We start from the raw sequence: 72,089 nt of genomic DNA, 5'->3' as shown, positions 1-72,089 counted from the left end.
ATTTTCTGAGATAAAGATAAAAATGGAGTGTGCTCTTAAATTATTCACCCTGCCTGTGACCTATTCCATAAAAATGGAGAAGGAAGTGACAGCACTGTAGCTCTTGGTGGGTTGAGATGTTGCCAGGGGCCAGTGAACCCTCAAGGTGAGATGATGCAACCTGGCTCATCACAAGTAAAGCGTGAACGATTCTACACCATCCTGACTTCTCCAATCACAGGGACCAGGAGGAGGACAGAGAGGCAGCTAATCATCTGGCAAACAGATAATCAGCTAAACAGGAACTTTTATCTGATTTTTTAGAAAAAAAATAGACAAAAATATTAGAAAAATACATAGGAGAAAAGCTTCAAGATTGAGGACTGGGCAAAAACTTAATTTTCAATGTCAAAAGCTGAACATTACTTGGGTCTTATTCTTTTTGTTCCTTCTGTAGCAAACCCTAATTGCCCTTCTGACCGATGGATGCCTCAGGCAGAGTAGAATTATAACTGTGTGTTTGGAAAAGCAAAAGAAAAATGTAAGTTCATTTTTTTTAATATTACCTTGTTTATTCATTTTAATATGAAATTGACCAAATCTTCAGATGTTACACTAAATGGTCAACAAAAATACCAATGAATCTGCCTCCTGTGCAGTAATTTTTTCTAAAACATAAAATTTTTATATTTTCCAAGGTTAGTCTGTTCTAAACTCCATGACACTGTATCTTACTAGATTTCTCATAGATGAGAAAGTATATCAATGTAGGCAGAATCTCATCTCTCTGATTTTCCTGTATTCATGGCCACATTGAAATTTGGTGGGCACAGAGGTAGCTTACCAATAATTCACCATGTGTAATCAAATATATGTTTAATCAAGGAAGTCATTACATTTTGCTGCGTTAACAAGACAAAACAAACTTAAAACAGTGTGACTTAGAGTGAGAATGAAATGTAACTTTGTAGATTGATTAATCACCACAATATTTTCATAATGACCAGATTGGCACTTTATATAGAAGCACATATTTTAGTTAAAACATGTCATTCCTTTTCAATTGGAATCAACGTGTATGGCACTTAAATCCTATTTTGATAAGTAATTAAATGCCACACACCAACTAAATGCTTCCTGAACTTCATCCAAAGACTGACCTTTCTTAAAATGTAAATATTTCAGGAAAATTAGGCTTTAAACTAATTAATAAATATTTTAAGGCAGGCAAGGATGAGAGAATGAAACACTAAATGAAAATGGTAAATGTTGCTGAAGGTTGGAAGTGTCTCCAAATAAGGACAACATAAATGGAAGGAGGATGGAAATAGCATACTTGGTTTACCTCACATCTTTGCAACAATATGACAATGAATGACCGGCAAAGGCCACACTGCTGTGTAGTCAGAGGTCGCTGATCCCTTTTAACACCAATATATAGTGGAAACAGGTCTCCAAACCATATTGGCTACAGCTTCAAGTGATGGATTATTGTTTCTGTGGGAACCAAGCCCCAAATCAGTGAAGCATATTCAACTGAAGCACAGCCTAGAAGCAGTTTGAGCTACTTATATCATAGGGCAATAAACAAATGTTCCAAAAGTGACTTCTCACAGTCCATATTAACTGCGACTCTAAGGTTAAGTGGCTACTTTTCTGTTGACTTCCTTTAAGGGAAAAAAAAAAAAAAAGGCTGAGTGGCTAACTTTATAAAGTTATATATTTAAAGAATAAATTAAGATTATTTGATCTTAACTTCATAATATTTTCCTCTAGCTCTCATTTCTCACCGTCTAGTTCTTTAAAGATATGGATATAACAATATTCTCACTAAATGTTCACATTTTGCCTTTTTATTCAGGGTTTAAAAAAACAATATATTCTTACCTTGCATTTTTATGGCATTCTAAGGACAAATACTCTATTATGAATATATCACCTGCTTTATATTGAGAGTCAAGAGGAAAACAGTATTCAGTATACTGTACACATTTCTATTTTACATACCTTTATGTCATGGTTGAAGGAATAGTTTTTAAAATCATTTAACTAACTCAGGCATATCTACTGGATGCTGACTACTGAAATACAGCTTCCATTGTTGTTTCTCTAATTCCCCAAAGAGAAAGAAACCTCTATGTGCAAATTCTTTCATCAAGTAGACTTTAAAATGTTCATTTCATCTCCCCAGTCACCACCTGTGAAATAAACACCAAAGAAATTTAAATTGAATGTCAGATTTTCCCAAGCAGACTTAAACTGATTTCTGAAGAGACAAAGTCTCATGCCCAATAGTTTTTCTTAATTTAATCATCTCCAAAAAGAATTGTTTCTTCCTCAGGCTAAATCTATTATCTGGAGGATATAACCTATGATCATATTCAAGGAAATGACAGATTAAACTGTGAAATGAAACACTCTTTATGAGTCTGTTGAAATAAATTTTTTTTTACTATCAAAGCATGCTATAATTTGTACTATGAAATATTACTTGATAATCAACATGTAACAATTGAGGCATATTCTTCAAGAGGCTAAACTAGTCCAGTTGCTTAAAATTAAGGTTTGAGTTCAAATATAGTATACTCTTTTCCTAAAAGAGTAAATGCAACTTCTCAACACATGCAGTTAGAAAGTTATATATAGCCTTTGTTTTTGAAAGTTCATTCGTAAGTCACTTTTATGATATGCTGGGCAGAAAACACAATTCAAAAAACTCACCTATGAATGACACGACAATTCCTAGGTTAGCCCATGAGGGCCTATTTAATCAATAAGTTTTTTACATGTTGCATATGTAAAGTTAGCATGCAAAAAAATTGAAAATAACCATTATGTATAGCTATTGTCCTCATTTAAAAATGATAATTATGTCACTAAATTTTTAAAAAGTGTTCACAGTAGTTTCCTGATATGTTGAAATATTATCTAACAAAAACAAATAAAAGAAACAAATATAATTCTTTTTTTAAAAATTATCTTAAATGATCATGCTTGAGAAAAATGTTAGAGGCAGATGTGAAAGTAGATAAGGCTTTCCTAAGGTTATTATTGGGAGGAATTTGGTGATTTCTAGGAGTATAAAGGGTGATGGTGTTAATTCGTTATACATATTTATACAAGAAAAAGTTTAGTTTTTATTAGTAGAGGAACATCACTAATACTAGTCTTATGTGAGCTCAGGGTGAATTTGGAACTCATAAATGGAAAAATAAATGCATACTTTTTTTCTTTGAAGGTAATAAAATTTCCTTAATCACAAAACCAAAAGACCTTTAATTTTTTTTTTCCCAGGATTACTTCTCTATTTATATTGTAGGCTTTCTTTGTCTCTCAGTAGTTCTTTTCAATGTTCTAAAAATCTCCCCGCCCCCCAATGTCATAAACTTTCACTATTTCTGATCCGAAAGTACTCAGGTGATGACAGTACAGTGGCATTCAAGTCCTGTCCTCTCACTAAGATCATAGCTCCTCTAACTGCCAGAGACCTGTGACTGCTGGACCTGAACTTCTGGGACCTATGTGGTAGATTAATGGAAAACAATTATGTCTGCTACCTGATCCCTGAATATACATCCCCTGGGGGAAGAGCAATGGAGAAAGGAGGAAGAAAGAATCCAAGAGAGGCAGAGATTGAAAGATTTTGCACAGCAGAGAGGTAAAATAACTAAACAACACTCAGCCTTAGGTATAAGCCCATGTCTCCATCCTTACAAATCTCAGAAGAATCAGAACACTACCTATCTTGTCAAGGAAGATGAGAAGCAAGATGGTATTTTCCCTGGGAATATATTGAGAGTTGCAAGACACTTTAAACCATCCAGCATTAGACCTATAACCTATGAACAACCAGTAATTCAGAAGGAAACTTTAAAAAGGTGAGAGTAAATTGTAATTTAAGTGTTATATACTGGTAGGCATTTCATATAACGTCAAATAAAGCCTACTTCCCAGAACACTTACCTAGTTGTAATTATTCATCTCGTGAGGCAAAGTCTGAAACTGTCCTTAGGAATCATGGTGTTTGAACATTCCTACTGAGCATATGAAATTAATCCTCAAACTTATAATGAATTGGAAAGAGGAATATTCTATATTCTAAGAAACTCATCATTATCTAGTCTTAAATGAAGTGTCCCAAACACAGTGAGGCCACTTCAAGAGACTTTGGAGGAAGTTCTATAAGGTCATATTTTCACTGATACATAATTTTAAATACCCTTTCTATACATAAAGAAGATTGGGCTCAGAAAAAAATATCCATTCCTTTTATTTGAGTTTGCAAAAGGAATTCAACTTTCCAGTCTATTTTCTACCTTTTTGCCCTTATTCTCATCATTTTTTTGAGTTGTTTTGTGTAAGCATGTTTTTTTCTCTACTTTGCATCACCCCCAACTTGTAAATATGAATGGGTTAATTAACATTCCTTTTAGCAAAATAATATCATATATGGGAAGGAACTTAAAACCCTCTGGTTCCAACTCCCCCAATTAACAGTAGAGGATACTAGGGCCTATAGTCACACAGTAGAAGATACTAATTCTAGGATTCAGATCTCAAACCTCTAGTGTTGTGTTCTCTGAACTGAATCACATTTTCTAGTTCATCTGGTTTCTTGGGTTTTAGCATCTTGTATTTAATATTAAATATATATATATATATATTGCCAATATAAAAGGCCTGAAATGAAAGTACGAGGGTGAGTCAAAAATCATCCACACTCTGGCTGCAGAATTTACAAAGTTTTAATATAACCCGAGTGCGGATAATTTTTGACTCACCCTTGTAATACAAAAAAAGTATAGAAAAATGAATAGAATAATTCATTAAGAATGCAAGTCTGATCACATTTCTCCTCAGTTCAGAACTCATCAATGCCATCTCATCTTATTCAGGATATTAGCTGAAGTCCTCACAATGGCTTATGAGGGTTTTTATGATCTTGTTCCCTGCTGTTTCTCTGACCTCTTCCATTATAGTTCTGACTTGCATTGACTCTGATCCAGCTACACTGGCCTCCACTATTCTTTAAATGCACCAAACCGTTTCTCCTTTAAGGTTTCTCCACCTGCTACTCCCTCTCCCTAGAATATTCTTCTTTCAGATATCTACATGGCTCACTCCCTCACTTTATTCAGATCTCTGATAGCTTGCCTGACCATAATATTTAAAATAGGGATAGTCCTCCTTCAGTGAGCACTCTGTTTTTCTTCTCTTTTTGTTTAATGGTATTTCTTACCATGTAACATAATCCACTAAATACACTTCATAAGGGCAAGGGCTTTGTTACTGTTGTTGTTTGCAAGAAAAATTCTTAACAAACCAGTCTCGCAGACTGTCAGTAGATACATGAGCCCAATCAAGATCATGTATATGTGATGATGTACAGCATCAAACTAAGTTTGTCAGCCATTTCTCTTTGGAATTGGGAATTTGAGCTGATTTATTAGCAGTCATCCTCATTTGTGGAACAACTTCTACAAAGAGATGGTAAACCCAAGGTTGTTCTTTGGACAAAATAATTTATACAGGGACAAACATGGGTATTCTCTTCCTCTATGGTTTCCCCTCTGTAAATCTTCTCTTGCCACATAAACACAGAGCTCAAATCCAAAATAAGAGATAGTCAAAAAGAGAGAGAGATAGTCCACGACTGATTCCAGTCAAGATAGGTACTTACAAAGTGGAAACATTTCTAGGTGTTAACAATGAGCAAGGAGGATGCGACTCGTTTCTCTGTGTTGGCAGCATTAAACACTCCATCTATCAAAATAAGTTTGTTTCCTCAAACTCTCTTAGAATTCCTACAGGATCATAAACTAACATAAGAATGTTCTTCTCTGCCTCATTGGAAAAAAAAGAGAGAAATGGAGATTCAGTTTTTCACTTATCATGATACTAAACAGATTAAAAAAAGTGTAAAAAGGGATCCATAAGCTTTGAGTCAGATTGTAAATAAATACAATCTGGGAACCTATATGTTCATATGTATCAAAATCACTTAAAGTTGTATATCTCTAGGTCTGATGATTTATAAGAATTTATCATAAAAAATGAATGACTCTAGTACAGATTTATTTACCAGGATACTCATATTGCATTATTTATAATAGTGAAAATATTAGGAAGAAATACTTAAATGTCCAACAATGCAATATTGATGTCTCACATTTTCCACAATGATCATTCACTATTTATGTACTTATTCATAAGCCATCCAATTCCTTCATGCATATGCATTAGAGTTATAGCATAAAAGGTATGGCATGAAGAATGGAATAAGTAGTATTAAAGTTAATCATTCACTGTAAATTTTACAAATAATTTTTTTTCGTATTTTTAAATTGACAACAGCTATGAGACCAAATGTCTCCCAACACATAAGTGACTTCACTTTTTAGAGAACAAAAAATGTTAATAAATACATTATAGAAGTAATACACATGGAATAATGCTTAAAATTTGATAACATACACTTTTACAAAGATTTCATATTTACAACAATAATAAAAATTTGCATTTATATAGTGATTTAGAGCTAATAAAGAATATTCATTCTCATTGTGTCAGTTAAATGTTCTGCAATATGATGAACTTCAAACTCATTTGTCCTCATTGGAGTCAGCATGGCCTGATGTGCACATGAATTTTCAGAGGACACTGCCTTTTTGATCAGCTTTTCTTGATTTTCAGCCAGTAGTTCTTTCCAAAGACTTGATTTGGTGAGTATTCCTGAGATTTATATTGGATTGACCTCTCAAGTTTTCAATAATTTGGGATCCCTGACTTCAGACTATTTCCCTATCCAGTGAGTTAATGGGTCTCAGACAACATTTTTACAAACTCCTTCATCTTTTTAAGTTTTTGCTCAAATGTCACCTTCTCAGCAAGGTCTACACTATCTACCCTAATAAAAACTGCAATCAACCACTTCTCACCTAATCTCACTTTTTAAAATCTTCTTTATACAATTCTCTATATTATCCATAGTACTTATCACTTGCTAACACTCTGTATGATTTAGTAATTTGTTATTTTTCTAACTCATTATCTATCTTGTACTTATAGAATTTAAGTTCCATGAGGGCAGAGCTTTTTAATTCTTTTCTTGGTCACTGGCATGTACTTATTGAGTGCTTACTATATGCCAAGCCCTTCTCTAGGCATATAGTAAGCACTCAAATACTAGCTGAAAGATAAATCTCCCTCCTGCTCAAGGACTTTCAGTAACTCCTTTCTACCTAATAGGCTAAAGTCTTCTCCATTTTCCAAATTCTTTAAAACCTGTTGACACACTACTTACATATTGCCTTTCCTCCTTAACTTGCATCCTTTGATGTAATCATGCCAACCCCCTAAGAGTCCTAAACTGTCAACCATTACAAAATAAAGACCAGATTTGTGAACATTGTATAGTAATCCTCCATAATCTATCCTCATCATGTCTTTTCAGTGTCAGCCTCTGGCTTTCATCTTTCCTTGCATCCTGTGAGACATGAAAGACACATAACCACCATTCCTTCTTCCAGGACTCACTTAAATTTCATTTCATCATTGAAGCTGTCTCAATATTCCTACCTCCAGCCTTATTCCTTTCCATGCTGAATTGAGCTCTACACATACTTCATTGTGGATATATTGGTTTACCAGCTAGGCCATTATCCCTTAACATTTTGGGAAATTTCTTATGTATTTTTGTATTATTGAATCTAGCACAGTGCATGACATATTAAATATTAAAAAATATTTGCTGAAAGAATGACTGCCATGCCAAATTTTCCCTTAGAATGTTCACCCGTGTCATTCTTCTCCTTGCATGATCATTATCTTGCCTCTCTATTTGACTCCGAACAATTTGTTATGGCTTTGACAATTCTTCCTTCATCTGCCCAAATCACTTCTGTCTTCTTTACTTCTCAGAAATAACACTTACTGTACAGCTTTATGTTAGACTATGTATAGTCATTCATTGTTACCTGTTTCCTAAGTGACCAACATTTCTAAGGCTAAGTGTCATGTCACAATGTTGGCCACCACCCTCCACCAAAGTTTGAACACATAGCAGCTAGTCAATACACAAATCAACTGATAATGATTCTGGGGCCTCAGATTTCTTTTTGTGTAGGAGTTCAGGACTGTCTTGACCTTTTAGTTCACACAGAATCTCTAACAGATAATGTCCTCACTTTTAGATATCCATAGGAACTAAGATTATCTTCTAGTTATAGCAGAACTCTAATTATGTCCCCAGATGTCTTTTCCTCAATTCCTTTATCTTAAATGCATATTTTTTTAGTATGAGGCAATTTCATGGTTCCTTAGCTTCTTAGCTAGGAAGCAAGAAAACATGTTTCTTTACTAAAAGTGATTTTCAAAGAGGTAATCTTTTGGTAAAGAAGTTTTTGAGTCAATAGGTTTGGGAAATACTACATTACCTAGCCCTTCTCTTGAAGAGTCACAACAAGTATTAGCAGATTAAAAGTCTGAGAAGTTTTGTAGATATGCTTATTTATTTACAAGTTATTTAGATTTAATATTCAGAATATCCTGTAAGGAAGGTAGTCATTCATTCTAATTTTATAATAGAGAACACTAAGGCACAAAGAAATTAATTAATTTGCTTAAGATCACACAGCTAGTAAGTGGTGAGCCCATGATAAGCATAGTGAACCACATGAATTGAAGATTTGTGTTCTTAAGAACCGCACCTAGTTTGTCAATACAATAGTCCATAGAAACAGCTTTTGTTTCAAGAGCATGCATCTTTTACTGAAATACAGTTGATTTACAATATTATATTAGTTTCAGGGGTACAGCATAGTGATTCAGTATTTTATAGATTATACTTCATTAAAAGTTATTACAAGATAATGGCTATAATTCTCTGTGCTGTACAATATATCCTTGTTGCTTATCTATTTTATATGCAATAGTTTGTATCTCTTAATCCCATACCCCTATCTTGTCCCTCCACTTTCCCTCTCCTCTCTGGTAACCACTAGTTTGTTTTCTACACCTGTCAGTCTGTTTCTGTTTTGCAATATATATTTTTTGGTCTTATTTTTCATACCTCACATATAAGTGATATCATAAAATATTTGTCTTTCTCTCTCTGACTTATTTCACTAAGCATAATACCCACCAGGTCCATTCGTGTCATTGCAAATGGCAAAAACTCATTCTTTTTTATGGCTGAGTAGTATTCTATTGTGTGTGTGTGTGTGTGTGTGTGTGTATAGAGAGAGATGTATATATACATCTCAAATCTTCTTGAGTCAAATCATCTGTTGATGAACTTGAGTTGCTTCCATGTCTTGGCTATTGCAAATAGTGCTGCTATGAACATTTAGGTATATGTATCTTTTCGAATTTATGGTTTTGTTTTCTCCAGATACATATCCAGGAGCAAAATTGCTGGATCATATGGTAGTTCTAGTTTTAGTTTTTTGAGGAACCTCCATTCTGTTTTCCATAGTGGCTGCACAAATTTACATTGGTGGGAATGCACAAGTGCACAAGGGTTCCCTTTTCTTCACATCCTCTCCAACATTTGTTAACTGTAGACTTTTTGATGGTATCTACTCTGAAAAGTTTGAAGTCATATCTCATTGTCATATCGATTTGTATTTCTCTACCAATTAGCAATTTTAAGCATCTTTTCATGTGCCTGTTAACCATCTTCATGTCTTTGGGAAAATGTCAATTTAGGTCTTCTGCCAGTTATTTGATTGGAGTGTCTGTCTCTTTGATACTGAGTTGTATGAGCTGTTTGTATTTTTGACTCTTAACTCCTTGTCAATCACATCATTTGCAAATATTTTCTCCATTATGTTGTATTTTCATTTGTTGATGGTTTTCTTTGCTGTGCAAAAGTTTTTAAGTTTAATTAGGTCCCATTTTTTTAATTTTTGCTTTTATTTATTTTGTCTTAGAAGACAGATCAAAAAAAAATTCCTATGACTTATGTCAAAGAGTTTTCTGTCTATGTTCTCTTCCAGGAGTTTTATGGTTTCCATTTTTACATTTAGTTCTTTAATTAATTTTGAATTTACTTTTTATATGGTGCGAGGGTGTGTTCTAATGTCATTCTTTGACATGTAACTGTCCAGCCCCAGCACCAGTTATTGAAGTGACTGTCTTTTCTCCATTATATAGTCTTGCTTCCTTTGTCATAGATTAATTGACCATAGGTGCAAGAGTTTAATACTGGGCTCTCTATTCTGCTTCATTGACCTATGTGTCTATTTTTGTACCAGTACCACACTGCTTTGATTACTCTAGCTTTGTATTATAGTCTGAAGCCAAGGAACATTACAACTTCAGCTTTTTTTTTTTTTTTCCTTTTTTTTTTCCCTCAAGATTGTTTTGGCAATTGAGTACTTTTGTGCTTCCATATGAATTTTAGGATTATTTGTTCTAGTCCTGTGGAAAAAAAGTTATGGGTATTTTGATAAAGATTGCATTAAAACTGTAGATTGTTTTGGGTAGTATGGTCATTTTAACAATATTAATTATTCCAGTTCAAGAGCAAAGGATATCTTTCCATTTCTTTTAAGACATGGAAGGAAACTAAGTGTCCACCAACAGATAATTGGATTAAGAAGATGTGGCATATGTACACAATGGAATATTGTTTAGCCATAAATACAGTGAAATATTTTCATTTGTAGCAACATGGATGGACCTAGAGAATATTAAGCTTAGTGAAATAAGTCACAGAGAGAAAGACAAATACTGTATGAGATAAAACCAAAAAAATGTATACTGCAAGACAGAAACTGGCTCACAGATATGGAAAACTAGTTTGTGGTTACCAAAGGGGAAAGGGAAGTGTGGGAGGCACAAATTAGGGCTATGGAATTAAGAGATACAAACTATTGATACTATGTATAAAATAGATGAGCCACAAGGATATACTGCATAGCACAGGGAGTCATAGCCATTATCTTGTAATAACCTATAACGGGGTATAATCTGCAAAAATACCCTTCTCTCTTTTCTCCTTCTGGGACTCCTAAAATGTAAATGTTGATATGCTTAATGTTATTTCAGAGATCTCTTAAATTGTTTTCTTTTTTTAATTTGTTTTCCTTTTTGCTATTTTTTAAGCTCTTTATTGGGGTATAATCACTTTACACTGTTGTGCCAGTTTCTGCTGTACAACAAAGTGAACCAGCTGTATTTATACATATATCCCCATCTCCCCTCCGTCCCAAGCCTCCCTCCCATGCTCCCTATCCCACCCCTCTAAATCATCACCAATCATCGGAGTTGATCTCCCTGTGTTATGCAACAGCCTCCCACTAGCTATCTAATTTACATTTGGTAGCCATCCCAGTACTGGGCATATACCCTGAGAAAACCATAATCCAAAATATACATGTACCACAACGTTGATTGCAGCACTTTCTGCTGTTTTGATTGGGCTGTTGCCATTATTCTATCTTACTCATCACTTATGTGTTCTTCTGCATCATTTAGTCTGCTATTCATTCCTTCTAGTGTGTTTTTCTTTTTTATTTCAGTTATTGAAGTCTTTATTTCTGATTGACTCTTTTTTATATATTTTCTAGTTCCTTGTTAAAATTCTGTGTTCATCTATTCTTTTTCCTAATTCAGTTAACATTTTTATTACCAATGCTTTGAATTCTTTATCTGGTAAATTGTTTACTTTTGTTTCATTATTTTTTCAGAGGTTCTTTCTTGCTCTTTCAATTGAGACCAGTTACTCTACTTTTTCATTTTGCTTAACTTTCTCTATCTTTATGAAATTCGGTGAAAGAGTTACCTATTGTGGTCTTGAAGGGGTGTTCTTATGTGTATGTCCCTATACAGAGTATGCATGCTCAATATCTTTAATGGTAGAGCTGGATTTGATGTGGATACAAATCACCTCTTTTGTAGGGGGGAGGGGCTGGAGATGGTGGGTCTAGAGCTGGAGTTGGGTGTGAGGCAGGAGTTCCCCTCTGCTCAGTGGCTGTCACCACCCTATTGGGGGTAGGGTCTGATCCCAAGTTGCTGGAGCAGAAACCCTCATAGTTGGGCCTGAGCTGGCCTTATTTCCTTTAAGTGTACACTTTCAGTCCCCCAGCATCTTGACCTTTGCCCCAGAGGGGAGAGACATCAAAGCAAGGGGGAGCCTGTGCAGCAAAGATCTAAACTGTCTTAGATGCACTGCCCATGCAGGTGCCAGCAACGGTTTTCCTAGCTCTGCAAGGGGGTCCAAGTCACCCTTGTCCATCACAGCCAATTAGTACCCACAGCTTCTGCCACACTGCAGGGCAGGCAGTGCCTGCATGGACTCTTGGCATATATCATTGTGTGAGTGGTGGTGGTATCTAGGCTGCTTCTTATGCACTGAGTAACAGCCAACAATAGCTGCTGCTGCCCTACCCAGACTCTTCCCCAGGACCAGGTTGCCCTTGAATCCCTCAGTCCAATTTTCTCCCCCATTTGTGGCAACCCTAGATCCATTGCTGTGTTGTGACATGGAGTAAGCAAGGCTAGAGCCTTCATTAGGTTCAGGCTGGGGTCCACCCTGAGGCAGTTGTGGGAAATGACTCAGCCAGCCCCAATGTTTTAATTTGCCTTTTCTGCCCTGCCTCTGAGTCTCTTCCCAGGGGTGCAGATTCCAACCCAATAACTTTTCTTCCCTTCCTATCAGATTATGCATGTATCTTTCTTACAACCATTGTTGTACAGGAGTCTTTCTGCCAGTTTCCAATTAGGTTTAAGTGAGAATTGTTCCATATGTAAATGTATTTTTGATATGTTCATGGGGGAATGTGGGTTCCATATCTTCCTACTCCGCCATCTTGATCAATCTCCTGTATAATGGCATGTATTAATAATGATAATAAAAATTTCATTAGTGTGTTCTATGTGCCATTCTGTCAGCATGCTGAAAATGTTTATATGTATCATGACACTTAATTCTCAAAATAACACTATGAGATTGATGGGGGATATAATAATAGACCTGGAAAAATAGAGACTTAAGTTTAAGCAACTTGCCCAAGCATTCACAGCTGTTAATTGGTAGAGCTGAGAGTCAAAGTTTGGAAGGGAAATACACTTAAGATTAAGGTATTTCTTAACAGTAATTTATCTGCATTTAAAAAGGCAGTGTCACCCAAATGAAATCATTGCTTATCTCTGAATGGAAGTGCCCACATGATTCCTCCAAAGCAATTTAGAATCAAAACACTCTTTTGTGTCCTAAAAGAAATAAATAAAACATACTTCTGGAAGTTAAATAAATGTTAAAATGGATTGTGATTATCATTAAACAAATAAGTAAATATTACTCTTTCAAAAGTTTATTTGCTTAACTGTTTCTACACTTTGGATGATTTTGTATTTAAAGACATTCTAAGGCTGATTGATGGGGTGAGGTGTTCATAAATACTTTTACAAACTTTTTTTTTAAAAAAAAGGTTACATGTTTTGAAGTAAAAGTAAATACATCTATAAAGGAAAGAAATCAAAGGTAGAAAAGCTCTACATAATGAAAATTATAGCTTTAAATATATATTTAATATATATTTTATATATATATACATACAAGGCATTTCATTTTAGACATATGAGGGATTGCATATAACAAACACATGGAGAGTATTATGCATATAGATATCTGATTTTTAGTTTTACATATCTACCTCTGTGCTGAATGTCTCTCCAATGGAGTTTTTTAAGTTGCCTACCCTAAGATGAAGGTAAGTTGATGCTTGTGATATAGTGGAAAGAAGACTGGTTTTGTAGTCAGAAAATTTAAGTCTGCATTTCATATAGTAGAATATGTAGTGTAGTATTTGACATACAGCAGATGGCTCTTATTTAAAATGCAGTGAATGAAAAAATGAATACCACTTACTGGCTCTGTGACGTTAAGAAACTTGATATCTTCTATTCCTTAGTTTCTTCATCTGAAAGAGTAGAAAACAGCTACTATTTATCCCCCAGATTAGGTGTGAGAAATACATATGGTGATGTGTAGGAAAATCTTTTAAAGTTCCTTTGCAGAATGACTTCTGGACTGGTAAAAATAACTTGCAGACAGCCTCATTCAGTTCTCCTTAACCCATCTGCATGCTGTAAGTGATGAAGTAACATATACACCAGACACATTAAAAAAAAGTCTATTGGGGGGAGGGGATGTAGATAATAAAGGAAGTGGTACCAGTTACTGTTCACACACTACAGTTAAAAATCACCCAGCCTAAAGAGAGGAGAGAGAAAACATAAAAGCAACATCTTAGATAGTGGTGTGTCAGAGAAAAGGAGTCCTATTCCCTGCCTCTGCCCCAGTATGAGTCACAGTGAGGTGAGAATAAATCATAGAATCCACAGATAGTTTTGAGGGGGGCAGGTATGAGAATATAGATATAGTATGTATTTCTTCCAGATTGAAGCAGCAATAAGTCTCACAGAGTTCCACATCCAGGAGGGCTCTGGAGTAACAGAGATGGCCGCTTGTGTCCCTACAGTTGGGCCTGAATGAGCCTTGCAGAGTGCATGCTATGGAGAGTAGCTTAATGTTTTCTAATGAGATGGAGAGCATCATGGTATGGAACAGAGAAGTAACTGATGTCAGATACTTTGTAGTTGAGATGAGGAAGATGATGTTAGCACCTATATAGAGGCCAATTAGGGAGAAGATGGGAGGAAAAATGTTGATTTGGGCCAAATTTGCCTCTTCTGTTGGATCTTTTTTGGCACTATTGTGCCTCCTAAACTTAAAAGAAAGCAAAGAGAATAGGAGAAGAAATAACATCTTTGATTGACTGAGAAAATCTTGGATTAAGATTATACTTATCTGCTTTAAGAAGGTTTTGACACCTGGTAGGATTGGTATCCAAAATGAAAATTCAGTTGATACTGGAAATAGAATAAAATTCAAGGTCCTTCCAAGATTATGAACTGAGACTCACGTTGCTACAAGTAGAAATCAACCTTGTAATGAAACTAAGATTCATGTGTAATTTTAAAGCAAAACATGCTTGCTTTTGTACCCTAAATGTAGTATGAATTTGAGAAATTTTCCAACAATAATACCCTGAATAAAACTTCTCGGTGAACAGGCTGACTGTTGCTTTACCTTAATATTTTCTCTTCCTCCAAGTTTAGATAATCACAAGTAAAACTTTAAGGTATTTCATACATACATACTTTAAATATATTTTTCTGAATAGAATACAACAAGCTATTTTATTTTTTACTTGGGAGAGGAGAGAGGCTCTTATTTTCAATTTTGTATTTTTCTGAACAGTTTGATTTTTTCAACTATGTATACATATAAGCATGCATTTAACCTTTTTTTATCAAAATTCATCTTTTGGACAATGAAATTATGAGTATTTTTTCTTTACATTTCTCTTTATTAACAATTAATGAAAGTTATATTTAAATACCCATTACACTTATAAAGAAATATAAAAATGTGAATCACTGTCTTGGTTGTTGATAGGGAAGGCAAACTATCTGAGCTACAATGCTGATTTTAAACAGTCAGATCCCTGACAGAATAAGTGAAGAGTGCTAGACTCTGGAAAATATCCTAATATTTTCTCAAATACTCCAAAATAGTACAGATTCATTGGCATTAAGAATCTCTGAAAGTACAAGTGTCTTCTTTAAAAATTAAATCAGATTTAGACTAGGGGCCATGACTCAAAGAGTACAGATTCTGACAAAGGTTGAGAAGAGAGAAGGGAAATTTACATAGTACAGACTTAGCCAGGTTGAGAGATTTTAGAATACAAGGGTGGGTCAAAAATTATCCACACTCTGGCTGTAGAATTTATTTTAATTAACTTTTAGAAAAGACAAATACATCATTTTTTGACATAATCTCCTTGCTTTTCAATACACTTTGTCCATCCATCAACAAGCTTTTGTATTCCCTCATTAAAGAATGTTTTAGGCTGAGCTGCAAGCCACAAATGCACTGCTGTCTTCACTTCTTCATCAGAAGTGAATCTTCATCCTCTTAGGTCTGCTGTCAGGAGACCAAACAGGTGAAAGTCCGATGGAACAAGATCAGGACTATAGGGAGGATGCTTTAACACCTCTAAACCAAGTAATCCGTGACAGACTTAGGTTTTGAAAAGTTTGTGCAAGATGGGTACTGAAACAACTCACAGAAGAGTATAAACAGAAGTGTTTAGATATCTGCAAACAAAATTTGGACCGATTCTCTAAGGAAGGTGAAAGTTTCTTAAAGAGAATCACTATTGGTGATAAGACATGGATTCCTCACTACAAGCCTGAGAGTAAATGGCAGAGTATGGAATGGAAACACCCTCAATCAACGACCAAGAAAAAGTGCAAAAGACAACCATCAGCTGGAAAATTGCTGCTTACAGTTTTCTGGGATTCTCAAGGGCCAGTATTGGAACATTATCAGGAAAATGGTTCAACAGTCAACAGTGCTCATTACAGTGAGATGCTTATTGAAGGGCTGAAGCCTAAACTTCGGATTAAATGCAGAGGACTGCTATCCAAGGGCATTGTGATCTTGCATGACAATGCAAGTCTGCACACTTCTGCCCACACTTGTTGACACTCTGCAAAAACTTTGCTTTGAGGTGTTAAAACATCCTCCCTATAGTCCTGATCTTGCTTTATCAGACTTTCACCTGTTTGGTCCCCTGAAAGCAGGCCTATGAGGATGAAAATTTACTTCTAATGAAGAAGTGAAGACAGTGGTGCATTTGTGGCTTGCAGCTCAGCCTAAAACATTTTTTAATGAGGGAATACAAAAGCTTGTTGACAGATGGACAAAGTGTACTGAAAAGCAAGGAGATTGTGTCAAAAAATGATGTATTTGTTTTCTCTAAAACTTAATTAAAATAAATTCTACAGCCAGGGTGCAGATAGTTTTTAACTCACCTTTGTATTTAAGAGGGATACTGTGACTCCTGGGCATCAAAGAGCAAGCAAACAAAAACTGGAGGTGAAATAGGATTTTAGAAAAACAGATTAGCACTGGGTATATCAGAGTGAGCCAAATAATGCATTCCCCCCCCCCCAAGATTTATGGTCTAATATGGAATCAGAAAATAATCAAGAAAATAGATATTAAATTACAGTTTAGGATCATTGTAATGAAGAAAAAATAGGGTGTCATTAGAAAGGATATTGGACAGGGGGTTATATTAGATTGGGCAGTCAGAGAATGTAGTCCTAAGGTGACACTTGAACTAAGATTTGTAGGACTAGAAGTTATCAGCCTTGGTGAATATCTGATTCCTGAATATTCCAGGCAGCACGTATGATGGTACAGAAATGGAAACAAATGAAGTATTTTGCAGTAGAAAGAAAATTGGTCTGACTGAAAGATAGTGCATAAAAAGGAGAGAGTGATAGACGATAAGGTCAGAGATGTAATAGAGGGGCCAGATCATGGAAAGTATTGCAACTTTATCAACCATATAACTCATTATCTAAACCCAAACCCTTTTGTAAAATTTCAGCTTTACTGAGGTATAATTGATACATAAAATTTTAAGATATTTTGAGTGTACATTATGATGATTTTATGTACATATACATTGTGAAATGATTCTCTCATCTAAGTAACATGTCCATCACCTTACCTATTTAATTTTTTTATTTGGTTAGAGCATTTGAATTATACTCTAGGCAAATTTCAATTAAACAATATAGTGTAATCAACTATAGTCACCATGTTTTACATTAGAGCCTATGACCTTATTCTTCTTATAGCTGAAACTTTTTATCTTTTTATCAACCTCTCCCTATTTTCCTGACCCCAGACCCTGGCATCCATTTTTCTAATCTCTGTTTCTAAGAGGTTGAATCTTTTTCCTTAGCTTTGTTGAGATATAACTGACATATAGCACTGTGTAAGTTTAAGGTATATAACAAGTCAATATGATACATTTATATATTGCAAAATGATTACCACAATAGCATTAGCTAACACTTCCAACTCATCACGCAATTACCATTTCTTTTTTGTTGTGAGAACATTTAAGATCGACTCTCTCAGCAACTCTGAAGTATATAATACAGTGATATTAGCTATAATTACCGTGCAGTACATTAGATCCCCAGAACTTGTTAACCTTATAACTAGAAGTTTGTATACTTTGACAAATACCTCTCCATTTCCCTCACCCACCCCCACCTCTGGTAACCACTACTCTACTCTGTTTCTCTGAATCAGGCTTTTTTAGATTCCACATATAAGTGACATCATACAGTATTTGTCATTCTCTAACTTATTTCAGTTAACATACCGTCCTCAAGGTCCACGCATGTTGTTGCAAGTGGCAGTATTTCCTTCTTTCTCATGTCTGAATAATATATGTAATTTTCTCTATCTATTCAACCATTGACAGACACTTAGCTTGTTGTCATTTCTTGGCTATTGCAAATAATGCTGCAATGAACATGGAGGTGCAGATATCTTTTCAAGATCCTGTTTTCATTTCCTTTGAATTTACACCCAGAAGTGGAATTGGTGGATCATATGGTAGTTCTATGTTTAACTTCTTGAGGAACCTCCAAACAGTTTTCCATAGTGCTTGCATCAATTTACATTCCCATCAACAGTGCACAAGTGTTTCCTTTTCTCCACATCTTTGCCAACACTTATCTCTTGTCTTCTTGCTGATAGCCATTCTAACAGGTGTCAAGGGATATCTTGTTGTGGTTTTGATTTGCATTTCCCTGATGATTAGTGATGTTGAGCATGTTTTCATATACCTGTTGGCCATCTGCATGTCCTCTTTGGGAACATGCCTTTCCAGTTCCTCTGCCCACTTTTAAATAGATTGTTTCTTTAATATTGAATTGTAAGAGTTTTTTATACTTTGGATATTAACCCCTTATCAGATATATGCTTTACAAATATTTCTCCAATTCTCTAGGTTGTCTTTTCAATTTGTTTATTGTTTCCTTTGCAGATGCATTCATTTAAAAATTATTTATTTATTTATTTATTTATTTATTTATTTGGCTACATCAGGTCTTAGTCTCGGCACACAGCATCTTTAGTTGCATCATGTGGACTTCTTAGTTGCAGCACGAATGCAAGATCTAATTCCCTGACCAGGGATCAAACCTAGGGCCCCTGCATTGGGGGTGCAGAGTCTTACCCACTGGAGCACCAGGGAAGTCCCCAAATGCTTTCTAGTTTGATGCAGTCCCACTTGTTATTTTTTGCTCTTTTTGCCTTTTCTTTCATGTCAAATCCTCCCAAAAAAAAAAATCATTTCCAAGATCAATGTCAAGGAGCTTACCCACTATGTAAACCTAAACACTTTTGAGAATAAAAGAGAAAACTAGTATAATTATGTGGAGCAACAGGCATAAACCAGTACTGTACTGGGAAAACTAGATGTATGGCCATACCTATAAGTCATGATTAGAATTTGAATTGCATTCTAAATATGATGAGAAACAATGGAAGAGTTTTAAGCAGAGAGATGATGTGATCTGATTTTTGCATATTTGTCAACATTTTCTAGATTCAATGAGTACAGGTGGTATGAAAATCTAAATTTTGTTGGACTCTTGTATGCAAAAAGTAAAGGTTACTTTAAGTAATTATTACTTTATTTTTAAGACATAGAAAACAAAAGAAGCAAGTATCTTAATCCCAGTGCCATGCCTCACAAAAATTTAGATAAATACCTATAGCTAGGCCTCATGGAAGAATGGAATACCGGTCTTAGATGAAAATTTGGAGTTTGGTCAATGTTTAAAGCAGATCTAATTGCGAGATTATCTTGTTAATTTCCCTCCTATTTTTAACAGCCGTGTTTTATTGATCTTTTATGTTTTGTCCCTACTAATCAACTACCTCAGTTTATAATTTATAAATCTTCTTGACTTCTACTTATTCAAAGTTTTAGTTCTTCATGACTTTTATAGCTGCAATATTTCCATCTACTCCTTTCTTTCTGTCCTTACACTTTTTCTCCCCCTACTAGATAACCAATATTCTTTTTGTATCATATTTAAACTCCATAGAGATTATTTGGCTGGTCCATTTAAACACTATACCGTAACTGAACAAAGTTTATTTCTAAGAGATCAAATCATATTCTGTAGGCCAGGCAATACATTTGTTGCTTTTCGTCCAGGTAACCATCTCTGTCTGAAAGCTGTGACTTTGTGAGTATTCAAAGGCCTAGCCAATTCAATACAATATTATCAGCAATGGTTTAGAAACTAAGAAATGGTCTTCTCATATTCACAAGCTACTTTCACTCCAAAATAGTATAATTCAATCAGTGTTTCTGTCACTGAACAGTTACTCCCCATTAAATGAAAATAAATTTTCTCCCTTCTTATATTATTCATTCATTCAGTCAGTCATAACTTTTCCCAATGTCTTTTGGTATATATCTGAAGGTATTTCTGCATTCACTGGAGCTTTAAAATAAATCATTTTTATATTAAAAACAGGCCCCAAATCTGTATCTTACATCAAATGTTTGTTTCTCCCTCATATTTTATACATTTGTGGGCCAGCTATAGCTTTACTCAAAACACCTTCGTTCAGTACTTGGACAAAAGGAATAGCCCCTACCTGTGACAGGTTCTAGAATATGATATACTTGTGGCAAAGGGAGAAGAACAATAATCTGGCAGACGGCACTTTCGAGTTTCTGCTTGAAAGTCAAATTGACTCATATTCGTTTGGGCCAAGCAAATCATATGGCCACACTTAATGTCAATGTGGTAGGAAATGAGGCCATAGGAAGCACTGTAAGTCAAATGTCAACAATTAGGAATATATGAAATCTCTTACTGGAAAGAAGAGTGAATAGATTGAACAGATGAGAAAATATATTGTCTATCACATTTCACCCTTTTAGTCACAAATATTCACTTTCTTTCCTGCTGCATGTAAATAAACTCACTCTTTCCCAAGAAGGCATCAAAAATCCCACTGAATCATGGCATCAAAATGAAAGTTTGAGACTTTGGAATGGTCTCTATATCAGGTTTTTTTTCTAAATTTGAGTCAAATTGAAGACAAGTTTCACAGTCTTCCAAACACCTAACATACAGTGATGAATCAGTGACACTCACATCTGAAAGTGAAAAAGCATAAGCCATAGTAACTCACTGGGCAATAGAAATTCTGAAATCTACTGGAAAAAGATTGTAGATAAGAATTGTTTTTTGATTACATTCCAGTTCCACTTTTTGGGAGGAGTTTGCAGTCAATTTTTCTGCATCAATTAGTTCTGCCCTATGGATAGTACTTCCTTTTCCATGATTCTCCTTAGCCACATCTGAAGACAACATGGAAAATATGTTCTCCTATTTCACTCTAGCCAGTTTTATATGCCAATAGCTACAACCACAATTCTTTTCAAATTCTGCCCCTTTATTAGACTTACAGGTAATTTGAACTTATTAGGCTTTTTTGAAACAACTCTCTTTGTTTTTCCTGAGCTATTTAATACAATGTAAAGGATTTACTGAGAATTACCTAAATCCATTTAGAGTGTTTTAACAAAACATGTGTCCATGCCTGTCCTTAATTTGGTACTTGATAGAGGCTGAATCTTAATTGTCTTAGTTGTCTTTTCTTGCTGAAAGCATTTCTTAATTTTTTTTTTTTATATTCCAGTTTGATATTAGGAACAGTTGTACCTTTCTCTCTTTTTGCTTTCTGCTTATAAAGTACCTGGTTGTTCTTTTGCTTGTTTGTTTGTTGTTTTTATTAATTCTTTCTTATAGTACCTTGTCAAATTATAGCACCAAACAATCAAATCATGCATCCAGTGTTCTGTTTTCCACTTCTTCATCTAAAACAAGTTTATTAGATAATTATCTGCCTTCCAAGTTGTCAGAGGTGACACTTTTATAAAAATATTTGTCATTGAATATATGATTTGCTATTTTTCCATTCTCTGAAAATATTTTCCTTTTTACCCATGATTTGGCCCCAAAGACAGTGACATATATATTAGGTGTTTTGTTATGTTAGCACCTTAAATATTAATATCTAAATTCATCAGCTTTGCTGTGTTAATAAGCAACCCTAACTTCCCAAGGGCTTATCACAACAGAAGTTAATATTTGTTCACATTTTATGTTGGTTGTAGTTCAGCTGTAGCTCTCATTCCCATTTCTTTTTTTCCAGCACTCAATCTGCCTGATCAGCCGCTATCTGGAAAACGCTTTGATGATGTGTCATTGTGGCAAATAGAGAAAAAAAAGAAAAGAAACAGATCTGTCAAAAACATTCAATGGCTTTTAAAGCAACTAGTTATACATCATATCTGGTCACATTTCTAGGTCAAACATCAACAAGGTGAGAAAATAGACTTCTCCCTCAGGAGGCATTGCAATGCCCATGACAATAGACATAGATTCTGTAGATAAACTTACTGTAAAATCTACCATGACTTGTTAGAAAAGCTAGGTATTTTAATACAAAGAGAAGAGTGAGTCAACATCCACTTTAAAATTACTTCTATCTTCTTAAAGGTCTTTACTAAACTCTCATTTTGAACACAAAGGAGTATTGATAGATGTGAGCATGCCTTTATAGATTTTTGAAGATTTTGAATAAGTTCAAAAGATACTGAGACAAATTGCCTATTGATGAAAACATATAACACTGAAACTCTGAGTAGAGAATACAGATGCTTTTTTTCACTAACTTAAAGTATTTGGAAAACAGTAACTATAGGATTCTAGAAGACTAGATGTGAGATGGAGGAGGGAAGTGTAAAGGAGACAAATAAATGAAAATAAATGTATTGCAGAGAGTGAAATTGACAATCTGATCCTGGGGAAGGGTGTGGGAAGACATTCAGAAGTCTTTCTGAAACCTTGTAAATGTTACTAAAAGTAATTAAAGTATGTGGGCCGAGTGACTGGATGCAGAATGTCCTGCTTGAGCAGCGGAAGAGCTAAGGGTGCTGGGTGTGGAGACTATGGGGGCATAGGCTACCGTGGAAACAGAATATTGACCCTCTCTGGGGGCGCAGCCCCTTTCTCACTTGCACACCTCATATCACCCTGTTTGGCCCTGGAGGATGGCTGGTTAGCCAGAGACAGGTAAGATTCCTCAGGAGAGGAACAACCTAAGACAAGCACAGTCACAGAGGGGCCAACAGGGGTGGGGCACAGACCCCTAATCCTTCTGAGAGAGGTCTCCTGCCCCCAGGGCTGCTTTGCTCTCCACGCCCAGCTCAAATCTGCACCCTGCTCAGACCCACACCTGCTCAAATCGAACCCAGGAGGCAAACAAAGATCATTGCCCCAGTCATGTGAGGCCTTTGTTTGTTTATTTCAAAGATAGCCTTGTTTATGGGACTAAACTGGAAGCGTTAGACCCTTAGGCTATGCCAAGAACTCAATAAAAGCAACGTGGGATCAATCAGCAAGGCTCTTGATTCTAGAGGTCTTGAGTCCCCCGGTCCCATCTTTCTCTTAAATCTGTGTCTGTTTTTTCTTTAAGCTTGTGGCACCCGTCACTCACCTCGAGTCGCCAAGCTGGCCTCAGCAGAAGGGAACTAACTAATATTGCCTAACTTACTCTATGCTAGTCACTATACTTGGAGTTTTGTATAATGCTCTTAATCAATTTTCAAAATAATATATAATTACTTACAGTTTGTCAATCAGGAAGTCATGATTGAAAAGTATAATTTGTACAATTTTGGAGCTAAGTTTCAACACTCAGGCCTGTCTCTTCTTCCTGTTTCTCCTGCTGTATATCTCAAGCATATTTTCATTGTGGCAACAGTTGTGCTTTTATGGATATGGAAAGAAGTTACTATGACATTTCTGGTGATCTTGAGTCACACTTGCCTTAATAATTTCCTGGATCTATTGTATGGCAATCAACCGCAGAACTATAAAAGAGCTCTGAACTAGATATATCTTTCAAACCATTAAGAGAGATTTACTGTGAAGACTAACAAAGGAGTTCCAGCTTTCAGTTCAATTTAGCAAATATGTATTAAGTAACTACTATGTTCTATTTACTGATGAAATGAGTAAGATGTAGTCTCTGACCTCAAATTATTTATAGACTTTGAAACAGGAAGTGAGAGAATTCTTCCTGGACTTGTTGGTGAACTTACTAATAGTTACATAAAGATAATTAAACTATCTAGCACACTGACTCATAGTGGAAGCCTACTGAGTTAATCTCCAGAACTCAACCACCACTTCTACTCAAAGAAATACACAACCACTTTACACTTTAACAGAACCTAGGCAGTGAATTAAGAAAGGAAGTCTACAAAAGACATGAAAAAGCAAGACTCACATTATTTATGTTTCAATAAAAAGGAAAATTAGTAATATATACATCCCCTTAATTATGAATAAGTTAAGTTTTAAAGAACTGTAAGTTCATTTGTTTTAAATCCAAAATGATATCATGCCTGGGAGTGCTTGCACTAGCTATCAGCCACAGACATGGTTGACATACTTATGTTTCAATGTTTAGTTGTTCTATAAAATATTTCAGGTTAAAATATTAAAAATAGAGAAATTTCTGTATCAAATGAAAGACTGTAGAAATAAAAAAAGCAGAAAACACAAAATTATTGTGTATAATTATTTATAGTAACAAAAACTATTTTTAAACATTAGTTGTAATAACAACAAAAACTTTTTATCAATTAAAAGAAATTGCTACACTTCTTTCAGAACAATTGGTTCTGAAACTTTAGGTACTAGAACATTATGTATTAAGAAAATGAAGAAGCTGTAATATGATGGTGAACTTGTCTGAAAAGAGAAACTGAAGTAGGCCATAGGGAGTATGTGGTGGTTGGTTGAAATTTCTCAGATCTCAAGAGAGGACAAAATAAATAAACAAAACAATTGGGTGAAGTAATCAGAAAGATAATATGAGAAGGAATTGAGTAAGCATGGTCCTGACTTAATATATTGTAATTAATTGATGATATTTTGGCACAAGCCTAAATTCCTGGAAATGTAAGAGGATAAGATTCATTTCATTGATCTAAATTCCATGTTCAGCATGATTTAGTCAATTCCATTTCTTTTAGTCATTCCATTTCTCTATGGGCCATACAGAGTATGACTCTGAAGCACCAGTCACTTAGACACTATAAAGAAACTACTTATTTCTTTACAGTCACACCTAAACTACTTATGGGTATGTATTAGATCCTACAAGTTACTATCCTGATCAAAACTGTGATTCATTTAATTACAAGACTATGTAGATTGCAACTTTGAGCTTTAGTCAGTCACTGACCAGGAAAAGAATTCTCAGAATGGCTCATCCTAGCAGCTGATAAAAATACATAATCTTCTCAGTTACATCTTGACTGTCACATATATAATAAACAGTATTTACAAATATCACATTATAAAGTAATCATCTCTTCCTTGGCTTTCTTGTTAACATACTTTCCTGATCTTCCTTGTTCATTTATGGCTATTCCTTAAAGTTTCATTGTAGGATCAAGCATTACTATTTGGTCACCAAATGCTGGAATTCATTAAGTAAATTTATGTAAATTTATTCTCACTGTATGTATTTTCTCAAGGAAATCACATTCATACTATTGGTATCAATCTCAATTCATGAGTCCTAAAATCATATCTCTAGCTCAGACCTCTCTTCTGATACTCAAGACCTTTATAATTCAACTACCTTTTTAACACATATTTGGGTAACTAAAAAGGACCTGAAAGTCAAAAGGCCCCAAATTGTACTCATAAGCAAAGCACCATCTGCCTGGGAAGCAGGGGAACAGATCTTCTCCCAGTGTTTCCTATCTAATAAATAGCACTACTATTCATCCAGTTTAAAACCTAGCACTAATTCTTGACACTTCCCTCCTCTTCACTTCATATATATATATATATATATAACCCAGCAATAAACTTTACTGATTTTATTTCCTGTCTCTCATATCTATCCATTTTCTTTTCAATATCCATTGTCTTTCTTTGTTTGAAGCAACCACGAAGAGATTCTTGTCCTCTTCTAAGCTGTTTCAGGTTCTGAAGCTAGCTAGGATGATCTTTTCAAAATGCAAATATTTTCATGTCACCACCATCCATTATCATGCTCCTTTAAAAATTTCAGTACTTTAAAGCCTTTAAATAGTATTTTAAATATTATTTCATTAGGACAATTACTAAAATCTATAACATGGTCTACCAAAATTTGAATGTTCTGCTCTCTGCCTATCTTTCCAGCTTAATCTTGAACCATGATCACCTTCAATCTATATTTTAGCCACACTCACTTTCTTTTAGTTCTACAAAGTCACCACACTCTTTCTTGTAAAAGGAATTTTTATATAGTGTTCCCCATGGCTGGAAGACTTAGTCTTTCCTGATATACTCCAAGATTATTTAACTATTCCTTCTTCTTATGACTTCACTTCAAAAATTACTCAGGAAAGCCCTCTCTGACCACTCGATCTAGCAGACATTCACCAAGCACTGTGTACTATTTATCCCTAGAAGTTATCTGAGTTCTAATTTAATAGTTATTTGATTATTTGAGTAATATTGGAATCCTTAACTAACCTCTAAATTCTGTTTTGACCACAACTACCAATCTGTTGAATAAATGACTGAAAAAAGTAGATATGATACTAAAGTTTCAGATTTGTAATACAAAATCCTTTTGTTTTATTTTGTTTTTCTAAAGGATATGTAGCAATTTTCCTTTTTAAAATGGCTATAAGGGTATGTCAATAAAACCTTAACATCATTAAATCCAGTATTCAGCACATCTTGCTTTTCCAGTCATTCTACTTCTATATGGACAATACAAATATGACTCTAATGTACCAGTAACATAGTTATTTTTTATAGTCATACCTGAACTCCTTGTAAGTGACAGAGACCCACATCCTATCTTGCCCTATCACCACCAGAAAGCATTACATATTCTTATGTGTAAGAATCCTTACACATTCTTATCATTTTTAAGAACCACCCTTATAAAAAAAAAAAGGACAAAACCATTTAAATTGTCTTTGTTGTCATTTCAACAGCTTTAAAAAATGACTATGGTGTTGGTCCCCAATTACACAGTCTTCTATAAAAAAATTATTCTAACACTTCTTTTTAAAAAAGTAAGGAAAGGACCTTCAAGACGGCAGAGAGTAAGAAGTGGAGGTTACCCTCCTCCCTACAAACACATCAAGAATATATCTACATGTGGAATAGGTCCTACAGAACACCTACTAAATGATGGCAGGGGACCTCAGACCTCCAAAAAGGCAAGAAAATCCCCACATAAGTTGGTAAGGTAAAAGAAAAAAGATGAAAAAGAGAGACAAAGGAATTGGGATGGGACCTGCCCCTCTGGGAGGGAGCTGAAGGAGGAAAAGTTTCCAAACACTAGGAAGCCCCCTTACTGGTGGGGACAAGGAGGGGGTGCTTTGAAGCCTTGAAGGAAAGGGCAGCAGCAGAGGTTTGGAGGGCTAAGTGAAGAGATTCCCACATGGAGGATTGGTGCCAAATAGCACTTCACAGCCTGAGATGCTCATCTGCTTTCCCACTGGGGCAGGTGGAGGCTGGACTGAGGCTTGGGCTTCAGAGGCTTGACCCCAGGGAGATGACTGGGGTTGGCTGTGTGAGGACAGCCTGGAGTGGGGGTGGGGGTTAGTGTGTCATAGCTAGCCAGGGGAGAATCCAGGGAAAGAGCCCAGGCCTGCTGCAGAGGCAGGAGACCTTTGTTTCTCCCGGCTCCCTGTGCTCAGAGACTGCAGGGCAATGCCTACAGGAAGCACAAGTCAAAGCTGTTCTCTTGGATCCCAGAGGCTGCTGCCAAGGGTCATGGGTGCAAGGCCCCAGGAGAATGCACGGCATGCCTCAGACTCTTACAACTTCATGTCAGCCTCTGCCACTGCAAGCTCATCCTGCATATTTCAATTGTGATTGCCATATCCCTCCCTCCACCTGGCCTGAGTGAGCAACTGAGCCCTAATCATCCACTGCTTTTGCCCCCTCTTGCCTGGGTGGGGAACAGACACCTGAGTATGGCCCACACACAGAGGCAGGGCTAAAACCAAAACTGAGCCCTGGGGGCTGTGCGACCAAAGAAGAAAAATGGAAACCCCTCTGTTCAGCCCCAGGAACAGTGGGTTATATCCCTGCAATTGACTTGGTAAACCCTGCCTCTGTGGATTACCTGATTAGAAAACAAATGTTCCTACAATTGAGGCTGTGGGATTTGGGGGCAACTGTGGACCTAGGGTGCAAGTACACATGGGAGTAAGGCCATATCAGAGTCTGAGCTGGCACCACAGTGCCCATAGAAGGTCCAGAGACCTACCTAGAAGTACTGGAGGACTTCCTGGATTGCTTTCTGCATTTGAGTTTTTGCTAGATTTGATTTTGCTACTTTAGTTTTTAGTATTTGTTTTTGTTTTGAGGTTTGTTTACTGATTTGGTTGCTCTCTTCTTTGTGTTCTCTCTATATATTTATTTATTTTTGTGATTGCCTGTGGATATGTTTCTCTATGTGATTTTGTCTGTTTAGTTTTGCTTTTACCATTTGTCTTGGGGTTTTGTCTGTTCTTTTTTTTTTTTCCTTCGTCTTCCTTTTCTTCTGTACTGTGTAGCTTGCAGGGTCTTGGTCCCTTGGCCAGGAGTAGAGCCTCACCCTCTCAGGTGGGAGAGCCAACTCCTGGACATTGGACCTCCAGAGAACCCCCAGCCCCATAGAATATTAATCAGCAAAAGCTCACCCAGAGGTCTCCATCTCAATACTAAGATCCAGATCCACCCAATAGGCAGCAAGATCCAGAGCTGGACACCTCAGGCCAAACAACAAGCAAGACAGGAACACAACCACACACATTAGAAGACAGGCTGCTGATAGTCATACTAAATTCACAGACACCCCAAAATGCAGCACCAGATATGGCCTTGACCATAAGAAGGACAAGATCCAGCTCCATCCATCAGAACACAGGCAATAGTGCCCCCACCAGGAAACCTACACAAGCCACTGGACGACCATCACCCATTGGGAACAGACAACAAAATTAAGAAGAATTATGACCTTGCAGCCTGAGGAAAGGAGACCCCAAACACAGTAATTAAACAAAATGAGAAGACAGAGAAAGATACAGCAGATGAAGGAACAAGGTAAAAACACACAAGACCAAACAAATGAAGACGAGATAGGCAATCTACCTGAAAAAGAATTCAGAGTAATGATAGTAAAGATGATCCAAGATCGTAGACACAGAATGGAGACACAGATGGAGAAAATGCAAGAAGAGTTTAAGAAGGACCTAGAAGAACTATAGAGCAAACAAACTGTAGGCACAACACAATAACTGAAATTAAAAATACTGTAGAAGGAATCAATAGCAGAATAACTGAGACAGAAGAATTGATACGTCAGCTGGAAGATGGAAAGGTGGAAATAACTGACACAGAGCAGAATAAAGAGAAATGAATGAAAAGAACTGAGGACAGTCTCAGAGACCCTGTGGACAACGTTAAACACACCAACATTTGAATTATAGGGGTCCCAGAAGAAGGAGAGAAAAAGAAAGGGTCTGAGAAAATATTGGAAGAGATTATAGTCAAAAACTTCCCTAACATGGGAAAAGAAATAGTCAATCAAAACCAGGAAGCACAGAGAGTGCCATATAGGATAAACCCAAGGAAAAACACACCAAGATACATATTAATCAAACTATCAAAAATTAAATAAAAAGAAAAAAATTTTAAAACCAGCAAGGGAAAAGATACACTCAACACACAAGGGAATCCCCATAAGGTTAACAGCTGCAGAAACTCTGCAGGCCAGAAAGGAGTGACAGGAAACATTTAAAGTGATGAAAGGGGAAAACCTACAATCAGGATTTCTCTAACCAGCAGGGATCTCATTCAGATTTGACGGGGAAATCAAAAGCTTCACAGACAAGCCAAATTTAAGAGAATTCAGCACCACCAAACCAGCTGTACAACAAATGCTAAAGGAACTTTTCTAGGCAAGAAGCAAAAGAGAAGGAAAAGACGTATAAAAATGAACCCCAAACAATTAGGAACATGATAATAGGAACATACATATTGACAATTGCCTTAAATGTGAATGGATTAAATGCTCCAACCAAAGATACAGACTGGCTGAATGGATACAAAAACAAGGCCCATAAATATATTGTCTATAAAAGACCCATTTCGGAATTAGGGACACATACAGACTGAAAGTGAGGGGATGGAAAAAAAATATTCCATGCAAATGGAAAGCAAAAGAAAGTTGGAGTAGGAATATTCATATCACACAAAATAGACTTTAAAATAAAGACTAATATGACAGGAAAGGAAGGATACTACATAATGATCAAGGGATAAATCCAAGAAGAAGATATAACAATTGTAAATATTTATGCACCCAACATAGGAGCAATGAAGTACATAAGGCAAATGCTAACAGCCATAAAAGGGGAAATCCCCAGTAACACAATAATAGTAGAGGATTTTAGCACCCCACTTACAACAATGGACAGATCATCCAAACAGAAAATGAATAAGGAAAAACAAGTTCTAAATGCAACATTAGACCAGATGGACTTAACTGATATTTATAAGGACATTTCATCCAAAAACAACAAAATACAATTTTCTCTCAAGTACACACAGAACATTCTACAGCATAGATCAAATCTTGGGTCACAAATCAAGCTTCTGTAAATTTAAGAAAATTGAAATCATATCAAGCTTTGTGATGACATAGAGGGGTGGTATGTGGAGGGTGGAGGGAGGCTCAAAAGGGAGGGGACAAGGGGATATATGTATAAATATAGCTGATTCGCTTTGTTGTATGGCAGAAAATAACACATAATTGTAAAGCAATTATACCCACAATAAATGTATATAAAAATAAATAAAAATAGAAACTAGAAATTTTTTAATTAAAAAAATTTTAAAAATAAAGTAGACTTTATTCAAAATGATTGCAAATGTGGTCAAGACTACTGCAAAAGAGGAGAGAGATTGAACTCAACTCCAAATACAGCAAAGACAGCCGGAGATTTATAGCTAAAGAACAGAGAGAGTAGATCAGTGGATAGAGAATTACTAAAGAGAACTAGATCAGATACCAAGTAGAGGGATTCTTTCTAAACTGACCTAATAGAATTCTCACTGAAAGAATGGCAAGGGTAGTGGGGAGACGGACTGAGAGGACAGGAGGGAAGAGGACCACAGCAAAGAGTGCCTACTGCTGAGGGCTGCGAGAACATGGTGGCAGCTGGATACTGCTGATTCACAAGCAGGGGGGAGGAGTCATGGGCATAGCCTCTCTCTCAGCACCTGCTACAGACAGAGGAAGGACCCCTGTGGGCCAAGCTAAAGCCCTCAGGGGTAACAAAGTTCCCCGGGCAGGGCTGGCTTAGAGTGCCTGCAGCTGAGAGCCAAAAGCCTGCAGAGTGGCCCAACTCTGAGACATCCTGCTTACACCTGAGCTGCTGGTGGCCCTCTGCAACAGGCACCACGATTCCCAACTGAACCGCCATGTCCCAAACAGGGTGCCACTGCTCACTCACACCCAGAGGAAGGAGCCACTATTGTACCCTCTCTCTCCCCACACACCAGCACTTATGGATGAACAATAAAGGAAGCTCTGCCAGTCACAGAATAACACAGAAAGCCCAAAGCAGGTAGAAGGAATCTTACAGCTGAGACCCCAAGGAAACAGAAATATTAGTATTAATTCTATTGAACTGGTCCATTCTGGGGTCAGTTCTAATATTTCATTTTTAATTATGATCTAGTCCTAAAGGATCTAAAGTTTTATAACATATTTTTATTCTATATTTTATTCTATTTTTATTTTTAGCCTTCTTATATATTTCTAATTCTAGCTAAGTTTTTTGTAGTGCTGGCTGTATCTCTATTATCTCCTCTTCATCTCTATCTTTTATACATTTCTATTTCTTTCTTTTTATTTTCATATTTCCAGTCACACTATGCTCTTCTGTTGTCCTGTTTTCTATCCCTTTTTAGTTTATTTTATCTTAATATACTTATAAGCAATATTATCAGTCTGCTATGTCACCTTGCTTTATTCCCCAGATGACACACTGCTTTGGTATTTATTATTAGGTTTTTGTCTTTATCTAAGTTCTTAGCAAAATTGTCTGATTTCATTCTGAGAATCTTCACTCTCTCTGCTATTACTCTAGCTGTTTATTATATTTGATCCTACCTTTCAATATCTCCCTGGATTTGTGTTTGTATGTGTGTGGTGTTATTTGTTTGTTTGTTTGTTTTTTATTTTGCTTCAGTTTTGTTCTGTTTTGGCTTTGAATTTCTGTTGGATTTCTCTTTGATTGTATGACAGCATACTGGGGTTCTTCTGTAAGGCATTTCTAATACCTTATATTCTATTGGATTCAGTATTTGTGTGTCTTATACATGTATGTGTTTCCTTGACTTAGTATTTGTTTGACTCAACACTCTGCCATTAGTCTGGGACTTGGACAGTCTTCTTTAAATCCCTTTATTCCCAGGACAAGCAACCTCTGAAGTTTGAACTACCATGAGAAAACAAAGAAACACCATGCAGGCAAAGGAGCAGGAAAAAAAAACACAAGCCCAAATAAATGAAGAGGAAAAAGGAAAAATGCCTGAAAAAGAATTCAGAGTAATGATAGTAAAAATGATACAAAATCTCAATAAAAAAATACAGAAAATACAAGAAACAGTTAATAAGGACTCAGAAGAACTAAAGAACAAACAAATAAAAATGGACAACAAAATTACTGAAATGAAAAATGCTCTAGATGGCGTAACCAGAAGAATAACTGAGGCAAAAGAATGAATAGGTGAGTTGGAAGACAGAATGGGGGAAATAACTGCCACAGAGCAGGAAAAAGAAAAAAGAATAAAAAGAATGGAAGACCGTCTCAGAGATTTTGGTGATAACATTAAGCACACAAACATTCGAATCATAGGCATCCCAGAAGAAGAAGAAAAACAGAAAGAGTCTGAGAAAATATTTGAAGAGGTTATAGTGGAAAACTTCCTCAACATAGGAAAGGAAATAATTAACCAATTCCAAGAAGTGCAGAGAGTCCCATACACAATAAACCCAAGGAGAAATACACCAAGGCACATATTAATCAAACTAATGACAACTAAATACAAAGAAAAAATATTAAAAGCAGCAAGAGAAAAGCAACAAATCACATACAAGGGAAAACCTATAAGGATAACAGCTGAATTTTCTGCATAAATTCTGCAGGACAGAAGGGAAGGGCAGGATATACCAAAAGTCCTGAAAGAGAAAAACCTACAGCCAAGAATACTGTACCCAGCAAGAATCTCATTCAGATTCGACAGAGAAATCAAAAGCTTTACACACAAGCAAAAGTTAAGAGAATTCAGCACCACCAAACCAGCCTTACAACAAGTGCTAAAGGAACTTTTCTAAGTAGGAAACACAAGAGAAGGAAAACACCTACAAATACAACTCCAAAACAATTAAGAAAGTGGTAATCGGAACACACATGTCAATAATCACCTTAAATGTAAATGGATTAAATGCTCCAACCAAAAGTCACAGACTGGCTGAATGGATACAAAAACAAGACCCTTCTATATGCTGCCTACAAGAAACCCACTTCAGACCAAGGGATACATATAGACTGAAAGTGAAGGGATGGAAAAAGATATTCCATGCAAATGGAAGTCAAAAGAAAGCTGGAGTAGCAATACTCATATCAGACACATTAGACTTGAAAGTAAAGACTACTACAAGAGACAAGGAAGGACACTACATAAAGATCAAGGGATCCATCCAAGAAAAACATCGAACAATTGTAAATATCTATGCACCCAACATAGGAGTACCTCAATACATAAGGCAAATGCTAACAGCCATAAAAGGGGAAATCGACAATAACACAATAATAGTGGGAGACTTGGACACCCCACTTACGTCAATGGACAGATCATCCAAACAGAAAATAAATAAGGACACACAAGCTTTAAATGACACATTAGACCATCTCGACTTCATTGATATTTATAGAACATTCCATCCAAAAATGACAGAATACACCTTCTTCTCAAGTGCACATGGAACATTCTCCAGAGTAGATCACATCTTGGGTCACAAATCAAGCCTCAGTAAATTCAAGAAAATTGAAATCATATCAAGCATCTTCTCTGCCCACAACACCATGAGACTAGATATCAATTACAGGAAAAAAAAAAAACTGCAAAAAATAAAAACACATGGAGGCTAAACAATTCACTATTAAACAACCAAGAAATCACTAAAGAAATCAAAGAGGAAATCAAAAAAGATTTGGAAACAAATGACAATGAAAACACAACAACCCAAAACCTATGGGACTCAGCAAAAGCAGTTCTAAGAAGGAAGTTTATAGCAATACAGGCCCACCTCAGGAAACAAGAAAACTATCGCATAAACCACCTAACCTTACACCTAAAACATTTAGAGAAAGAAGAACAAAGAAGCCCCAAAGTGAGAAGAAGGAAAGAAATCATAAAGATCAGAGTAGAAATAAATGAAAAAGAAAGGAAGGAAACCATAGCAAAAATTAATGAAACTAAAAGCTTGTTCTTTGAGAAGATAAACAAAATTGATAAACCATTAGCCAGACTCATCAGGAAAAAAAGGGAGAAGATGCAAATCAACACAATTAGAAACGAAAAAGAAGTAACGACAGACACCACAGAAATACAAAAGATCATGAGGGACTACTACAAGCAACTATATGCCAATCAATTGGATAACCTAGAAGAAATGGATAAGTTCTTTGAAAAATACAATCTTCCAAGACTGAATCAGGGAGAAATAGAAACTATGAACAGACCAATCACAAGTACAGAAATTGAGGCTGTGATTAAAAATCTCCCAACACACAAAAGTCCAGGGCCGGATGGATTCACAGGTGAATTCTATCAAACATTTAGAGAGGAGCTAACATCTATCCTTCTCAAAGTCTTCCAAAACAGAGCAGAAGGAGGAACACAGCCAAACTCATTCTATGAGGCCACCATCACCCTCATACCAAAACCAGGCAAAGATGTCACAAAAAAAGAAAATTACCAACCAAAATGCCTGATGAATATAGATGCAAAAATCCTCAACAAAATACTAGCTAACAGAATCCAACAGCACATTAAAAAAATCATACACCATGATCAAGTGGGGTTTATCCCTGGGAGGCAAGGATTCTTCAATATATGCAAATCAATCAATGTGATACATCATATCAACAAATTGAAGGATAAAAACCATATGATAATTTCAACAGATGTAGAAAAATCTTTTGACAAAATTCAACATCCATTTATGATAAAAACTCTGCAGAATATGGGCATAGAAGGAAATTACCTCAACATAATTAAAGTCATATTTGAGAAACCAAAAGCCAACATCATTCTAAATGGTGAAAAACTGAAAGAATTCCCTCTAAGAACAGGAACAGGAAAAGGGTGCCAAGTCTCACCATTATTGTTCAACGTAGTCTTGGAAGATTTAGCCACAGCAGAGAAGAAAATGAAATAAAGGGAATCCAAATTGGAAAAGCAGAAGTAAAATTGTCACTCTTTGTAGATGATATGATATTATACATAGAAAACCCTAAAGACTCTACCAGAAAGCTGCTAGCACTAATTGATGAGTTTAGTAAACTAGCAGGATACAAATTTAATGCACAGAAATCTCTTTCATTCCTATACGCTAACAACAAAAGTGCAGAAAGAGAAATAAAGGAAATTCTCCCATTTACCATTGCAACAAAAAGAATAAAATACCTAGGAATAAACCTTCCTAAGGAGGCAAAAGATCTGTATGCAGAAAACTATAAGACACTGATGAAAGAAATCAAAGATGACACAAACAGATGGAGGGACATACCATGTTCCTGGATTGGAAGAATCAACATAGTGAAAATGACTGTACTACCCAAAGCAATTTACAGATTCAATGCAATCCTGATCAAATTACCAATGGCATTTTTCACAGAACTAGAACAAGAAATCTTACAATTTGTATGGAAATGCAAAAGACCCCGAATAACCAAAGCAATCTTGAGAAGGAAAGATGGAGTTGGTGGAATTAGGCTTCCTGACTTCAAACTATACTACAAAGCCACAGTGATGAAGACAGTATGGTATTGGCACAAAAATAGAAAAGAAGATCAATGGAACAGAATAGCAAACTCAGAGGTAAACCCAAGCACATATGGGTGCCTTATCTTTCACAAAGGAGGCACAAATATACAATGGAAAAAAGACAGCCTCTTCAATAAGTGGTGCTGGGAAAATTGGACAGCAACATGTCAAAGAATGAAACTAGAACACTTCCTAACACCATACACAAAAATAAACTCCAAATGGATTCAAGACCTACATGTAAGGCCAGACACTATAAAACTCCTAGAGGAAAACATGGGCCGAAGACTCTATGACATCCATCAAAGCAAGATCCTTTTTGACCCACCTCCTAGAATCATGGAAATAAAATCAAAAATAAACAAATGGTACCTAATGAAACTGAAAAGCTTTTGCACAGCAAAAGAAACCATAAACAAGACAAGAAGGCAACCCACAGAATGGTAGAAAATACCTGCCAATGAAGCAACTGACAGAGGATTAATCTCCAAAATATACAAGCAGCTCATGCAGCTTAATACCAAAAAAGCAAATAACCCAATCCATGAATGGGTGGACTATCTAAATAGACATTTCTCCAAAGAAGACATACAGATGGCCAACAAACACATGAAAAGATGCTCCACATCACTAATCATCAGAGAAATGCAAGTCAAAGGCACAATGAGGTATCACCTCACACCAGTCAGAATGGCCATCATCAAAAAATCTGGAAACCACAAATGTTGGAGAGGGTGTGGAGAAAAGGGAACTCTCCTGCACTGTTGGTGGGAATGTAAGTTGGTACAGCCACTATGGAAAACAGTTTGGAGGTTCCTTAAAAAACTAAAAATAGAACTACCATATGACCCAGCAATCCCACTCTTGGGCATATACCCAGAGAAAACCATAATCCAAAATGAAACATGTACTGTAATGTTTATTGCAGCACTATTTGCAATAGCCAGGACATGGAAGCAACCTAAATGCCCATCAACAAATGAATGGATAAAGAAGACATGGCATATATATACAATGGAATATTACTCAGCTATAAAACGGAATGCAATGGAACTATATGTAATGAGGTGGACAGACCTTGAGTCTGTCATACAGAGTGAAGTAAGCCAGAAAGAGAAAAACAAATATGGTATGCTAACTCATATATATGGAATCTAAAAACAAACAAAAAAAATGGTACTGATGAACACAGTGACAAGACAAGAATAAGGATGCAGATGCAGAGAATGGCCTGGAGGTCATGAGGTTGGCAGGGTGGAGGGTGAAGGGGAAGCTGGGAGGAAGTGAGAGAGTAGCATAGACATATATATATACTACTATCTGTAAAATAGACAGTGGAAAATTTGCTGTTTAACAAAGGGAGATCAACTCGATGATGGGTGGTGCCTTAGTGGGCCAGGATGGGCAATGTAGGAGGGAGTCTAGGGAGGGAGGGAATATAGGGATATGTGTATAAATACAGCTGACTGTCTTTGGTGTACCTCAAAAACTGGTACAAGATTGTAAAGCAATTATATTCTAATAAAGAGCAAAAAAAAATAGAATGCCAAGGGCTTAGATATTAAGAATGGGGGTGGTGAAGAATTTGATCAGATATCAAGAGGTGGTAGGATTCTCATTAACTGACTAAACAGAATTCTCTGCTAAAACTGGGCTGAGCCAGTCAAGATCAAGACCTAATTGAGAAGAGGGCTCAGACGATCCTGAATAAAGATCGGTAATTAAAGATTGGTCAAGAATGGAGTCTTTATCACTTTTCATAACAAAGTTTCAACTCCCATATTCAAATCTCATTTCATACTAATTAATTGTATTACATTCATCTAATATTATGAAAACTTGCAATCCTAGTAAAAGTACGTGAATGGACCTGAATATCCTGTTTCTAGTTTAAGAATCCATTTTTAATTTTTAGCCTTAAAATTTTTAACCATCACCTCATATTAATAAGTACAATAAAATAATCAAAAATGAAGCTAATGGAAGGATGCATTAGAACAGGATCAATCATCTCTTGGAGGATATGGTCAGAGGCAAGTCATGCTATTGAATTTAAAAATCTCCCAACATAATGATGGAATCGGTTGTTTCTTCCTGTGATTATATCATTTTTGCATATATATTTCAGCCTATGCAATTAGTTGCATGCAAGTTTAATTTTGGTATGTGTGTGTGTATGTCTGTGAATTACATCTTTTATGTGGTATCTCCATCAATTAATTTTGGCCCTAAAGTCTGTAAGACTATATTGTTTAATATTAAAATAAATGCATACACTTCCATTTTGTTTATATTTGCCTGATACATATGTATTTGATATACATATGATGACATTTATATACGATATTATATATATATATTCCATTCTTTTTCTTTTAATTCTTCCTTAGTCTCTTGTTTATTATGTGTCACCTGAACACCATACAGCTGGATATTGTTTTTATTTTTTAAATGTATTTATTTTTTAAGTTTTTGGCTGTGTTGGGTCTTTGTTGCTGCACATGGGCTTTCTCTAGTTGTGGCAAGTGGGGGCTACTCTTCATTGTGGTGCATGGGCTTCTCATTGCAGTGGCTTCACTTGTTGTGGAGCATGGGCTCTAGGCATGTGGGCTTCAATAGCTGTGGCATACAGGCTCAGTAGTTGTTGTTTGTGGACTCTAGAATGCAGACTCATTAGTTGTGGTGCATGGGCTTAGTTGCTCCACAGCATGTGGGATCTTACTGGGCCAGGGATCAAAACCGTGCCCCTTGCATTAGCAGGCAGATTCTTAACCACTGTGACACCAGGGAAGTCCCAGGATCTTTATTTTTAACCAGATTAACAAAGTTTGTCTTTTAATTGGAATATTTGGACCACTTACACTTACTTGAGTTACTGATATATTTTTATTTATTTTGATCATCTAATTTTGTTTCCTGTTTTCCTGTTTTTCCTGAAATATTTTTGTTTACACTCTTTTCTTCTTTTCATTTAGATGATTTGTAATTTTCATTTTCTTTCTAATATTTTTAACAACTTATTCGCTGTGATTTTTATTTTTTACGCATTACCATAAAAAATCCTAATGCAGCTCCTTAAATTAGTTTCTTTTTCACATTTTTCATTTTTTAATTGAAGTATATTTCACTTATAATATTATGTTAGTTTCAGGCGTATGGCATAGTAATTCAGTATTTTTGCAAGTTATACTCAACTATAGTTTATTACAATATAAAGGCTATAATTCTCTGTGTATATAGCATATACTTGTTGCTTATCTGATTTACATGTGGTAGTTTATATATGGTAGGGGTATCCCATATCCCTAACTGTCCCTCCCACCTTCTATTTCCTCTTAGGTAATCACAAATTTGCTTTCTATACCTATGAGTCTGTTTCTGTTTTGTGTATACATTCATTTCTATTATTTTTATTTTTATTTTTTTAATAAATTTATGTATGTATGTATGTATGTATGTATTTTATTGGCTGTATTGGGTCTTTGTGGCTGTGCATGGACTTTCTTTAGTTGCAGTGAGCAGGGGCTACTCTTCATTGTGGTGTGCGGGCTCCTCATTGTCATGGGTTCTCTTGTTGTGAAGCACAGGCTCTAGGCACATGGGCTTCAGTAGTTGTGGCATATGGGCTCAATAGTTGTGGCTCACAGGCTCTAAAGCACAGGCTCAATAGTTGTGGCACCCAGGCTTAGTTGCTCCACAACATGTGAGATCTTCCTGGAGCAGAGATTGAACTCGTGTCCCCTGCATTGGCAGGCAGATTCTTAACCACTGCACCACCTAAGAAGCCCTCTATTATTTTTAGATTCCACATATATGATATCATGCAGTATTTGTCCTTTTCTGTCTGACATTTCAATAAGCATAATATTCTCTAGGTCTATCCATGTTGCTGCAAGTGACAATATTTTATTCTTTTTTTTTTTTTACAGCTGAGTAATATTTTGTTGCAATTCTTATTCTTATTCTTATTAGAATTTACTATTGAGGACCACATGGGTTGCTTCCATGTCTTTGCTGTTCTAAATACTGCTGCTATGAACATTGTGGTGCATTTATCTTTTCAAATTAGTGTCTTCATTTTTTTCCAGATGTATACTCAGGAGTGGAATTGCTGAATTATATGGTAACTTCTATTTTTAGTTTTAGTTTTTGAGCAACTTCCATACTGTTTTCCATAGTGGCTGCACCAATTTACATTCCCACCAACAGTGTTCAAGGGTCCCTTTTTCTCCACATCCTAAAATTTATTATTTGTAAGTCTACATGCTAGCCATTCTGACACATGTGAGGTGATATTTTACTTTTGTTTTGATTTGCATTTCTCTAATAATTGATGATGTTGAGCATCTTCTCATGTGCCTGTTAGCCATCTGAATGTCTTCTTTGGAGAAATGTCTATTTAGGTCTTCTGCCCATTTATTGATGGGTTGTTTGTTTTTCTAATATTGAGTTCTATGAGCTGTTTGTATATTTTGGATATTAACCCACTGTCGGTCACATCATTAGCAAACATTCTCTTGTGTTCTTGTTTTGTCAATAGTTTTCTGCTGTACAAAAGCTTTTAAGTTTAATTAGGCCCCATTTGTTTATTTTTAACTTTCTTTTGCCTTAGAAGACTGATTCAAGAAAATATTGTTATGGCATGTCACAGAGTGTTCTACCTATATTCTCTTCTAGGAGTTTTATAGTTTCCATCCTTACATTTAGGTTATTCAACCATTTTGAGTTTATTTTTGTATATGGTGTGAGGGAATGTTCTTATCTCATTGTTTTAAATGAGACTGTCCAGTTTTCTCAGCACTACCTGTTGAAGTGATTGTCTTTTCTCCATTATATATTTCTGCCTCCTATGTTATGGACTAATTGACCATAGGTGCATGGGTTTATTTCTGGGGTCTCTATTCTGTTTCATTGTTCTCTGTGTCTGCTTTTCTGCCATGCTTTTTTGATTACTGTAGCTTTGTAGTATAGTCTGAAGTCAGTAAGCATGATTACTCCAGCATTGTTCTTTTTTCATCAAGATTTCTTTGGTAATTTGGAGTCTTTTGTGGTTCCATATGAAATACAGGATTATATGTTCTGGTTCTTTTAAAAATGTCATCAGTACTTTGATAGGGATTCCATTAAATCTGTAGATTTTTGTGAAGTATGGCCATTTTAGCAATATTAATTCTTCCAATCCAAGAGCACTGGATAGCTTTCCATTTCTTTGTGTCATGTTCAATTTCCTTCATCAATGTTTTATAGTTTTTCAGCATGTAGGTCTTCCATCTCCTTTGTTAAGTTTATTCCTAGGTATTTTATTCTTTTTTGATGCAATTTTAAATGGGATTTTTCTTTTCTCTTTCTGATATTTCCTTTTTAGTGTATAGAACCACAACAGATTTCTGAATATTAATCTTTTATCCGGCAATCTTTCCAAATTCATTTATTAGATGTAACAGTTTTTGGTTTGATATTTTAGTGTTTTCTATATAAAGTATCACGTCATCTGCAAATAGTGAAAGTTTTACTTCTTCCCTTCCAATTTGGATATGCTTTATTTCTTTTTCTTTTCTGATTACTGTGGCTAGAACTAATGATAATATGTTAAATAGAAGTGGCAAGAGTGGGTATTCTTGTCTCATTCCTGAATAGAGGAAAGGCTTTCAGCTTTTCACCTTTGAGTATGATGTTGGCTGTGGGTTTGTTGTAAATGGCCTTAGTATGTTGAGATATATTCCTTCTACACACACTTTGATAAGAGGTTTTTTTTTTTTTTTACATGAATGGATGTTGAATTTTGTCAAATGCTTTTTCTGCTTCTATTGAGATGGTCATGTGATTTTATTCTTCCTTTTGTTAAAGTCATGTATAATATTGTTTTGTGAGTGTTGAACCACCTTTCTGACCCTGGAATAAATCCACTTGATCATGGTGTGTGATCCTTTTTATATATTGTTGGATTCAGCTTGCTAATATTTTGTTGAGGATTTTTGCATCTATATTCATTAAAGATATTCACCTGCACTACAGTGTCTTTGCTTCTGGTATTAGGGTAATTGTGGCATATTAGAGTGAATTTGGGAGTGTTCCATCATCTTCAATTCTTTGGAATAGTTTGAGAAGGATACATGTTAGTTCTTCTTTATATATTTGGTGAAGTTCCATTATGAAATTGTCTGGTCCTGGACTTTTGTTTGTGGAAAAAATTTTATTACAAATTCAATTTAATTTCTAGTGATAGTTTTGTTCAACTTGAAAGTTTCTTCTTCTATTTTTGGTTACTTATCTATTTTATACATATTAGCATATATATGTCAACCCCAATCTTCCAGTTCATCCCACCCCACCCCAGCCTGCTTTCCCCCCTTGGTGTCCATAAGTATGTTCTCTACATCTATGTCTCTATTTCTGCCTTGCAAATCAGTTCATCTGTAATGCTTTTCCAGATTCCACATATATGAGTTAATATATGATATTTGTTTTTCTCTTTCTGAATTACTTCACTATGTATGACAGTCTCTATATTCATTCATGTCTCTACAAATGATCCAACTTCATTCCTTTTTATGGCTGAGTAATATTCTATTGTATATATGTACCACATCTTCTTTATCCATTTGTCTGTCAATGGACATTTAGTTTGCTTTTATGATCTGGCTATTTTAAACATTGCTGCAATGAACATTGGGGTGCATGTGTCTTTTTGAATTATGGTTTGCTTTGGGTATATGGCCAGTAGTGGGATTTTTGGTTGATATGGTAAATATATTTTTAGTTTTCTAAGGAATCTCCATACTTATGTAAGGAATCTTCTACAAAGTGACTATATCAATTTACATTCCCACCAAGAGTACAAGAGGGCTCCCTTTTCTCCACACCCTCTGCAGCACTTATTGTTTGTAGATTTTCTTATGATGTCCATTCTTACTGGTGTGGGGTGATACCTCATTGTTGTTTTTATTTGCATTTCTCTAATAATTAGTGATGTTGAGCACATTTTCATGTGCCTCTTGGCCATCTGTATGTCTTCTTTGGAGAAATTCCTATTTAAGTCTTCTGCTCATTTATTGATTGAGCTGTTTGTTTTTTTTGATATTGAGCTCCACGAGCTGTTTACATATTTTGGAGATTAATCCTTTGTCCATTGATTCACTTGCAAATATTTTCTCCCATTCTGAGAGTTGTCTTTTTGTCTTGTTTGTAGTTTACTTTGCTATGCCAAAGCTTTTAAGTTTCATTAGGTCCCATTTGTTTATTTTTGTTTTTATTTCCATTAGTCTAGGAGGTGGGTCAAAAAAGATCTTGCTGTGATTTATGTCAAAGAGTGTTCTTCCTATGTTTTCCTCTAAGAGTTTTATAGTGTCTGGCCTTACATTTAGGTCTTTAATCCATTTTGAGTTGTGTGTGTGTGTGTGTGTGTGTGTGTGTGTGTGTGTGTGTGTGTGTATGGTGTTAGGGAGTGTTCTAATTTCATTCTTTTACATATAGCTGTCCAGTTTTACCAGCACCATTTATTGAAGAGACTGTGTTTTCTCCATTGTATATCCTTGCCTCCTTTGTCATAGATTAGTTGACCATAGGTGTGTGGGCTTATCTCTGGGCTTTCTATTCTGTTCCACTGAACTGTATTTCTGTTTTTGTGCCCTTTGTCTGTTTCTTCTTGATTCAGTCTTGGCAGATATTATGTTTAGAAAAAATTGTCCATTTTTTCTGTTGTCCAATTTGTTGGCATATAATTATTCATAGTATTCTGTTATTATTTTGTATCTCTGTGGTATTGATTATTATTTCTCTTTCATTTCTTATTTTGTTTATTTGGTTTCTCTCTCTTTTCTTCTTGGTGAGCCTGCTTAAAGGTTTATCAATTTATTTATCTTTTCAAAAAACCAGGTCTTGGTTTCATTGATTTTTTCCTATTGTTTTCTTGGTCTCTTTTTTATTTATTTCCTCTCTGATCTTTATTATTTGCTTCCTTCTGCTGACTTTGAGCTTTGTTATTTTTTTCCAATTCTTTTAGGTGGTAGGCTAGGTTGTCTATTTGAGACTTTTCTTGTTTCTTGAGGAAGGCCTATATCACTGTGAATTTCCCTCTTATAGCTGTTTCAGGGAGACCCCTTTCAGGGTCTGAGAGGGGGCTCTTGTCTAACACTTGGAAATGAATTGTCCAAGGTGACACACATGCTGACAAAGTAAGAGACTTTTTTGGGAAGGGGTTCCTGGGCAGAGAGCAGGAAGGTAAGGGAACCCATGATGACTGCTCTGCCACATGGCTTGTAGTCTTGGGTTTTATGGTGATGGGCTGAGTTTCCGGGTTGCTGCTGGCCAATCACTGTGACTTAAGGTCCTTTCCAGTGCTGTGTGCATCTCTCAGCCAAGATAGACTCCAGCAAGGAGAATTCTGGGAAGTGGATAGGACATGTGGACTGGCATTTCCTTTTGACATTTCCCATATTGTTCTGGTTGGTGGTGACTTGCCAGTTCTGCCAGGTTTCATCACAGCACAAAGTGCCTCATTCTTGATCACCACCCTGAATTCCTTTCAGGGGGCATTGGAGGCCGGTGGCTGCAGTGGCCATTGACTCAATCCTTACAGAGGTAGATGACAATTTTTAGTTGGCAGAACCCCTTCAGGGTCATAAATTTGACCATGGTTTGGGGGTATTTCATGACCATTTTGTCCCATGGTGTTAGGAATGTTCATTCCTTGGTCTGGTGAAGATTTGGTTGACAGGCCATGCAATGTGCTGTTACTGGACTAGGCCTTTCTTGTAGCAAGTCTCTGGACAGCTGTCTTACTATAGCCTCTTATGGTCCAGGAAAATATTCCCTCTTGTTACTTTTTCCAATATCTAGAGTTACAATATTACCATGGTTGATCTCATATGGAACTATATATCATCATTTTATCTGAGGCTCAGTCACACATTTGGTAATGTAAGAAACAACAATTTTGTAAAATATGCAAATAGAAAACAATATAGCTAGCAGCTTTTATTAAGGTCATAAATAAGAATTTAAGTCAAGAACTTCCATTAGGTGCAGCTTAGTATACACCCAGGTTATCTGACTTAATCTGTTCTATACCAATCCTTATCTTTTAGTGTAACTAGACTGATTATTCTTAGTATGTTTTAATTGTTCTCAGCACAGAGGAGCTTATAAAGCTGCTGAGAATGTAAGAGTTTCCAATCTCAGGAGGGAGCAGGTACAGAGAAAGATAAATGTTTTAATTTTACTCACAGGTGTACATTACCAAATTGTTGTAAACCATAAGTAGCTTGGGTAGAAGAACTTCCTTATATCTGAAAAAAAAAAAAAAACCAAAGAGTAAAAGCCAGCAATGTCAGACAAAAGTCATAAAAATTATCTCACATTTAGCAGTTCATTTAATCCCATATAATTAACTTTTGTTCTGTTTGAGTCCAGTTTTTTTTTTTTTCATTAGCTTTGTTAAGGATGATAGTGACAGTGATAGTTTCAAGAAGCTTGTGAGGTTTTTGTTAAGGCTTGTATGATTTTTCCAGTGAAGTGGGTATCTTAGTCACTGGAGATTATGGACAGCATATCCCAAGTGGAAAACATATTTTTTAACCATTTTCTTTTTATTGTGAGGGCATCAGCCATGCAGCCAGAAAAGGCTTTAACTCATAAAAATTTAAAAATTAGGTTTGTCAGGGAGGCAGGAAAAGTCTGGTGGCTGTCTTGGATTTCCCATGGCCCCGGCTGTTTACTTTACAGCTATTATTTACCCATTTTGAATTTCCTGATTTAGGAGTAGACTGTTGCCATGTTTTAAGGACATTAAGATGGCAGAAGTCTGACAATGAAGCATTTGTTTTTTCTTTGGAAGCAGAGTGAACTTTACCTACATGTGTCAGAGTCTTCATAGATCATTGTGAAAACTACTTATTTCCTTAACTAAAGTAATAAAAGAACTTAAAAGCAAATATAAATTACTTAAAGGCAAGGTAACTCACACAGTCTGTTATCAAAAGTAGCATTCCAAGAAAACTTTTTTTTCTTAACAGAGAGAGAAAACCAAATTCCAGTCTGGTACCAGCTTATCATTAATAACAAAAGTTACTTACCTAATTAATTTCAATTTGATCTTAGAAAGTCTTTTTTATAAATCTTGAAGAGGCAGTATTTTTGTAAAGGCATCAGAGTGAAACCATAACTATCTATAATGACATAAGGCTTAAGAACATGTGTTTAAAATCTGATTGCAATGTCAATCGACAAACTTGGTTACTGCTGTGACATACATTACTTTAACATAATAACTAGAATTATCACTGATAACATTTTACCAGGACATATCATAATTTTAGAAACTCCTTATAATTTCTAGAATATCTATATTAATAACATTTACCATACACTAAAACCTAAGAAGATTTATTACTCATTTGACAATACTTCCCATGTAACATATCAAATGAACCCAGTGTATATCTCTCTTTGGGATGTTTCAGGGGACCTTTGAAGCATCCCAAAGTTAGCTAGAGGTCAAAAGGACCTCATCAGAATTTGTTTTAGGAAGTTTTGTAAAAATATCAAAAAGGGTTTAGAGCACTCAGTCAGATAGGATCACAGCTGACTGTGAAACAATAGTTATTCACTTAGCCAAGGTAACAAGAACAGATCACTTAAAAGGTAAGGAAACTTAAAATCTGTTATCGAAAGGCAGTTCAACATTTTAAGAAAACTTGTCCTCTTAACAGAGAGAAAAACCAAATTCAAGTTTTGCACCAGCTTATTTTAAAATTCATTTTCTGAAATTTATTTTAACCTTAGGCAATCTTGACCATGCACAAAACTCTTTTCTCGGGGTCCACTTGCCACAAACCTTCCTATCACTTTCTGTATCATTATTTCTCATTCAGAAATAGCCACCTGTAGGTCAGACTTACTTTCTTTTCCTTTAATAAAATATAATTCCATTCCTCATGTCTTTTTCGAAAACACATATCTTACTTTTCTTAAGCGACCATGAACCTGTCCTTTATGCAAGCATTCTGTAGATTGGTGAACATAAATACCAGTGATATTTTCTAAAAACGTTTGCTTTCTTTAGAGAATGTGGCACCAAACATATTCATCAATAGTCCTAAATACTCCTTTGTTTCTCTGTAAAAGGAAGCCAATGTTCAGTAATTAATGCTTCAGTATCTCATTTTATTTGGGAATGACAGTTATTCAAAAAAACTTTTATCACTTAATTTAGCGCAACACTAGAATTTCAAGTTTCCAGAATCTGGAGGGGCTATTTTAGATAGACATTCCTAAAGCATAATTAGTCTTAATAGAGTTTATCTAAAAGCTCTTATCTCATTTACATTTTCTTTCTTTAGAAGTTTCTTCACATCAAGTTTCTTTCCTTGCTAACAAATTTGTATTACACCTAGGCACAATAAAAATATTATAAACCAACAAGCTTAAGCCACCTTCAATATCAGATATCAGTTTGGTACTGTATATTTTCCAGATGACATGAACCTGAAATTCATTCTGGCAAGATTTTCTATTTCTGATTATGTATTTAAGGGCTTAATTTTTTCTTTAAAAGGCAATTAAATAGAGCTTACTTACAAATTAACCTCAGCACAAATATCCAAAGACAAAAGTACACATCGAGACATTCATGTATCCAGACAGACACAAGAGAGATGTAACTCACTTTCTAAACTTAGTCATGAATCAGATATCACAGTGTACAATTTACTAGTTTATAAATAACAGTTTGAATAAAAAAAATTTTAAAGACTTCTTCCCATTTTTGTTTTTGTTGTTTTCCCCAATCTCAGGAATTAGAGATGGTCTAGATAAGTGTTCCTGAGATCCCCGGTCTCAAGGAACAGGGAGAGAAGATCAAGTTCTCACACTAGGACTTGTTTCCTCAGAGTCAGAATTCTGAAAAGACATTTGCTCAAACTTGCTTTTACTAACTGTATGTGCAAAAGAACCAGTTTTGGAATTTTTAAGAGTTTTACCTAGACCAACTTGCTCTGGAGTGTAAACAAAATGGTGGTCACATGTTATCCCATTTCACAAGGTAGAATGGTCATCACAAATCACAACACAGAACACAAAGTATAAATACACACAGCCCCAGCCATCCTAATCAGATACTCCCTTAAATACAAGATTTCAATCTCTCAGAAAACCTACTACAGCAACATAGAACTTCAGATCGAGTACTAACAGAGTAGATGGAAATATCTCAGGTATTCAAGGATTTCAAAGGGAGGATAGGAGGCCAGGTAAGAGGGAAAGGAGGGTGGGACAAAAGGGGTGGCCTTACAGACATCTCTTGCCACCTGCAGATGTCCCGGCATTATGAGACTTTTCCCTGGGCTTCCAGGAAGGGAGGATGGAAACTCGGCCCTACCAGAAACCAGATACCAGACCAGAACTAGAATTTGAGTTCTCTGCCCACCGGAGGTGATCAGGTTCTGACCCTCAGATCAGACTGAGGACTTTCAAATAAATTCTTGTATCCAGGACCAGGGCAGAAGAAAAAGGATAAGATAGGAGGGGTTGAAAAGAAGAAAGAGAGAAGGTAGGGGAGAGAGGACAAAAATGTCTCTTATTCCTTACCCAGTCGCGTCACTCCAGCCAGTCGTCTGCTTCGGGAAGAGACCAGGGACAAAAGGGTCCCAGCTGCAGCCTCTGGGTCTGGTCCATCAGCAGGCAATCTGGTCGTGGAGTACCCCAAGCAATCAGGATGTCAGCCATAGTGAAGAAGGGGTCCCATCTGGGGTGCCAGTTGTTGGAGGAAGGGACATCCCTTCCAGGGCCTGAGAGGGTGCTCTTGTCTAACACTCAGAAATGAATTGTTTGAGGAGACACACGCGCTGACAAAGCAAGAGACTTTATTGGGAAGGGACACCCAGGTGGAGAGCAAGAGGGTAAGGGAACCCACGAGGTCTGTTCTGCCATGTGGCCCACAGTCTCAGGTTTTATGGTGATGGGGTGGGTTTCCGGATTTTCTCTGGCCAATTGCTCTGACTTATGGTCCTTTCTGGTGGTGTGCACATCTCTCAGCCAAGATGGACTCCGGCCAGGAGAATTCTTGGAGGTGGGTAGGAAATGTGGACTGGCATTTCCTTTTGACTTTTTCCATATTCTTCCGGTTGGTGGTGAGTTGCTATTTCCCTGTCATAAAATAACTCATGCAAACTGTTATTGTCTGCCTGGCCAGGGCTGGTGGTTACAATCTGTGTTTCCCCTAACATAACTGTTTAGCTGCATCCCACAGATTTTGGAAATTTGTGTTTCCATTTTTATTTGTTTTGATGATTATTCTCATTTCCTGTTTGATTTCATCATTGACCTATTGGACTTTTAGTAGCACGTTGTTAAGTCTCCACATGTCTGTCCTTTTCCTGTTTTCCTTTCTGTAGTTGATTTCTAGTTTTTTTTACCATTGTGATTGGAAAAAAATGATTGATAGAATTCCTATATTCTTAAACTTGCTGAGGCTTGTTTTGTGGAGAACATTTCATGTGCATTTGAAAAGAATGTATATTCTGCTGTTTTGAACGTAATGTCCTATAGATATCAATTAAGCCAACTGGCCTATTGTGTCATTTAATCCACTGTTGCCTTATTGATTTTCTGTCTCAATGATAAGCCCATTGATGTCAATGTGGTGTTAAAGTCCCCTACTCTTGTATATTATCATAAATTTCTCCCTTTATGTCTGTTAGTATTTTCTTTTATGTTTAGGTGTTCCTATATTGAGTGCATATATGTTAAAAAGTGTAATATCCTCTTCTTGTGTTTATCCCTTTATCACTATATACTGTCCTTCTCTGTCTTTTGTTACAGCTTTCCTTTAAAGTCTATTTTGTCTGACATGAGTACTGCTACCACTGCTTTCTTGTCATTTCCATTTGCATGAAATATTTTTTTCCATCCCCTCACTTTCAGTCTGTTCGTCTCTTTAGCCCTGAAGTGACTCTCTTTTAGGCAGCACATTAAAAGGTCTTATTTTTTTATCCAATCAGCCACTCTGTTTCTTTGGAGAATTTAGTGCATTGACATTTACTTATTGATAGGCATGTACTTATTGCCATTTTATTCCTTGTTTTCCAGTTGTTTTTGTGGTTCTTCTCTGTCCATTTCTTCTTCCCTTTGTTTCTCCTATTTTGATTTAATGATTTTTTTGTAGTAGGCTTAGTTTCATTTCTTGTCACTTTTTATATATTTATTGTAGGTTTTTGGTGTGTGGTTGCAATGGGGTTCCTATATGTTGACCTATAATTATATCTACTTGATTTAAAATGATAGTCATTTAAGTTTAAACACATTCTAAAAGATCTACATTTTTACATCCCCCCATTCTACATTTTGTGTTTTTGATGTTGTATTTTACATCTTCAAGCTTATGCCTTTATTGTTTTTCATAATTATAGTTGCTATTACAATTTTTTTTTTGTCTTTTAATCTATGTACTAGCTTATGTAAGTGATCTTCAATCCTACTATATGTTTGGCTTTCCTATTGGGATTTTCTCTTTCCTATATATTCTTAACTTCTTTTCCATTTAGAGAAAATACTTCAACATTTCTTTTAAAATATATTTTGTATTGCTGAATTCTCTTAGTTTTTGCCTGTCAGTGAAGTTATTTCTCTCTCCTTCTATTCTAAATGATACCTTGGTGGGTAGAGTATCCTAGTTTGAAGGTTCTTTCCTTTTAGCACTTTGAATATATTGTGCTACTCCCTTGTGCCTGCAAATTTTCTGCAGAGAAATCAACTGATGGCCTATGGGGATTTCCTTGTATATGACTGTTTTTCTCTTGATGCCTTCAAATTTTTTTCTTATCTTTAATTTTTTCCCATTTTAACTATGATATATCTTGGTTTAGGTTTGTTTGGGTTCATCATGTTTGGGACTGCCTGTGCTTCCTGTATGTGGATATGTTTCCTTCTTTAGGTTTGAGAAGTTTTCAGCTAGAATTTCTTCAATTATAATTTCTTCAATTTCTTTGATACTTTTTTTTCTCTCTTCTGCTTCTGGACCACTATAATGTGAATGTTGTCATGTTTGATGTTATTCCAGAGATCTCATATGTTAAATTCATTTGTTTCATTTGTCTTTCTACCTGCTATTCTGATAGGGTAATTTCCATTATTCTTTTTTTTTTTTTTATTATTATTTTATTTTATTTTTTTGGGGGGTACACCAGGTTCAATCAACTGTTTTTATACACATATCCCCATATTCCCTCCCTTCCTTGACTCCCCCCCCTCGATTCCCCCCCACCCTCCCTGCCCCAGTCCTCTAAGGCATCTTCCATCCTCGAGTTGGACTCCCTTTGTTATACAACAACTTCCCACTGACTATTTTACAGTTGGTAGTATATATATGTCTGTACTACTCTCCCGCTTCTTCTCAGTTTCCCCTTCACCCCCCGCCCCCTCCCATACCTCGAGTTCTCCAGTCCATTCTCTGTATCTGCTTCCCTGTTCTTGTCACTGAGTTCATCAGTACCATTTTTAGATTCCGTATATGTGAGTTAGCATACAATATTTGTCTTTCTCTTTCTGACTTACTTCACTCTGTATGACAGATTGTAGTTCTATCCACCTCATTACATATAGCTCCATCTCATCCCTTTTTAGAGCTGAGTAATATTCCATTGTGTATATATGCCACATCTTCTGTATCCATTCATTTGTTGATGGGCATTTAGGTTGCTTCCATGTCCTGGCTATTGTAAAGAGTGCTGCAATAAACATGATGGTACAAGTTTCTTTTGGGATCTTTCAGATCACTTATGGGTTCTTCTGTGGCATTTAGTTTTCTGATCATTTCTTCTAGAGGGCTTTTATCTCAGATATTGAATTACCTGTTTCTGATTGGGTCCTTTTTAATTTCTGAGTTCCTTGTTAAAATGATCTGTGTTTAGATCAATTCTCTTCCCTAATTCAATTAGTATTTTTATTACCCATGTTTTGAATTATTTGATAAATTGCTTATTTCTGTTTTATTATTATTTTTTCAGGGTTTTTTTCTTGCTTTTTCAATTGAAAGTAGTTGCTCTGTGTTTTCATTTTACTTAGCTTTCTCTGTCTCTATGAATTTAGGTGAAATAGTTACCTATTTCACCTTAAAGGGATGTTCTTATGTGGGAGCATCCATATGCAGACTACATGTGCCCAATGCCTTAGGTTGGATGGTTGGATTTGATGTGAATGCCAATGATGTTTTTCCTCAGGGTGTGCTGGCAGCTATCAACTTGACAGCAGGTGTAGTTGGTGATGGAGGAGCTAGAGCCTGTGCAGGTTGTGAGGCACGACTTCCGCTCTGTTCAGTGGCCATCAACACACTGTCAGGGTCAGGGTGTGTCCCCAAGTGGCTGAAACATAAGCCCTGAAGATCAGAATAAAGCTGGTTCTGTTCTTTTTAAGTGTGTGTTTCTATTTCTTCTCACAGTGGGGTATTTGCCCCAAAGGAGGGGAGTGCTGAAGCAAGTGGGGCTAATGTGCTTACAGAGGTCTGATGCTCTGCCTGTGTAAGCATCTGTGGCTCCCCTCAGACACAGCCCAGGGTCATGTCTTTTCCCCTGTCATAGCTGCCCCAGATCTAGAGATAGCTGTGGTGTGGAGTGGGTGAGGCCAAGCTGTTTGCTCAGCTTGTATTGGCCTGGGGTGGGCAGCAAGGCAGTTTCAGAAATTCAGGTAGCCCTGCTGCTGTCAGAAGTCTGAGCTGCTTTTCGGGTGCCACTTGAGTAAGTGCCAGTGATGGCTGCCACTACCCTACCTGGGTTACACCCTGGGCCCCTGGGTTGCCTCTAGAGTCTATAGGTGGAGGTTTTTCCCAGATCCTGGCCACCCTAGATCCAGTAATGTCTTGTATTTTTACTTTTACTTTATTGTGGTAAGAGCACTTAACATGAATTTAGTCTCTTAACAGATTTTTAAGTGTGCAATAAAGAATTATTATCTATAGGCAAAATGTACAGCAGATATCTAGATTTTTATTCATCTTGTATAACTAAATCATTATATTATTTAATTAGCAACTTTCCATTTTCTATACCCTCAGCCCTTGGCAACCACCATTGCATACTCTGTCTCTAGAAGTTTGGCTATTTTAGATACTTCATATAAGTGGAATCATGCAGAAGTTATCCTTTCACAACTGGCTTGTTTCACTAAGTATAATGTCTTCAAAATTTATTCATGTTGTCACATATTACAGAATTTCCTTCTTATAAAGGCTGAATAATATTCTATTGTACACATATATACATTTTATTTATCCACTAATCTGTAAATGGACATTTGGATTGTTTTCACATCTTGGCTATTGTAAATAGAGCTGAAATAATCATGGGAACGCCTATTTCTCCTTAAGATCCTGATTTAAATTCTTTCAATAAATACCCAGAAATGGAATTGCTGGATCATATAGTAGTCCTTTTTTAATTTTTTGAGGAATTACCATACACTTTTCCATAGTGGTTATACCAATTTACATTTCCATCAACAGTGTACAAGGGTTCCAATTTCTCAACATGCTGACCAATATTTGTTGTCTTTTAAATATCTATATATAATAGCCATCCTAATAGATGTGATGCAATATCTTATTGTGATTTTGATTTACATTTTCCCTAACGATTAGTGATGTTTAGCACTTTTTCATATAACTGGTGTTATACGTCCTCTTTGGATAAACACACAATCATTATTTAGGCTATTATTATACTATTTCATTTTGAGTTGTAAGAGTTCCTTATATATTTTGGAAATTAACTCTTTATCTGATAAATGGTTTGTAAACATTTCGTCCCATTCCATAGCTGACATTTTGCTATGTTGACATTTCCCTTTGCTGTGCAGAAGCTTTTTAGTTTGATGTAGTCTCCCTTGCCTATTTTTACTTTTGTTACCTCTGCTTTTGGTATCATATTAATGAAATCATTATGAAGACCACTGTCATGATGGATTTTTTTCCTGTTTTCTTCTAGGAGTTTTATAGTTTCAGTATTACATTCAAGTCTTTAATTCCTTTTTAGCTGATTTTTGTGAATGATGAAAGGGTCTCACTTCATTTTTTTGAATGTGCATATCAAATTTTCACAGTATCACTTGTTTAAGATACTATTTTTTCTCCATTGTATATTCTTGGTACCGTTTTCAAAGACCAATTGACTGTATCTGTATGGATTGATTTCAGGGCAGTCTATTTGGTACCATTGGTCTATCTTTAGCTAGTACTATACAGTTTTAATTATTGCAGCTTTGTAATATGTTTTGAAATCAGAAAGTGTGATTGCTTCAGCTTTGATTTTCTTTCTCAAGATCACATTGGCCATTCTGGGTCTTTTGTGGTTCCACATAAATTTTAGGATTTTTTTTCATTTCTATAAAACTTACTATAAGAATTTTCATAGTGATTGTATTAAATCTGTACATTGCTTTGAGTAGTATAGATACTTTAACAATATTAAGTCTTCCAATCCATGAACACAGAATATCTTTCCATATGTTTGTTTCTCCTTTATTTCATCAGTGTTTTCTAGTTTTCAATGTATACATCTTTCTCTTCCTTGTTTAAGTTTATTCTCAAGTATTTTATTAATTTTGGTGCTAATGTAAATGGGATTGTTTTATGAATTTCTTTTTCAGATAGGTCATTGTTAATGTATGGAAATGCAACATATTTTTGTATGTTAATTTTGTATCCTGCACCTTTACTGAATTTGTGTGTTCTGTTTCTGTGTGGATTCTTGAGGATTTTCTATTTATAAGATTATACAATCTGCAAACAGAGATAACCTTACTTATACCTTTCCAATTTGGATTGCTATTTTTTTGAAGCCTAATTTCTTTGGCTTTAAATAATAATATGTTTAATAGAAGTAGTGAAAGTGGGTTTTCCTTCCTTATTCCAGATTTTTGAAGAAAATTCTTCAGTTTTTCACTGTTAAGTATATTAGCTGTGGATATTTTCATATATGGATTTTATTATGCTGAGGTAATTTCCTTCTATTTCTAGTTTTGTTGAGAGTCTTTATCATAAAACAACATTAATTTTGTTAAAAATGTTTCTGCATCTACTGAGATGATCATGTGACTTTATCCTTCTTTCTCTTAATGTGGCATATCATGTTTATTGGTTTTCCTATGTTGAAACATTCTTTTATGCCAAGGATATATCCTACATGATTATGGTTTATAATCCTTTTAATGTGATGTTGAATTTCATTTGCTAGTATTCAGTTGATTATTTTTGTATCTATTTTGATCAGGGATATTGGCTTAAAGTTTTCTTTTTTTGTGATGTCTTTGTTTGCCTTTGTTATCAGGATAATGCTAGCCTCATAAAATGAATTTTTAAGTGTTCTCTCCTCTTCAATTTTTTTGGAAAAGTTTGAGAAGAATTAACATTAATTCTTCTTTAAATATTTGGTAAAATTTGTCAATAAAGCCATTTGGTCATGAGATTTTCTTTGTTGGGGATTTTGGTGAGTGATTCTTCTTACTAGTTAAATATCTCTTCAGACTCTATTTCTTCATGGTTCAGTCTTGGCAGATTGAATAATTCTAGGAATTTGTTCATTTTTTCTAGGTTATCCAGTTTTTTGGTTTATAATTGTTCATAAGTCTCTTATGATCCTTCTAAAACCTGTAGCATCAGTTACAATGTGTCCTTTTACATTTCTGATTTTAACATTTTGAGTTTTCTTTTTTTCCTTAGATAAAGCTTTGTTGATTTTGTTCATCTCTTCAAAAAAAATTCAGGTTCAATTTTTATGTTCTCTCTCTACTCTCTATTTCATATATTTCTGCTCTAGTCTTATTTCCTTCTTTCTGCTAAATTTGGGTTTAGTTTTTTCTTCTTTTTCTAGATTTTTTTAAAAGTTGTATGGCTAGGGTTTTATTTGAAATATTTATTCTTTTCTAATGTAGGTGTTTATTGCTATGAGGTTTTCCTTTATTACTGCTTCTGCTGAATCATATATCTTTGGTTTTGGTTGTTTTTATCTCAGAATATTTTCTAATTTCCCTTTTGATTCTCTTTGTGGCCACTTGACTATTTAACAGTATGTTGTTTAATTTCCATATATTTATGAATATTTCAGTTTTCCTTCTGTTATTAATTTATACATTGTAGTTGGAAAATATCCTTGGTATGATTTCAATCTTAAATTCATTAAGGCTTGTTTGTGATCTAACATGAAATCTATCCTTGTGAATGGTTCACATGTGCTTCAGAATGTATTCTGCTGCTTTGGGGTTGGTTGCTTTATATGTCTGTTAGGTTCATTTGGTCTACAGTGCTGTTCATGTCCACTGTTTCTTTGTTGAATTTCTGCCTGGTAATTCTATCTGTTATTGATAGTGGAATATTGAAGCCTTCTAATGCTATTGTCTTGCTGTCTATTTCTTCTTACAGTTCTGTCAATGTTTGCTTTCTATATTTAGGTCCTCTGATTAGACACAAATACATGTTTGCTATATCTTCCTGATGAATTGACATTGTTATCACTGTATAATGTCCTTCTTTGGTTTTTGTGTCAGTTTTTCACTGGAAGTCTATTTTGTCTGATATAAGAATAGCCACTCCTGTTCTTCTCTGGTTTGCCATTTGCACAGAATATTTTTTTCCTTTCCTTCATTTTCAACCTATGCAGTTTTTACATCCAAAGGCTCTTGTAGATAGCATATAGTTAGATTTGTGTGTGCGTGTATCCATTCAGTCACTTTATGTCTCATGATGGGGAATTTAATCTATATACATGTAAAGTAATTATTGATAGCAAAGATTTTTCTGTTGTCATTTTAATTGTTTTTGCTTGTCTGGTAATTTTTTTTTTAATTCCTTTTCTCCTCTCTTGCTCTCTTCTTTTGTGTTTCTTTTTTTTTTTTTTCTTTTTTCTTTTTTTTTAACTCTTATGCTTTGATTCCCTTCCCTTTTTTGAAAATTTTACAGGTATTTTCTTTGTTGTTGTTACCATTGGGCCTACATAATATATCTTATAGTTATTTTAAGCTGTTAGCAACTTAACTTTGATGACATACAAAAACTCTACACTTTTATTCCCTAATTCACTTTAAGTTATTGATGTCACATTTTACATCTATTTATGCTGTGTATCAGTTAATATTGTTTAGTTATAGTTATTTTGATTAGCAGACATTTGGTCCTGTCCAAAACACCCATAAGGTATTTGGTCCATGCCAAAATGCCCTTGAAATCTGTCCCTATTCAAAACGTTCATGGGCATATTTGTCTCATTCCAAATGGTTTTGGACAGCACCAAATAGCAAGGACTTTTTGGCATGCACCAAATGTCTTATGGACATTTTAGACTGGACCAAATGGTCTTGCAAATATCAAGAACCTATTGGTGTGAACTAAATGACTTATGAACCAAATGTCTTATAGAAAAATGTCTTATGGGCATTTTGGATAGGACCAAATATTCTGCAAGGGTTATTTTTAATACTTTTGTCTTTTGACTTTTATACTAGATTTAAAATTATGTACTCACCACTGTTACAGTTATACAGAATTCTGTTTGTCTATATATTTATATATCCCAAAGAGCTTTATACTCTCTTATTCTACAGTGTTGCTGCACAGTGTCCTTTAATACCAAATTGAAAGATTCCCTTTAGCATTTCTTGTAAGGCAGGTCTAGTGGTAAAGAACTCCTGTTTTTCTTTATCTGGAAAGTCTTTATCTCTCATTCATGTTTGAAGGAGAGCTTTGCTGGGTAGAGTATTCTTGGTTGGCAGTTCTTTTTTCTTTCAGTGCTTTGAATATGTCATCCCACTCCCTCTTGCCTGCAAGGTTTCTGCTGGAAAACCTGCTGATAGTCTTATGGATTCTCCCTTTAACAGGATAAGTCATTTTTCTTTTGCTGCTTTCAAAATTCTGGCTTTGACTTCTGATAATTTGATTATAATGTGTCTCAGTGTGAATTTTATTTGATTCATCTAATTTTATGTCCTTTGGGCTTTCAGATCTGGATGTCTATTTCCCTGCCTATATTTGGGAAATTTTAATCCACTATTTCTTTGAATAAACTTCTTGATCATTTCTCTCTTTTCTCCTTCTGGGCCTTTCATATTGCATATATTAGCACACTTATGGTGTCCCATAAGTCCCTTAAATTTCCTTAATTATTTTTCATTCTTTTTTCTTTTTGTTTCTCTGACAAATTTCCAATGACCTGTCTTCCAAATAGTTGATTCTTATTTTTTTATTGGAATATAATTGCTTTACAATCTTGTACCAGTTTTTGAGGTACAACAAACACAGTCAGCTGTATTTATACACATATCCACATATTCCCTCCCTCCCTTGACTTCCCCCACCCTCCCCATCCCGGCCCTCTAAGGCATCATCCATCATTGAGTTGATCTCCCTTTGTTATACAGCAACTTCCCACTAGCTATCTATTTTACAGTTGGTAGTATATATATGTCTATCCGACTCTCTCAGTTCATCCCAGCTTCCCCTTCACCTCCTGCCCCCCCCAACCTCGTGTCCTCCAGCCCATTCTCTGCATCTGCATCCTTATTCTTGTCTTGTCACTGGGTTCATCAGTACCTTTTTTTTTTAGATTCCGTATATATGAGTTAGCATACAATATTTGTTTTTCTCTTTCTGGCTTACTTCACTCTGTAGGACAGACTCTAGGTCTATGCACCTCATTACATATGGCTCCATCTCATTCCTTTTTATAGCTGAGTAATATTCCATTGTGTATATATGTCACATCTTCTGTATCCATTCATTTGATGATGGGCATTTAGGTTGCTTCCATGTCCTGGCTATTGTAAATAGTGCTGCAGTAAACATTTCGGTACATGTTTCTTTTTGGATTATGGTTTTCTCTGGGTATATGCCCAGCAGTGGGATTACTGGATAGTATGGCAGTTCTATTTTTAGTTTTCTAAGGAACCTCCAAACTGTTTTCCATAGTGGCTGTACCAACTTACATTCCCACCAACAGTACAGGAGAATTCCCTTTTCTCCACACCCTATCCAATATTTGTTGTTTCTAGATTTTTTGATGATGGCCTTTCTGATCAGTGTGAGGTGATACCTCATTGTGGCTTTGACTTGCATTTCTCTGATGATTAGTGATGTTGAGCATCTTTTCATGTGTTTGTTGGCCAAGTGTATGTCTTCTTTGGGCAAGTCCAAGCATGTATGGGCACCTTATCTTTGACAAAGGAGGCAAGAATATACAATTGAAAAAAGACAGCCTCTTCCATAAGTGGTGCTGGGAAAATTGGACAGCTACATGTAAAAGAATGAAATTAGAACACTTCCTAACACCATTTACAAAAATAAACTCAAAATGGATTAAAGACCTACATGTAAGGCCAGACACTATAAAACTCTTAGAGGAAAACACAGGCAGAACACTCTATGACATACATCAAAGCAAGATCCTTTTTGACCCACCTCCTAGAATCATGGAAATAAAATCAAGAATAAACAAATGGGACCTAATGAAACTTCAAAGCTTTTGCACAGTGAAAGAAACCATAAACAAGACAAGAAGGCAACTCTCAGAATGGGAAAAAATACTTGCCAATGAAGCAATGGACAAAGGATTAATCTCCAAAATATACAAGCAGCTCATGCAGCTTAATACCAAAAAAGCAAATAACCCCATCCACAAATGAGAGGAATACCTAAATAGCTGATTCTTCATTCTGCTTGCTCTAGTCTGCTGTTGAATCCTTCCATTGGTGTTTTCAGTTCAGTTATTGTATCCTTTGACTCCCAGATTTCTGTTTTGTTATTTTCTAACAATTCTCTCTCCTTTTGAAATTCTCACTTTGCACATGTGTTTTTCTCCTAATCTCATTGAGCATTTTTATAATGGTTATTTTGAATTCTCTGTCATGTAATTCACATGTCTCCATTTCATTAGGGTTGGTTTCTAGAGTTTTAGCTTGTTGTTTTTTCTAGGATGCATTTCCTTTTTCCATCACTTTTATCTATTGTGTTTGTTTTTACACATTATTAAAATAATCACCAATTCTCCCAGTTTTCATGGACTGGTCTTGTACAGGGGGAGACTCTGTCAAATAAACCTGGTGGAAGCTTCTGAGGGCTTCTCAAACCTTCATGCTAGTCCAAACCACCATTTTTGTTCTTAGAAATCCCTAGGTGTATAGAATATGCCAAGTCCTGTTAGTGTTCCAAGACTGGTGAAACAAATGCCAGCTCCTTGGGCAGCACCTGGGAAATATTGAATGTTGGATGTGCATTACAACTTTATTCCTCCACAGGGAGATGCTGAGGGCTAAGGGTTTTCATCCTTTTTCTCTGTGTTGAGATGCTGGAGGATATGTGAGTGACTGCACACTAGTTGAAACCACCACTCTTTTCTCTGTAGCCCCCAGGCATCTAGCATATGCCAGGTCCCATCCACATTCCAAGAACATGTGAGAAAGAAATCATTCCCTCAGGTGCCAATTAGAAAACTTAGGATTTAAATGTGTGGTTGAATTCATTCCCTCCTCAGGGGGATGCTGGGAGTTGCAGGTTTGTCTTCATTATGTGGTACTTTCCCTGGTATGAGGGTAATGGTCACATGGTGTCTTCAGTTATCCTATTGGTTTTTTATGTGGCTGATTTTGCACTCATTTGAGGAAAGAAATTGATCCAAGTGCTGCCGTTGGCATCACTGAGTCCATCAGTGGAAGGAGAATCCAGGGTTTATTTTTTCATTATGTTGCTAATGTCATTCCATAAATTATTGAAACTTACAGTTAATCAATATTTTTACCTTTCTCCTGCATAACACAAGGATCATTTAACACTGTCTCTGATAACCCATCTCTTGTTATGTACGTTTTACATCTACATAGTTTTTACTTTTAGTTGTTACTTCCTGAGAAAGTATTGTTATTGGTTTATAAAAGTACTGTTTGTTTAAATTTACCAATACATTAACTACTTTTTTGTTATTTATCCCTCTCTTATTATAGAATTTCTACCTGGGAAGACTTTCCCTTTGCCCAAGAACACACTTTAAGATCACTTGTACTGAGAATCCATTTTAATGTTCCTTAACATATATTTCCCTCAGTTCTTAAGGATGTCCTTGCTAGATATTCAGTTCAAGGCAATTTCTTTTATTTTCCCTTAGTACATTGAATATATTGTTTCACTGTCATGAGTATCCACCAAGTGGTGATCTTTTAGGTTAATATTTTTTCCATTTGAAAGTAATCTATTTCTTATTTCTTGTTACTTTTAAGATTTTGTGTTTGGTTACCTGCAGTATTGCTATCATTTATGTAGAGGCAGATCGTTTTTTACTTAACCTACTTGGGATTCATTTGGCTTCTTGAATCAGTACACTGCTACCTTTCATAAGCTCAATAATATTTTTTATGCAAATAAAGGTTCTTCTCCATTATTACCATCATTTCCTTTGAATTTTCAAATAGGTTAATTTTAAAGCTTCTCACACTGTCCACCACATCTCTTAAAATATTGCTTATAATTTTCACCTTTTTATTCTATGTACCCAATTACAGATGATTTTTTTAGATTAGTCTTTCAATTCACTTACTCTCATATTGGTGGTCTTTATTATGCTTTAGTACATCCACTTTTTTGTAAATAAATGTTTTACTTTAGAAGAGTTTTATACCTACAGAAAATTTGTAAACCTAGTACAGAAAGTCTTCATATACCCTATAGCTAATTTTTCCTAGTGGTAATATATAAACTGGGTTTTAAACTTTATATCATTATTTGTTCCTCTCTGCCTGGGGTATCTGATTAAAATCCCTAACTTTTATAGATCTGTTTGTCTCTAGCCTCCCATCCTTGCCTCTCACACTAAGAAGACATGAAAATCAAAGTCCCTAAGTTAAGCAACTGTCTTTAAGGTAAAAGGTAACTTTAATGCCCTTATATCTTCTTTGGGTTCCTATTTTCATTTATTGTTTTATCTATGAGTATGGCTAGATTCTCATTTTATCAATGCATTTGTTTTTATTTTTATTTTATTCAGCATTTTTAGGTGTTTTCAGTAGGAGGAAGTGAGAGGATCATTCAGGATATGGACTACACTATACCACTGTAAAGAGTTCGAGTTTGATTCTAAAACTTCTTACAAATCATTGTATGTATATTACTTAACTGCTTGAAACAAGAAATTCTTACTTCTTATATATAGGAATTATCCATCAGGATAACTGAAACAAACAATCACAAATCTGTCACTGAAACTCAGATGTTCTAAATGTCACTCCTTATATATCATTAAAGCAGAAACTTTTGATGTGATCATTTTGATGGGCTGTGCATTTTAAATTGATACCCATCATAAGCTATCAACAGCAAAAATTGGTCTATTCTTCAACTATTATTTTAAGAAGACAAAGCAGGACACTGACTGTGACATTTATTCGGATCTAATTTTTGGCCTAGGATGTAAAACCTTGAATTGAAACTTGACAAGTTAGAATGATTCAAATTTCAACATTTCCCAGATAATATATGAAAGCACTCTCACATAGCCCACTGTTTCTACCATTTATCCACAAGGTGGCATTGCAAGACTTCAAAATCAACCAGTTTCATCCACTAGGACATAAGTGATTGTGCTGAGATTTTGCTAAGATTCTAAAGGGAAGAAGAGGTAGATATAAACAAGGTCTACTTGCTTCTTCAAACACAAATTTTCTTAGATGTGATCAATTACAATTTAGAAATACTAGGGAATGAAAGTATAAGTAGTTAAAGCACCAAAGAACAAAGGGAACAGTAAAGCACATCATCTCAAGTCATTGAGATTGCTTTTTTTTAATGTTTAGAAGATCCCCTTCCCGATTACATTTGGTCAAGTGTTATCTTATGGGCATTTCGTGACTAGATAGTAGTAGCAACTAACTCAGAATACTGCGATGTTTCAAGGAGTTAGCTAACCTGGGACTTGCAAACATGCAGTTGATAATACACAAGTCCTGGCTCTATAGGGTAGAATTATTAAGAACCCTCAAGGGATTGTTGAAAAATAACAGTTTATTTTCTCATTTTCAATTGTTCTAGGGGCCTAATTTCTTTACCTCCACTGAATAGATAAGCAGAACCTTATAATCACAGATTTTAGAATTGAACCATTCTCAAAGACTATATAATCCAACACTTTCATTTTACAATTTAGAAAACCAATATAAACATAGGTTAAGTAACTTCCTCAAGATGACATGTGTTACCAGGATAATAGTCGTCCCCTCAGCTATGACATTTAGTGAATACAAATTCTTTATGAAAACACAATGGTGATGTGAGACTTTTAAGAAAAACAATCAGTTATTTCACTAAGGGAGAAAAAAATAAAGATATGGCTAAATGATACTAGGAAAAAAACTGATTGTAACCTTCCAAAATCACACAGTTATTAATTGGCATAACAGACATTCAAACAACAAAGCTGGTGGTCTTAACCAAGCTGGGATAGTTTTTATTCACAATGCCTAAATAAGGGCCTGGGTATTGAATAGCAGGCACACACTAAGTATTTGTCAAACTAAAAAACTAAATAGAATGACATTATTTGCAAGAGCTTTTGTGGAAGTGGCTAGAGTGAGGGTGCAGAACTAAATTTGGTTTCCCCATACCTGTCATCTGAGTAAATAGAAGTTGTTAAGGGAAATCTGGGCTAGAAGGAGATCATCAAATATCAGGCATGATGGATAGGTGGATTATTATTATTATTATTATTACTACTACTACTACTACTATTATACAAATAATACACAAGTGGATCTTTAAAAATTATCAAATATCTAATTATGTAAAAATACATGCAATGGAAATGTTAAGACTCAAACATAAATTCTCCACATAGAAATAAACACAAGTGATATTTGAGATTATTCCAGATTTTCTTTGTCAATAAATATGCCCCTCCATATATGTTCAGTGACTTTAATTCAATTTTTTCTCTATTGTTGGACATCTGGTTGATTGATACGATTTGTATAATTAATCTTTGGTATTGCTTCTTACTAAATAAACACAAGGTATCTATCTTTCACATGGTTTCCACCTACTTTTCAACCTGCTTGTTTATGACAACTCTGTATTCACATCATCTTAGCACTTGATAGTACATAGTAGATGCATTTCATATTACTAAATCTGCATGTTTCCTATTAACTTGTAAAATATTTGACTGATACTGACCAAAATGTGACATTACTAAAGAACAACTATTAATTGTATCTGCTTTGTAGTTAGTATAACCAGAAATAAAAGATTATACTATACAATGTGCAAATGTATTAATATTTGTTTTTTGCTTGAGACTTATGTATCATAGAACCACCAATCTTATTAGACATAAGAGAGTTTAAAAGTAATTCTTACCTCCTTCTTTCTCCATTATACCCTGTCACAAACTTCTCTTGAAAAGTCAACTTATTCGTTGACAATATTTGTTTAACACCTTCAGTTGCAGGGTGAAAAGCGGCAAAGGTTGTAGAAAACATCATGCTTCCCTTAAGAGATTTACAGTTAAACAGGGGAGCCAGGCATATTGGTAAAGATAAACTAGATTATGCTACAAGACCAAACAAGCCCCCAAATTCAGTGTGTTAACATTGTAAAAGTTTATTGTTCACTCATGTTACATATCTATTGGGTAGCAGTCGCATTTTATTCATGATAATACCTGAGAGACTCAAGTTGACAAAGTAGCCTTTATCTTGTCTTTTCTGGCCATGCAAAAGAGAAACATATTTGTGTAGCAAATGAATGCTCTGGCCCAGAAGTGACATATATCATTTCAGCTTATAGGAAATTTTACAGAAGTTCTAATTTACAAGAGCTAGTCACAGTTCCATTCAAACACAAGGGTGTCAAAAAAAGTCCAAAAGATACAGCACCAGGAGTACTTGGTGATTAATGATAATGACTACCACAGCAGAAAATTCACAAATTATAGAATTGCTGTATAACAGAGCAAAAAGTGACCTATGAAAACATCCTCAAATCCCTTATTTTACAGATAAGGACTGAGGCCCCCAAAGGAAGAAGTGATTGATAACAGATCAAATAGCTAGGAATCAACAAAACTTAGTCAAAACTCAGTTCCCAGTTTAGGGCTGTGCTCTTTTCACTAACTAAAATTCAAAAAAGCAAATATATACCACTAGTCAATCTCAATGTTTTGTCAATTCTGCTAGCAAAATCCACTTTAAATGGTTGTCTTCCTTCTTCAAGAACTGTATAACTCCATTTCCACTTCTAAATAAACAGACTTTATTTATCCAACCCCAAATATTTAACTCCTTTCAAGTTTTCTGTTCAAACCTATAATCCCCTTAATCATTCTACTCTTCTTTAACTTCTGCTAAGCAGTTTGCAAATTTATAGTTTCATGAAAATGATAACTGACTTTTTTTTCTCCCTCCCACTGAAGTAAAATATTAGAAGGGCCTTAAAGCAAAAGCAGTTCTCCACATGGAATAGAAATTCCTACAGTGAAGTGCTGGCTACTTCATTTCCCTTACTGAACAACAGGAGCTACAAAGGCAAAGGGTCACATTGTATGGATTAGGGCACTGAGCCCACAGCAGGAAAAGCCAGCTGGGGTCACAAGCAATAAGGGAAACTGTTGGCTGTGCTGTAGTTTGTCTGAATGTGAATATAATCTCTGCACATCTCAAGGGTTGATGTTTGGGACTGAAATAAATTCAAAGTAACTGTTTTAATTACTTCTCATATGGAGAGGAATAAAAAGTTAAATTCTCCTGGGGTCTAGAAGGTACTGTTGGGAAGTACATCAGGAATTCTCATTTTCAGGTTCTCAGGGTAGGACTTATTAAACCCATGTCAGCAGAGTTTGGAGGTCTGAAAAAGTAAACGCTTAATGGACCACCCACCTAGGAGTAACTCAGGCCTTCAGAGAAGCTGGCTCAGCGTGTTTCAAAGTTAGGCTGAGGAGTTGTTTTCCCATCACCTGACTCTATGAAAAAATAAAATGGAGCAAATCAGGTTCAATAGACTAGTTACTCTTAAAGGAAATCTTACTCCCTGAAAAGAATAGACTTGATTTTGGATACATTTTCCACCTAAGAGATAGATCACTTTCACAGCACTGTCCATTGTAGTTTTACTGACATAAAATACAAAGATCAGTCAATTGTTTTTATTTCACCCATTCCTCTTGACCTTCATTGAAGAAACACTCTTTGGGGCAAAATTATGAGAGTTGCTCTTCCTACAGCCTCTCTAGAGCTTGAGAGAATATTGTTTTGGATTTCATAGGATGGTCATAAGTGGGTAAATAACACTCAGAATAGGTATATTCATAGCATCTGCTGCAAATTCTTTCTTATCACCGTCTTTGCACAAGTGTCAAAAGAACAAGCAGACTAAGTTGGCCTTGACTGCTCTTTGGTAATCAACCCTTACACAGCAAGCTCCAGGAAACAACCTTTTGATAGATTTTGTTCCTGTGAGAGTAGCTGCAAAAGTGGAGGCAAAACATCTTCCTACCTCAGGCTTTCCTGATGAGCCATAGCAACCTGGTATAGCTAGAGTGGGATCCCCAGGCCTAATTGTAGCCAACTGGCCCCTTTGTGATTTGCTTCATTTTTATTTTGTTTGACAGTTCTGAAGCTGTGATTTTTCTTACAGCTGAGTGACCTGTGGCAGCTGCCTGCTGAGAGTAGTTTTCATTCACATAGAGACCATACACACACACACACACACACACACACACATGCACACACACACGGTGGGGGTGGGGGAGAGAGAGAGAGAGTGCAAAAGTGAGAGTGAGAGAGAGAAAGAGGAAATGTGTGAAAAATTGCAATGGCAAGGACTGTTACAAAAAGAAAATGTGTGAAAAATTGAAATGACAAAGACTGTTAGAGGCTTGTCTCAGCATCACAGACAAACTGAAAGGGCTACTGGCAATTTGAGCATTTGATAGGTGGCAGGACAAAAGACATAGCTATTGAGGTTCCCTCTCTCCATTGGAATCCTACAATGGTCAGATTCAAAGTAATTCTGGTTCACTTCTAAATCTATAGGGCTTAAGATAGCACAGTAAGGTGACTATGAAAGAATGTGTTTTTCACTGTTTGACAAATTGAAAATTATTTAACTCTTCAGTACTGACTTTGTGTAATTGTAAGTTTGGTCCCTGATGATAGTAGCTTCATAGATTTTAAAAAATTCCAGAACAATACTCAGAAAGAGTGACGATTCAACTTCTCATTGAACTATATTCAATGAAATAAATGATTTTTGAGGTGGGGAGTGAATTTAGAATTTAAATGAGGTAACGAAGTAAATCATACATAGAAAGTGATAAATAAGCAAGAACACATCGAAAGTAAGGTATAGATGCTAATAATAATTGAAAAGGATGGCAGACAAGCCTATATCATTATCACATATCACAATAAAAACCCCATTCAAGAGTTTTATGCAGGATCATGGATAAAGGAATTTCCTACTTTATGTACTTATCTGCATTACAGCCACAGAAAAGTTTTTGAGAAAGAACTCCAATCCACCCACTTTAATTTCAGTGGTAGCTGAAATAATGTGCAGGGAATATGACAGCCAACACATCTGTGATTTCAGTTATACAATTAGCAGGTATACCAAAGGTGTACTGGTGCAAAGAAGCATTACCAACCTCTACTTCTTTCTCTTAGGTATGGGAGGAGAGGGCTGAGATATGATGAATACAAATTATTGATCAAAGATTAATGTCTACACTGATACTCTTAATAATAATAAAAACAATAACAAAAACAAACCACCACCACCTCTTACTGACTTCCTGTAGCAGGCAATTATTTTACATATATTACCATACAGAAATCTTCAATGAAAGTCTTTATCCCTGTTTGCAAGGGTTAAGAAAGTGAATCTCAAAGAGATTAAGTAATTTTCCCAAAGTCTTACCTAAGTAGCAAAATCAGAATATAAAATGCCTAATGTTGTTTCCAATAAATCATTTTTCCCAAATTTGTATTTTATAAGATATTTTCTGGGAGAGGTTTCATAAGTATTCCACCAAAAAAATGTTGAGGAGGAAAACAACTATGGGTAAAAAAAAGACTCACACTATAACTATTGACAAAGTTCATTGTATGTTAAGAGTAATGATGATTCAAAGAAGTACCACAGTAAATAACTGGCTTAATTTATAATTATAATTATAATCCCCAACTGATATGGACATAGAAACAATTATTAATATCCTTGAAACTGTATTGAGGCCACTGATTTAGGAAATCTTACTAATAAGGTGAAACTAAGAAACTTACTACCTCATGATTTTGTATTTGTATTGCAATACATAGTTTTTGAAGTATTTTCAAAATAATTATTCATTTAATTCTTATAACAATGTAAGGCATATTTTGTGATGTTAGTTTCATTTTAACAATCAAACACTATCAAGTTCAATGAGGTTATCTGTTGATCAAGGTCAGAACTAGTAAATGGTAAAGTTTGAACAAGAACTTTTGCCTTTCAACTCCTAGTACAGTATTCTTTATCCTATACTGTAGTACATTGCTAAAGTACTACCTTTTCTCTAAGTCTCAGAATAAGATTAATTTACATGTTTTAATGTATACTGAATCAAAGGTTGGTGACAAAATTTGAAACAATGCATAAATGTAAAAAAACAAAAAAAAAAGTCCTATAATTTTTGTAGCCTTAGTGTAAAGAAAAACATCTTAAGACCAAAGAAACCCAGAAAACTGTAAGACAAAATTTGATGAGTTGACTATACCAAGATTAAGGGTTTCTGTGTAGTGAATGATTCCAGTCAACCTATTGATAGAAGGTATTTGCAATGTCTACAACTCCTTAGGGACTAATATCTAAAATAAACAAACCACATATGAAATGATGAGAAAAATAAAACAAAAATGGGCAAAGGACAAGAATAGGCAAAATAGGGAAAGGAAACTTCAGTGACTAAGTATAAGAAAACTTGTTCAAAATCATTAGTAATCAGAGAAATGTATATTAAAATCATGCTATGCCACTCTATATTCATATTTGCAGAAAATTTTTAAAAATTATAATGTTACATATTGTCCAGAATGGGGAAAATATATATTTTATTCAATATTGGTAGGCATGTAAATATTTGTAGCCATTCCGGAGAATATCATGGTAGCACTGGCCCAATTAACTACACACATATACTATGACCTAGTATCTCCCTACTGGATCTATAATTCAGGAAAATTCTCACATAGTACCATACAGGACTATATAAGAGGATGTTTATTGCAGCATTTTTTGAAATCTAGGGATTTCTCATTAGAAATTTCTCAATAGAAAGTAAAATGTGGTGGATGCCACTTCTGGTTTCTGCTCAGAAGTATAGAGAGATGAAAAGAGCATCACTCTCATGCTTACAAAAAGGAAATGCTGGAGAAACTTAAAATTAAGAAATTTTTGACCCTAACCCTAAAGCCAAAAGTCAACTATCCCAAAATCTAGGGAGAGATTGACACCTACAACAAGAAACCAGGCTCTAGTATTGGCTTACTTGGAGAAGAAGCCACTGGATTCCACATAAAACAGTAAGAAGATCCAGCTAAAAATATTAACAAATTACTGAAGGATGAGAACATGGGCAAGGGTGAAAGTGTGAAGACTTTAGGAGTGGCAGTTATGTTGGGGTTAGGACTCTCTGGAAAACTTTTCCTCCATGAACCCCACCAGGTGCTCACAAGGAAGGTGGAAGGAATCCTGATAAAATTTTCTTCATGGTGGGGGATAGGGGAAGGGAGAAGTAGCCTCAACAAAATTCCACCCAGATCCATCTCCTTGAACTCTTCTATGGAAGGAAAGCCTTAATCTGCAGGGAAGAATAAAAAAAACTGTATCCTTAGGACTTCAGAACAAGGAATATTATCAGATATAAAAATGGATATTAGATAATGATGAAAGAGTCAATTCACCCGGAAGATATAACGATCCTCAATATCATGCTTCACACAAGAGGGCTGCAAAATATAAGAAGCAAAAACTTACAGAGTTGAAAAGAAAAAAGGGCAAATCCACAATTAAAATTGGACACTTCAACAGTTCTTTCCAAGGTATTGATAGAATAAGTACATAGGCAAAAAAAAAAAAAAAAAAAAAAAACAGTAAGAATATACATGATCTGAACAATGCTATCTTTGATATTTATAGAGCAATCTACCCAACAACAGCAGAGTATACATTCTTCTCAAATGCACATAGCACATAGAACACTCACACAGATATAACATTCTGCACCATAAAAGAAACTTTAAGAAATTAAAAGAAATAGAAATTATGCAAGGAATATTCTAGGCCACAATTAAAGTCAATAACAGGAAGATATCTGTAAAGTACCCAAATATTTGGAAATGAACATACTTCTAAATAATCCATACATCAAAGAGGATATCTTAAGGGGAATTAAAAGTATTTTGAGCTCAATGAAAATAAAAATACAGCATATCAAAATTTGACGGATGCCACTAAAGCAGTGCTTAGGGGAAATTTAAAGCAACTAATACTTGTTATAGAAAAAAAAAATCTAAAATCAGTAACCATCTAAATAGAAAAGAGGGGGAAATTAAACTAAAGGTGAACAGAACAAAGTAAAAATAAAGGTTAGATCATAAATCAGTTGAAAACATAAAGACTAGAAGGAAAATGAACACAAAAATGTTTCTTTGAAAAGATCAATAAAATTGACAAATCTCTAACCAGAGTGATCAAGATAAAAAGACAGAAGACACAATTACCATATTCAGTACGAAAAGAGTGAATAACACCTCAGATCCCACAGATCTGAATAATAATAACAATAACAATAATAATAATAATAATAATAGTAAGGGAATACTATAAGCAACTTTATAATAATAAATTTGATAACCCAGATGAAATGGACCAATTCCTCTAAATATACTGTGGCAGATAGAATAAAGGTCTCACAAAAAATGTCCATGCCATAATCCCAAGAACTCATGAATATGTTATTTTACTTAACAAAAAACATTTTGAAGATGTTGTAATATGTTTTGAAATCAGGAAATGTGATGCCTCCAACTTTTTTTCCCTTCTCAAGATTTTTCAGATAATTCATACTCTTTTGTGGTTCCATATAACTTTTAGAATTGTTTTTTTCTATTTTTGTAAAAACTGCCAATGAGATTTGATAGGGATTGCATTAAATCTGCAGATCACTTTAGTTACTATGAATCTTTTAATAATATTGTCTTCCAATCCTTGAACATTGGAAGCTTTTCCATTTGTTTGTGTCTTAATTTCTTTCATCAATGTTTTATAGTTTTCAGTATACAAGACTTTCTCCTCCTTAGTTAAGTTTCTCCCTAAGTATTTTATTCTTTTTGGTTGCTATTGTAAATGAGATTGTTTTCTTCGTTTCTTTTTCAAGTAGTTAATTGTTAGGATATATAAATACTACTAATTTTTATTTGTTGATTGTATATTCTTCAACTTTACTGAATTTATTAGTTCTAAGAGTTTTTTTGTGAAATCTTTAGGATTTTGAGGAACTTCCATAGTGTTGTCTATGGTGACTGCACCATTTTGCATTCCCATTGACAGCATCATCTGCAAACAGGACATATTTTACTTCTTCTTCTCTGATTTGGATGTATTTTTTCTTTTTCTTGTCAAATTATTCTGGCTAGGACTTCCAGTATTACACTGAATAGAAGTGGTGTGAGTGAGCATCCTTGCTTTATTACTGATCTTAGAGGAAAATAATACACCTGAGGAAAATGAAGTGTCTTCAGCAAATGGAAAAACTGGCTATCCACATACAAAAGAATAAAAATGAAACCTTATTCCATATACAAAAAATCAACTCAAAATGCATTAAAGACTTACACATAAGACCAGAAATTATAAAACTTCTAGAAGAAAACATAGGGAAAAATCCTGACCCTGGTTCATAAACATAGGCAAGAGAAGTAAAAATAGATAAGTG

The sequence above is a fragment of the Hippopotamus amphibius genome, chromosome X, assembly GCF_030028045.1.
Source record: "Hippopotamus amphibius kiboko isolate mHipAmp2 chromosome X, mHipAmp2.hap2, whole genome shotgun sequence".
In the NCBI taxonomy this organism is placed as follows: Eukaryota; Metazoa; Chordata; class Mammalia; order Artiodactyla; family Hippopotamidae; genus Hippopotamus; species Hippopotamus amphibius.
The sequence above is the reverse complement of the archived record's forward strand: the minus strand, read 5'-3'. Positions refer to the sequence as shown.